This window comes from Balaenoptera musculus, chromosome 4 (assembly GCF_009873245.2).
Source record: "Balaenoptera musculus isolate JJ_BM4_2016_0621 chromosome 4, mBalMus1.pri.v3, whole genome shotgun sequence".
NCBI classification, from domain to species: Eukaryota; Metazoa; Chordata; class Mammalia; order Artiodactyla; family Balaenopteridae; genus Balaenoptera; species Balaenoptera musculus.
In genome coordinates, this window is record NC_045788.1 from 46,226,357 (window position 1) to 46,298,445 (window position 72,089).

Sequence of the window (72,089 nt, forward strand, 5' to 3'; positions counted from 1 at the left end):
ATGGATCACCTTGCCTGTCTAGGAATGCAAATCTCCACTCCATGATAAAGTCTGATAAGTCAAAATGCATCATCAGTACCTCTAGTAAATACACAGGTTCATTTTAGAAGGGTTTTCTGAGTATCAAAAAAAAAAAAACAGTGTTTTTTCCAATATTTGTAAGCAATGCATCCCTGTAAAGAAATAACAACTTATGTGGAACTCTCATGTATAAATGAGATCAAAGCAGTAGTCCATTCATTTAATCTCATTTTAAAGTTCAAGTATATATTACTTATGAAGACAATCAGTGAGAAAAACAGGGCTATTTCCATGAACACAGAAATTTGTGACATGAGCTTACGTGTGACTGTTGTAGTTTTATTACACCTCCGCATCATTTTACTTCTCTTCTCATTCTCTTTCCTTTCTCCTTCTCCTCCTGCTTCTCCTCCTTTTTTTCTTCTTCCTCTCTCTCTGTGGCTCTGTCTCTCTCTCTCTCACACACACACACACACACTCTTTCTCTCTGTGTGTGTGTGTGACTGACATATAATAAACTGCATGGATTTGAAGTATACAATTAGATACGTTTTGACATATGTATATGCCTGTAAAACCACTGTCACAATCAAGATAATATGCATATCCATCACCCAAAAATGTTTTTTTGTACACCTTCGTAATCCCATTCTTGCCCCTTCCCATATTCCCTGCCCCATTCCCAAATAAACGTTGATCTGCTTTCTGTCACTATAGATTAGATTTCATTTTCATCATTAGTTAATTCCTTTTTATTGCTGAGTAATATTCCATGGTATAGATATATCATAATTTTTAATCCATTTACTTCTTTTGTTTAGACGTTTGGTTTGTTTCCAGTTTTTTAATTTTTTACAAATAAAGCTAATCGGACATTAATGTATAGATATTTGTATTGCATATGCTTTTATTGCTCTTAGGTAAATAACTAGGAGTGGAATGAATGGGTCTAAGGGTAGATGTACATTTAACTTGTAAAGAAACTGCCAAATTGTTTTCCAAAGTTGTTGTATCATTTTACATTCCCACGTGAAGTATAAGAGAGTTCCAATTTCTCCACAGTTGGTATTTTTAATTTTAACCATTCTAGTAGGTATGTAATGGTATCTTGTTGTGGTTTTAGTTTGCATTCCCTTAATGACTGATGAAGTTAAACATCTTTTCACGTGCTCATTCACCATCCACATATGTACTCTGGTCAAATTTCCTTTCAAATATTTTGCCAATTTTTTAGTTCTTTTCCCCCCACCTTGTTATTGAGTTTGAGCGTTCTTTATAAATTCTGGATATATTATATGTGTTATTTGCAAATATTTTCTCCAAGTGCCTTGTCATTTCATTCTCTCATGAGTGTCTTTTGAAGAGCATAAGGCCTTAACTTTGATGAAGGCTAGTTTATCAACTGTTTTCTCTTTTATGGATAATGCTTTTGCCTACATTCCTTGGCACATGGCCTCTTTCCATTTGCAAAGCCAGCAATGGCTGGCTGTCTTTTTCTGACACCGATTCTCTTTCCTCCCTCTTATACTTTTAAGGACACTTGTGATTACATTGGGTCCACATGGATAATCCACAAAATCCCCCCTGTCTTGAGGTCAGCTGATTACCAACCTTAATTCCATCTGCTACCTTATTCCTTTTTGCCATGTAAGGTAACATATTCCCAGGTTCTAGGTATTAGGATGTGGACATCTTTTGGGGGGGGGTGGATATTATTCTACCAAACACAGGAGGATTGAGTCCTTCCATTTAGTGACTTACTTTTTTTTTTTTTTTAATAAATTTATTTATTTATTTATTTATTTTTGGCTGTGTTGGGTCTTCGTTTCTGTGCGAGGGCTTTCTCCAGTTGTGGCAAGCGGGGGCCACTCTTCATCGCGGTGTGCGGGCCTCTCACTGTCGCGGCCTCTCCCGTTGCGGAGCACAGGCTCCAGATGCGCAGGCTCAGTAGTTGTGGCTCACGGGCCTAGCCGCTGCGCGGCATGTGGGATCTTCCCGGCCCGGGGCACGAACCCGTGTCCCCTGCATTGGCAGGCGGATTCCTAACCACTGCGCCACCAGGGAAGCCCTAGTGACTTACTTTGTTTTATAAGATCTTAAGATTTCCCTTTTCTCTTCTTTTCCTCTCTATCTCCTAACTGTCCAAGGGAAGTTCTCACTTCCTTTTTACCTTTTTTCTCTCCCAGAAGTTATGTATTTCAAAGATGTCCCCTTTATGTCATGCCTGTGCTTTTACATCTTGCATACTTTGAAGTCTCTTCCTTGTAGTCCTTGCTCTGATTTGCCTGGACATTTTTATAGTATATTCTAGTTAGACTGGACTTAATCTTTTTTGTGATTGTTTTAAATCTACTTTGGACTTCATCCTTTTCTGTCCTTCCCACAATTTTTCTTGGTCTGCCTTTGCTTGCCCCAAAGTGCTGCTGTGCAATGAGGCTGGAGCTGGCACATGAGAGATCCACTCAACTTTTTTTTAATTCATAGTTATTTTGAAGTTTTAGTACTCTCCGTGCTCAAGGTCTGCAGAATATATAGTTTTTCTGTAGATATATTTTCTCTTCTTTTTGTTTTGTATCATTTTTGGAGGACGTATTAAGGATCTGGTAACTAGCCTGCTGCCACTGTCTTAAGCTACCCACAAATTTTATCTTTTGTTTTGATTTCACAATACTGAGAAAAATACTCCATCAGACAGAGAAGTACTTGTAAACAGTAGCCTTCTTTAAATAGCTCACATTCCAAATTTGGGATACTTCTTTTAACTGGTCCTGAAGCTTAAGAGAAAAGTAGAAGGATTTTTTAAAAGTTAGTTGTCTAACATTATGTACCAACTGTTTAACTGTCCTTAACTGATATTAGTCAACTTGGAAGTTATCAAAGGACTTTACTCAGTTTGAATCTTGATTGTTTTGAGAACATTTCAAAAGTACTTTTAATTTTGAGATATTACTTTCTAAAAAGCATCAGATACATCAGTGCCTTGTAGTTCCTTGTAAGGATGCTGGTCCTTTCTTTGTAAGACAGCTAACCACTGAAGCGTTTGATCAGAAGAATGACTGCATACTAACAGAATCACGCGGGGTGCTGTGTTTGAGGAGAGAATGTGGGTAGTATGGTCTGAAGCAGGAGACCAGTGAAGTGTCTGTTGTAATAATACTGTTAAGAAATATGGGATCTCACACCGGTGTTCATAACAGCACTATTTACAATAGCCAAGACATGAAAGTAACCTAAGTGCCAATGAATGGATAAAGAATATGTGGTGTGTATACACACACACACACAGACACACACACACAATGGAATATTACTCAGCCATAAAAAATGGAACATTGCCATTTGCAGCAACCTTCTCTATGGATGGGCCTAGAGATTATCATACTAAGTGAAGTAAGAGAAAGACAAATATTATATGGTATCATTTATACATGAAAACTAAAAACATGATACAAACGAACTTATTTATAAAACAGAAACAGACTCACAGACATTGAAAACAAACTTATGGTTATCAAGGGGGAAAGTGGGGGAGGGATAAGTTAGGAGTATGCGATTAACAGATACACACCACTATATATAAAATAGATAAACAACGAGGATTCACTGTATACCACAGGGAACTATATTCAATATCTTGTAATAACCTATAATGGAAAAGAATCTGAATATATATATATATATATATGTGTAAATATAACTGAATCACTTTGCTGTACACCTGAAACTAACACAATATTATAAATCAACCATAGTTCAATAAATAAATAAATAAATAAGAAATATGGGGTCTCATAGTAGCCATGGAAGGCGTGAGAGGTGGTCAGATTCTAACTATATTTTGAAGGTAGACCTTATAGGATTTCATCCGGGATTGGGTGTGGTATTTGAAAGAAAGAGAGTAGTTAAGGATGATTCCATGATTTGGGGTTTGAATAGATGGAGGGTATGAAAGGGGCTGATCTGGATAGGAGATTTAGAAGTTTATTTTGGGAATATTAAGACTGAGGTGACTATAAAACATCCAGAGGAATTTCAAGTAGGCAAGTAAATATATAGGTCTGGGATTCAAGAGACAGAGAAGGGCCTAGGATGGAGTTATAAATATTGGAATCATTAGCATATAAATTGTTTTTAAAGCCATGAGACTGGATAAGTCACTAGTAGAGTGAGTTAAGAGAGAAAGAAGTCTAAAGACTGAGCTCTGGGCACACCAGTATTAAGAGATTGGTAGGATGAGTAGGGAATAGCAAAAGAGATTACAAAGTAGAAAGAAAACCAGTGGAGTGTGGGGTCCCAGAGGCCAAATGAAGAGTGCTTCAGGGAAGACAGAGTAACTCGAACTCGACATTTCAAATGCAGTGGATAGATCAAAGAAATTAGAACTAGGAACTGACCATTGAATTTAGTGGCTTGAAGGTCATTAGTGGCCTTGGTAAATGTAGTTTCAGTGGAGTAGTGGAGTGAAAACAATACTTGAGTGAGTTCAAGAGAAATGGAGAGAGAATTGGATGCAGCAAGCATAGACAATATTTGCAAAGCTTTTCCCCCATGTTGTAATGGATGTAAAGCAACGGGATAAAGCTGGATGGAGAAGTGGACCAAAGGACATTTTTGTTTTGTTTCTGCTTTAAATGGGAAAAATTACAGCATGTTTATATCTTTGTGGGAATGATGCAGCAGAGAGGAGAAATTGATGATGCAGAAGAATTTCTGGATCAATTGTCTTGAGTAGAGATGAAGTGATAGGATCTAGTCCACAAATGAAGATAGAAGCATTGATGTCATACCTGTTAATGAGAAGAAAGCAGAGTAAATGGGCAGGTAGATGAGAGTAGGTGGATAAATGGATGATGGGGCCCTCTGGAAATTCTTTTGATTGCTAAGTGAAAGTAAGGATGGGAGCAGAGATCTTGGAAGTTAGGAGAGAGGGAAGGTGAGGATCAACTGGGAGACCGGGGGAGACACTGGATCTGAGGATTCTGGACAAGTCAGAATCGAAACATTGGAGTATGAATAGGTTTTGCCCAAGGCAGTGGAGGTATGGGGTTGTTGTTTGGAGCTAGAAAGCTAAAAAGATAAACTAAGACCAGTTTTTGATTTATTTATCTTACCTAATTCATTTTGGGATAACATTGGTCTACAATTTTTGGACTTGGGGAAATTCTGAGGATGCTTAGAAAAGACAAGGATAAAGAAATGTCTGACATTTGGCATCTCTACCCCTATCATCCAGAAAATTTGCGATGTAATGTTTTAGATATTTGATAGTTTTTTAAAAAAATTATACTAACTTGAATAGAAACAAATAAATTTGTAGATCATTATCAAATATGTCAAATTATATTTTTTAGCATAGAAAGTTTTTATGCTAAGTTTCAGCCTAAAGCATTTTGTATGTAAAATTAAAGTTCTAACAGAAACATAATGTGGAGGAGAATGTGTTTTCACTCTTTTGATATGAAGCACATCTCTAAGGTTACTGAAAAGTGTTAGTCTATGGATGGATTGCCACTGCATGGAAAAAGGAATGAAAAGGAAACATAATGTTTTTTCCAAGACATGCCAAATATCTTGTTTTCAAATGACGTTTTGAATAAAATGGTTTCCTAAATGTCTTGTTCTCTGAAGCAGTAAAGACTATGAAAGTGTTTACTGTGCTTTTGGCAAACAACAAATTCTCAGTACCCAAAAGCAGAGCTAACATTTTTCTATTTGAGGGAAAGGAGGCATGCAAGTAACAGGTTTAGAGAACTTTTGTTTTATCAGCTCCTGAAGTTAAAAATTCACAGCGCTATCTATACACATAGCAGGCACTCTGAGCAGACTTCTTGGACCAGTAAACGAGTATACAATATAATATAATATTCTCTCCCTTTTCTGTGACAGGTTGTAAAAATTTGCTTTGAAACGAAAATCTGCTATTTCTTTCCTTGTGCCGAACAAGGCAGAATTCCGTACCTTCAATTCAAAGGTGTTTTATTTGAGCAAGGTTCAAGCTGGAATTAGATAGCTTCCCTTTTGCCTCTTCTGCTTGTTCTGAAACTACAGGAGAGCAGTACGAAACCAAATACTGAGGGATACATTGCACGAGTACCACTTCAACTAAACTCAAGCCAGATGCAAACAATTCAAGAAATAATGGAGCTGAAGACAGCACACTTTTCAGGGATGCTAAGGCCATTTGTTCCCTCTGCTATAATTTATGTTTCTATAGTCAAGGTTCAGTTCTACCACAGTTTAGGCAACTCACTGGAAACAATGATCACCGTCAGCTGCTCCAGGAGCACAGGAATTCCTTAGATGAGCACTGAGAGATTGGTAACAATACCTCCTAAAGGGCCAGGTTGCTAGGTAACAGGTTGTTTCCTTGGTCACAGTGAATACATGGAAGACCCCCAAAGGAGGCTGCAGATTCTTGGTGGACAGCTCTCATAGCCCCTCCTGGGAGGAGGATGAAACCTGTCTTCAGAAAAATAGCCTTATGAAGGCCAGAGGAACTTTATGCACCAGCAAGACATGTCTGAAAGGTAAGCAAATGAAATGCTAAAAAGTAGCCTCAGTCATTCCTTAAGAGAAAACAAACAAACAAACAAACATAGGTAGTATTCCGGGATTAAATTTCATTTAAAAATGTAAAATCATGCAACCTGTGTTACTGATGATGGCTGCTTGGAGAAAGAAGCCACTGTCTCCCCTATAGCAGGCAACAGGTTACAAATGCAATTCAGGTGATCAATACTGTAACAGAGAGAGCTGGACCTCTGTCTAGCAGTGGTACATTTATAGCTACACAGGGCTCTTTAAGAGAACGAGTGTGAATTTCAGGGGGAAAAACAGATAAGACAGACAAAAGGAAATATCTATTAGTTAATATCCATGAATTATTAGTTAATATTAGTTTGTACCTATTAATTATATTTAAATGAAATTACTAGCACAAAACAGGACTTTTACTAGATCAATAAAACCACAAATGAGATTAAATAAGAGGGCTAAAACCCAATCCTTGTTTCCTCACTCCTAAACGTTATAGCTGTTATATAAATATTTCTCAAAGCACGCTGATAATTAGACAATATACAATTAGGGGGGTTGCAAGTTTCTTGAATTTTTTTGTCCTTCTATTAGTGTTGAAGTTGGCTCTCATCTTTAACAAAAGTGAGATTTGCACCTTCAATTTTCAGGATGAAATACACTGTGGTTTCATGAGTGTATGAAACATATTTATAGCTCCCTAAATTTACTGCTTATAGTTAAGATAGGAATGATGCTTAGGAAGAGGTTCAGAGGCTGAAGCAGTTCTATTACAGAAGGTTTGTTTTTATTAGCAAACTGTATACATCTCAAGCAGTGTCTAGATGTTATGTTGATTTTAATGTTAAAAATTGTGTCATAATTAGAATTGGGCATGTGAAACAATAGTTTTTAAATGGGTAGAAGTTCTGTGAACAATTATAAACTTTATTTTTCCTACTTGCTAACACCCTTGAATACACTATACCAAGAGGAAGTTTACTTGTGAGCTCTGTAAAAAAGTACTTTATGATCAGTATTATTGATCTTTATGATCAGTATTATTCTTTTTAAACTAGTAAGTTTTATAAAATTGTCTCTCCTTTAGAGACAGTGTAAAAAGTAATGCCCAGGCTACAACTTAAACTTTAACCTTCAACTTTTGAAGGAGGAAGGAAGGAAGGAAGGAAGGAAAAAGGAAGGAAGGAAAGAAGGAAAGGAAAGGAAAGGAAAGGAAAGGAAAGGAAAGGAAAGGGGGAGGGAGGGAAGGAAGGAGGGAGGGAGGAAAGAAAAAGAAAAAAAAAAAAAGAAGTTTTCTTAGTGTCAGTATTTGTTCAATCATGTTTCTGCACATCATGAAATGAGTCTTAGTCATACTACTTTCCTAACATACTGTCACTTTCATTTGGAATTTTATTATAGTTTTGTCTCTGTTCACAAGATCTACCTAATCACATGTTGTCCTTTAGTGTCTATATTCTTCTCCTTTGTAGTGTTGTATGTGGTTGAATTTTCAAAATTATAACAACATAGGGAGCAGTAAAGCATTCTTTTTTTTTAAGTTTTGAATATTATTATTATTATTTTTATACAGCAGGTCCTTATTAGTCATCAGTTTTATACATATCAGTGTATACATGTCAATCCCAATCGCCCAACTCATCACACCACCACCACCCCCCTGCGGCTTTCCCCCCTTGGTGTCCGTACGTTTGTTCTCTACATCTGTGTCTCAATTTCTGCCCTGCAAACCGGTTCATCTGTACGATTTTTCTAGGTTCCACATATATGCGCTAACATACGATATTTGTTTTTCTCTTTCTGACTTGCTTCACTCTGTATGTCAGTCTCTAGATCCATCCACATCTCTACAAATGACCCAATTTTGTTCCTTTTTATGGCTGAGTAATATTCCATTGTATATTTGTACCACAACTTCTTTATCCATTCATCTGTAGATGGGTATTTAGGTATTCTGAGGGTTGTCTTTTCGTCTTGTTTATCGTTTCCTTTGCAGTGCAAAAGCTTTTAAGTTTCATTAGGTCCCGTTTGTTTATTTTTGTTTTTATTTCCATTACTCTAAGAAGTGGATCAAAAAAGATCTCACTGTGATTTATGTCAAAGAGTGTTCTTCCTATGTTTTCCTCTAAGAGTTTTATAGTGTCCGGTCTTACATTTAGGTCTCTAATCCATTTTGAGTTTATTTTTGTGTATGGTGTAGGGAGTGTTCTAATTTCATTCTTTTACATGTAGCTGTCTAGTTTTCCCAGCACCACTTATTGAAGAGACTGTCTTTTCTCCATTGCATATCCTTGCCTCCTTTGTCATAGATTAGTTGACCATAGGTGCGTGGGTTTATCTCTGGGCTTTCTATCTTGTTCCATTGATCTATGTTTCTGTAGTAAAACATTCTTAAGTACTGGGAATCTTCTAAATAACAGCTATATATGTGGTTACAATAAAGTTCTAAAAATTTCTAAATATAATTTTGTTAATGGAACATAGAGGTATCTCAGTCTATCTTCATTGTTTTTGGTATTTTAATATAACTTCTTATTTCTATAAATATCAATGAACCCACTAATAGGTATTGAAGTTTACAAGCTTTCCCTCTAGAGAAGTTTGATACATGTTTGTTCTTTTACTTTTGTTGTACCTTAATGTGGGGACCTGTTTGTGTTTATAAGAATGCACATGGGGTTGGAACAACAGGGAAAAGCAAAATTCATAAGAATACAAGGTCGCATAAGATCAAAACCTGACCCATTCAGATAGAAACAGAGAAATGATCATTTTAGTTGTATATTTTTCAAAATTACAATTAGTGTGCTATGTTTTTAGAATCAACAATCTAAATAATTTCAGATATATCTGTTACAATCCTGGGCCTTGGGTACTAAAATTTGAGGGATATCTGTAAAACACACAGTTTTTTAGAACAGTTCATTGCTATATGATTATTTACTCAATTTATGGGTTTAGTTCTGGGAAATTAATTTAGAGCCATCCCAAATTTGAACGTAATAACTTGGTATACCAAATTTGCCATTCCAGAAACTAACACATTATGATACCAAATTACTTCTTGATTTCATGAAACTTCCTTTCCCAGTACTTTATATTATCTCATCACCATCTCTAGCATGCAGATAGTAAAATCACCACCCATTTTACAAATGAACACATTTAAATATAGGCATAGAGAGGACAGGGATTCTGGATTTTAAAAGATAAGAAGAATGGTCAAAGAAATCAAAGAGGCTGGATTGATAACACCTTTCACCCAAATTTAATGCTCTAGAGTCCGTGGTAATTTTCTTCTAGCCAGTAACCTAAGAAGTGCCTGGGTTTAGCAAGATTCCACTAGATTTGAGAACCTAGCTCAATATTTTGGGAGGAGAAAAGAGAGCATTTGAGGATTTGGGGAGTGTCCTTTGCTAACTGAAAAATACGACTGAGCTTTTTCTTCCTTTCAAAATACAAAGCTCTCAGGATGCAGCACTGAATGTAAATGGAACATTTAGAAATGGAGTCGCAGGCAGTGCAATTTAGACAACGCTGGGTGTCTGTAAGGTGCCCTCTGGCCTTCTGGTTGGTGTGTGTCCAATACAGCCTCCCTCACCTCAAGAGCTCGGCTTCACCTCGGAAACTAGGCCATCTGCCACTTTCTCCTTCACTCTCCTTACAAAGCTACATAATCACCAATTTGACATTTTAATTAAACAGCACCCTGTTGCAGCTGACAATTTATGAGGCTTATAAATTCCTGATTGTAAAGGACATTGCAATCTTCCAATGAAAGGGGCTCATGAATTAATAGATTATATTATTATTGTTTTTCATCCTGCAGTCTCAGCTCACCCGATTCCTTCTTGTTGGCCATTCTACACTTTTTAAAACCAAGAATAGATGGCCAATTCAGATAATACCACCTAATTTAAAGACACTATAAGTTACTCCTGACAAATGTACAGTTTTAGCCACAGCACCTCCTCTGTGGCAGCTTTATACTACAACATTAATAAAATTAATTTCTCTTTCATAAGGATTTAGAGTTGTAATTTATGATAACTGTTTGTTCACTGCAGGCAGAAAGATTAAAAATGAATAAACCAATATACCAACTAAACTGCAAGTCTAGCTGTATTTTCTTTTGGGGAGGGGCAACAGGAGAGGGTTTTAAAAACAGCTTGATGTTATCTGGAATGGTGTTCTCATAGGTTCTACTACTAAAGGCTTACCTTTTGTTTTCAGTAAATAGTCACTGCTAAGATTTACATGTTCTATTAACTAGTAAATTATCCGTAGTTAAGTGGAGCAATCAGAATAAGAAAAATCAATATTAATGATTTTCCTTACTAGCAACTGCACCCTAATAAATGATACAGATTTACAGTTATTTAAAGAATCACAGTCGCTTATCTGAATCTTAATTGAACCCTAGTAATTAAGAACACTTGGTCATTTACTTGTGTGACTTGGGCAAGTTATGCCACCTCTCTGGGCCTCAGTTTCCTCATCTCTAAAATCAAAATAATAATGTTACCCACTTTGTTTGGTGATTGTAGTGATTAAATGAGTTAATCTACATAAAGTTCTTAGTACAATGCCTAGCACATAGCAAGTGCTCAAGAAATGTTAACTGTAAAATTATTATATTAGTAATAGTTGTCATCATGGCAATAATGTTGCAAAACAAAACAGAAAACCTTTTCACTCAGGCAGAGTCCACATCATCTTCTGAATATTAAAGGTAAGGAACCACCAGAGGTGCTAAGTGACCCGAGGTCACAGCAGTAGCTGTTTGGAGACTCCTAAGACTCACAGGTCTTGCAGTTTTGACATCAGTGATGTGTGCATTAAAGCAGATATAGTAGAAGTTTGAGGATGATCTACCTTTTCTTTTTTTAAAACTAAAGGATCAGAAATTATATTTCTTTGCTGATATTTCTCCCCAAAAAGCAGACCAAAGAAAACTTCCGTATGGAATTGAAGATAGAAGTAACGGAACAAAGAAGATTTTCAGAATGCCCCAAAGGTTTTACTGCAAGATTAGAGCATACTGCCCTTCACCACTGCCCTCTGGTGTGGCGCCCAGGAAGCGTATATGAATGTGAGAGAAGGAATCCAGCCTTTGGGACCCACAAAAAGATATCACACTGGAAGAAAGTCAGACTAGTCATCTACTGGTTAGAATCTTCTCAGATCATCTGTCCTTAGCTGAAACTCTACACCAAATTCAATTCATTCCATTCTGGCAGAAAAAAAAAAAAAAAGGAGAGAAAAAGAAATAGTGGGGATGTTATTTGCGTATGTACGTGTGTTACTGAAGTTTTAATTACCTTCTGTTATTCATAAATGTCTAGTAGTAGTCAGGGTAATGGCGCAAGTACTTCTTTAAGTTATACTCTCAAATCATCCTATGTAAACTAAGATGATGAGATAATTTTCAGTATCTTGTAAACGTGATATTACCTTGAAGCTGTTGGGCTTGGTCTTGCAGCACTACACAAGAAAAGTGTACTGAAAACCCAATTAGCCGGATCTCTCTCATCAGATATTTTGGTTATGTGAACTTATTTTTCCCCTGTTCTCTGCTTTAAGCAAAATAAGACTATTTCTCACACTTACAAGTCAGCCTCTCATCACTGTGTAACCACCACTGAGGTTTAGAATCACAGAACACCAGTCACTGAAGAAAGATTCAGTCATGTTCATTACCCTTATTTTCCTGATTTCATTTTGGCAGAAAATGGCTAGCATATTTTCATAAAGACAAGTGAACCAAAAAAGTCAGTTCAACTTTTGTCCTCTGTTCATCCCCTGAAATACTGTTCCATTTTGCCCCATTTTTTTCTCCCTGATTGTTGGCCAAAACTCTGGTCATAGATAGTAGGATTTACCTGCCTCAGGAATAATAAATTTTGCACAATGTAATGTTGTTCTTCTAATGTTTGTTAACTTGTTGCTATGGTAAGGTGTTCTTTGGTAATGTCAAGAAACATTATCCAAATTATTAAAGAATTGCTCAAGTGGAAAAGAACTGAAAGGCATATATTTTCTGACTTTTTCACATAATTGAGACCAAGTCTTTGATTTGTTATTTAGTAGCAGATGGAGGGATAATTTTCTCCTTGATAACAGGACACAGTTTTATTTTCTTAATGGCACAGTCGTGCTAGTTTTTGAATATGATGTAATGGCTATGCTCTTCTACTATGGCACATCAGTTAATAAATGAAAAATGAAAAACATTTCTACATTGTACTTCATGAAGGCAACTTCAATATACAAGAAGTGTCAGTTTCTTGTAAGTAAAATTGCTATAGAGCTACATAATAACTGTGTCATAAACATAGAATTCTGTCTCTTAAGATTCTTGGAGCCTGAAAAATGATCCCCGAAGAGTAAAAAGAGGTCAGAAATAGATACAATTTCTAGTTTTATTTAATGTGAAAAAGCATATTTAGATATTTTTTAATTGGCTTAAAATAATATATAGCACCAATTATAGAAAGAGAAACATATAACCATTGCTAAGGAGAAAGGGAAAAGTGCAAGAATAACAGTGAATAATAAATATAGGAGCGTGAAAAAGACATTTTATATCCCAGTGGCATAACAATGGGAATACAGAGAGAACTGGACTGTTGTTAAGTGAAATGTTTGAGTATTATTTCAAAGTGAGTAAAATTGATTAAAGAACCTGAATTTTTAATACGTTTGCCACCAATTTGAGGAAATGTAAGAGGTTTGGGGGAAATTTCAGGGAAAATGGAAGGTCCAGATCAATGGAAAAACAGTATGGAGTTTAAGGCTTGTTTGTGCCAAATCTGCAACGATAGCTCTACTAGGAATGATATTCCAAAATTAGGGCTGACTTTCTCGTTCATATCCTATGAGCATGTATTCGTGTGTACCATTAGATTTACTTTTCTAAGATCTGCAGTCTATGTAGACACCCTTACCTTGGGAGAGAATTTGTCTTAAGTGACTGTTAGCCATAAGAAAATGTGCGTACGACTATGACAGAATTCCTAGGGTATCATTTATCTCTCCTCTAATTGGAAAAGTTGGTGTTTATAATTTGTTGTTATTGTTGTTTTATACAAAGGTATTTACATTTAAAGACTTTAAGCATTTTCTTTCATTCAGCTCTTCAGGTCAAAACACAAGCAGTCAGGAGATTCATCCATCTAATTCATCCTACGCCTCCGATCTGAGTGAGTCACACACTGGGTCGGCTCTCTTGAGGAACAGAACTTTTTATTCACGTTCGGATTCTGGAATATCATCCCTGGTAAATATTTTTGATTAGCCCTTTACCTAATGATAAGTTTAAAAATGTGTTTTACCTTGGATTTAACACTTTTTAATGAGTGTATAATTATAATACACTTTTAATAAGTGTATAAACTTTATATACTTATTAAATAAGTGTATTTTAATAAGTGTATGAACTTTTAATAAGTGTATTAAACCTATCCTTGTAATTGGGGGGAAAATAAAAGGTTGGTACTCTCAGTCCCAACTCAAAGAGGCAAGGGAAAGAATCTGAGGTGGAGGAAGGAAGACAAAAGAGACCAAGATGAATAGAAAAGATAATGACCAGAGAAACAAAAGTGGCGTCCCTTCCTTTCCCCCACTGAGTTCAAATTCTGTCCCTAGTCTAAGATTTATCTCCTTTCTTTCTGGAATGTCCTTTGGCCACAAGATAAAATTTTCTCCTCCTAAACTCACCACTTCCAAGACTTTTCTCTAACACATCTAAGTGGAATCATCCAGGCTTTTTCTCCTTTCCTTCATTCAAAATTGTTCCACTCATCCCACTGGATCAAAATGAGTTATTTATATGTCTGCCTCCCAAATTACAGAAAATGAGTTTTTCAAGCACAAATGCCATATTTTATTTAACTTCGTATCCTCAGAGTCTGACAGAGTGCCTGACACATAGCAAGGGTACAATATATATTTTTGAATAAATGAATGGATTGAAATTCAAAATATTCAAAAATATTTATTGAACGAATGGATTAATCAATTGGTCCATCAGAATTAAAAAAGAAAAAAGAACAGGGTAAGACACAAATATTCACTATTCCTTTAAGAAGAAACAACGGTCACAGAACTGCAAAACATGGACAGCCTTACATAGATATAAACAAAGAAATGCAAAGGCTCATTTTCCTACAATGTCAGAAATCCCAAAATCAACCTCATAACTTCTTTCAAAAACAGGGACTGGTGGTGCAGTGGTTAAGAATCCACCTGCCAATGCAGGGGACACGGGTTCGATCCCAGGTCCGGGAAGATCCCACATGCCTCGGAGCAACTAAGCCCGTGCACCACAACTACTGAGCCTGCGCTCTAGGGCCCATGAGCCACAACTACTGAGCCTGCGTGCCACAATTACTGAATCCCGTGTGCCTAGAGCCCGTGCTCCACAACAAGAGAAGCCACTGCAATGAGAAGCCCACGCACCGTAACGAAGAGTAGCCCCGGCTCGCCGCAACTAGAGAAAAGCCTGAGCACAGCAATGAAGACCCAACGCAGCCAAAAATAAATAAATAAAATAAATAAATTTTAAAAATGGAGGAGGCAGCATTTGCAATGAATATTAAAGGATGGATGCAATTTTACAAATCAAATAAGATGAAGAGTTAAAAAAAAAAAGACACGTTTTTGGACAAATTAGATGTCGCTTGAAAAATGGAAACTTTATTCTCAAATACAGCTTTAGCTTAGATTCTTTGTTTCCCAGCAAGAGTCTCATGAAATAGCACCAAAAGGTAAATGGGGTGTGGCAACTACAGGAAATTTAACTTCTAAGAAATTTTTATTCTATGGTAGGAGCAAGCAAAAAAATTCCAAAAGCACATAACAGGTTGGGAAAGAAGCTTCCATAAACATGTAAACTGAACAACCAAGAATGGGCCAGAGACTACATTTTTCAATAATCTGAAATGTATTTGTGCTTGTTTTTTTAAACTATAGTTCTGAAGAATGAGTGAATTCCTTGAAAGTATGTTAGCCAATCCTCAAATAATCTCAAAGAATTGCTCAAGAATTAATTAACTTTTTAATGTTGCTCTTAATAAGGGAGAGAGCTTTTGTTATTTTTAAAATGAAGATATTGAAATATTTATGGAACAACTAAGGTCATTCAGTGATGAAGTAATGAAGAAAAAGATCAAAGCTAATTGATTATTAAAAAGCCACCTCTTCCCAATTTATTTTGAGGCAGCTTTTCCCAAATTCTGCTTTACAGGATGCACTAGTCCCATGTGCTGCTCTAAGAATAAAAGGTTCTATGGTTTAAAAGTCCAGGGGAACACTTTGTAGTACAGACTCACAATATATGCTAAGATACTAAAGGCTCAGAGAAGTCCCGTAGTAAGAGAAATGCTTAGTTCGGTTTAATCTAGAGCCTCATAAGCTTATTTAATGGTGGAAATGTTTTTCATGTTAGTATTAGTCACACAAATGTACAGCTCAAGCAAAGCATAAACTATGCAAAATGCTGCTCTGTGAAACGAATGCAGTTGTTCCAAATATTGTAATGACATTTCTTCAAATCAAATATTCCGGGTTCATTTATATACGTGCATAACACTGGCTAACAGAAGAATGAATCTATGGCGTATGTATTTAACATAATATTCCTTTCTGAGTAATATGCCTTTTTGTTTGTGTTAACCTTGAAACTGTCATAAGCTATGTAAAATACAGGCATTTTGATTGATTACAACCTCAGTAATAGTAAACAACATAAGATTGCCCTAGATGTGATCGTGACACATATTCTGGTCAATAATATACTGTCCAGAAAAGGAAGATGACCAGACCTGAAATATTTCATGCAATACTGGCTACACATTTTAAGACCAATGTCAATAAAATGGAACTCTTCCCAAGGAGAACCACGTGTTCCCTGGATATTTAATAATTTGTAAACCATGATCTGTTAGTAATAACTAAATGACAGAGAAGATGACAACTATTACCAGACACTTAAAATAGTAGTCACATGTGGAGGGATTCTTCTGTGTAGCCTCAAAAGGCAGAACTTGTACAACTGGACTAACTTAGAGGGATTACTTGGGGTCCATATAATGAAGAGCCATTAACAATTACAACTCTTCTAAAATAGAATGAGATTCTTTATGAGCTATTCAATAAATATTAAAGGACAGTTTATCAGAGGTGGTGTAAAGTGGATTCATGAATGGGTAATATATTTATTTCTGCTGCCATTTGTCATCAAACATAAATCAGTTGCAGGTGTTGGAGATGCAAAGTTGAATAATACATAATTTAGACTGGACTAAGATAACGTTGATGAGCACACCATTAGGTAATTGGAGTTGTTTGGCTGAATGTTTGGGATGGGTTTGCATTACTTGCACCCATAAAAGTAAGTGAACTATATATTGCCAGATGATATTTCTCTTTTCTCTTATTTTAAAGCTTCCATCAGATTCTTTTAAGTACCTTACTTGGCACAAGGTAGAACAAAATGACATCCAAGGAAGTCAACTGCGTTGCCCAAGAGTAAGAGAAGGTAAAGGAACAGAAGTGTGTGGTCTTTGCATACATGCTCCTAGTTGATGTTTTTTGAGGATCACAAGACATTACTTGGGGATTAAAACCCTGTATTACTTGGAGGTAGAAAAATTTCCCGTTTCAAGACCATAGAGTTGTTAATATAGTGAAGCCACCTTTAAAAGTATATTCTTATAGCTGATTATATAAATAATAAATGTTCAGTATTAAATATTGGAAAATAGAGAAAGAAGAACCTGTAATTCAATTATCCAGAAATAGTCACTGTGACTTTTATTTCCAGTTAGTCTTTTTTTGAAAAGCATGTATATATTTCTTTACAAAATTATGTGAACAATTGTGTTTCTTGAGTTTTTTCACTTTGTATTGTGAGCCTTTCTTTCCGCCATGTTATTAAACATTACCCCAAACAAGTTTTTTAAAAGTTGCAGATCTTTCCATCATAAGGATATTATTAATTTTACTTAACCAATGATCTTTGTTGGAATTTTATGGTCATGAATAACACTGTCACTTCAGTGGATGACTTCAAGCTGATTAATCCTATATCGGTTTTTTAAAAAGCTTAAAAAAAATCTAAATAAACCAGGTAGTCTCATTAGTATGTTCACTAAGCATTTTAAATTTGGTAAAATAACCAATGTTTTACTATTCCTTTTTCATCCTATCAGATTTTACAAGTGTACTGGTGTGACAGTATGAAGAATTTTTTATCTGCAGCCCCAATATACATAATGTTTGATTTCTATAAGTAGCTTCAGTAGATAAGTTGTGTAAGGACAGAAAGTGTGCATTTCTCTTGTCTCTTTTGCATCCCCCATAAGCTGATGAAATAATATTAGACATAATTCCTGCTGCAGTGAGTATTTATTCTTTACAAAACATCAAGTATCTTGGCTACCTTATATCTGTATTTGCAGACTTGCAGATACATTGTCTATCATACAATTGTAATACTGATTTAAGAAAAGTTGCTTTAGATATACTCATCTGCCCATTTCCCCGCTCCATTGCATTACTTTACCCACCGATGTCTTTCTTCTTTCACTCAAACTCAATTGACAAAGGGTGATTAAAATAACATCATTTTCTTTCTTATGTTTTAACTCTGCCATATCTATTTGCAGCTAAGCACTGGCTTATATAAGAAAACATTATTTTATATTATAATGATTTATATTATATATTATATTAATTTATTTTATAATAATAAAATATTATTAGATAGTACTATTAGAGGTAAATTAGAACTTCCCTTTGGAGAACTTAGAATATTTTTCAAAGAGCAAAAAATTATGGGGAATTAGTGACATGTACACACTTCTATTTTTAAAATAGATAACAGGGACCTACTGTAAAAAATTTTTTTAAATGAATAAATAAATAAGTAATAAAAAAGAAATTATGGGGAATTAGGAAGGAAGGAGACCAGAGGCCGTGGAGGCCATGTGTGTCACAGGTACAGAGTTCATCAGCAAATGAAAGAGAAAGGGTTACATCAGGGGCTAATGAAGGCAGGGTTTAATTGGCTCTTAAACTTCAGTGTATGGACAAATTACCTGGAAGTGTGTGGAAAACACAGATTCCCAGGCAGCACGCCCAAATAATCTGATATAGTTAGCCTGGAGTGGGGCCCTGGAATCTGCATTTGTTAAAATTATCACAGGCAATTCTGTTGCAGATGATCTGAGGGCCATGCTATGGGAAACACTGGTTTAGGGGGCTTGGGGAGAGGCAGGAAAGGAAGAAATTTGAATAGGAAGTGAAAATTTGAGAAAGTAAGGGTGTTGGCATTTATGCGCACGTGCGTGTGTGTGTGTGTGTGTGTGTAAGTGTGTGTAAGTGTGTGTGAGGGGAGTGGTTGATAATTGTGGCAAGCACAACGAGGCAAAAAGAAATTGTCCTTGGAGCACAGGTGGAGAGTTGAGGTTTAGAGAGAACTGTAGAACTGAAGAAACTGAAAGAGATGACAGAAGAATAAAATCTAGGAGTAAAATGAGCACCTGTAAAGAGTCCTGTGGTCTCCCTCCTTCCCTGATTTAAGCAGCCAAGTCATGCCCTGAGGTCGTCACTCAGCAAACCGAGCCTTCCTGATGACCACGGTGGCCATTTATGCAGAGGCTATCATTGCTCTGCAGAGATAAGGCACATTTTGCTTCTACAAATCATTAACAACACCCATTCTCTCGCAAGTGGCTAGTCGTAAAAAGAATGGAGCATGATCTAGGGGATGGAAAACAGTGGAAAATCCCATCACCTCAAACCGTGAAGAAAATAGATGTCCTTTGTTTGTTGCCCTAAATTTAGTTTTTTTTTGTTTGTTTTTTTTTGTTTTTTTTAAATTTATTTATTTATTTATATTTGGCTACGTTGGGTCTTTGTTGCTGTGCACGGGCTTTCTCTAGTTGCGGCGAGAAGGGGCTACTCTTCGTTCCGGTGTGCAGGCTTCCCACTGCGGTGGCTTCTGTTGTTGCAGAGCACGGGCTCTAGGAGTGCAAGCCTCAGTAGTTGTGGCACGAGAGCTCAGTAGTTGTGGCTTGCGGGTTCTAGAGCTCAGGCTCAGTAGTTGTGGCGCACGGGCTTAGCCGCTCCGCGGCATGTGGGATCCTCCCGGACCAGGGCTCGAACCCATGTCCCCTGCATTGGCAGGCGGACTCCCAACCACTGCACCATCAGGGAAGTCCTAAATTTAGTTTTTTTGCTTTGTTTTTTTTTGTTTTTTTTTGTGAGATGGAGAACAAGTGCATTTCAGAAGCATTCTGATAAGAATGACCCTCTTTCTAGATTAGATCCTGAAACATCCATAAGACTAGTTCAGTTGATCTCAGTTGCTCAAATTGTACATCCAGGAAGAGTCCCTAAGAAAAGAAAGGTTAGCTGGTGTGTGATAAACAGCAATTTCCCAAGGCTTTGATTGCCAGATAGAGACGGACTTAACTCCTCCCAATTAAATGAAGCAAAAGAGCAAACTGTTGGCAGAATTCTTTTACAGAATAGATTCTTTCTGTTTGAAAATCCCCCAGCAAGTTAATTCAGTCACTGCTGTTAGGAGTTACAAATCCAGTGAGGGGACAAAGAACAAGCTCAGAGATGGCAGGTGAAAGCCAACATCCCTGGGCTGTCAGGTATTCCAGAATTTAGTTCTCAGCTGCTAAGATATATCTTCAATTATCAACCAGGTGTGAGTTTAAAAAAATGAATCCAATTTAATAGAACTTCTCACAGTGGAAGAGACCTTTGGCTTCCGAATTCAAAGAAATCTTTGAAAGCTGCTTTAAAAAGAAATAATTGAAAGAACAGAAGATCGATAGAACTCAAACAAACAATACAGGGCAGAGTTTAATAACGCTGGGGCATCTATTGCACAAAGAAAGCTACCAAATTGGGGGGGGGATATTAAAGACAATAAATCCTGAGGTCTCCCCAGTCAATTAGGTGATGGTTCCAGTTTTTCCAGGTCTATAACTTCTAACTCCAATCATCCTAATCAATGAACAAGATCATTTCCTAGCACAAGGATATTTTATTTGTAAAGTGGTTGGGATACTACCACCTTCAGGGGTAAGTGATTCCCTGGGTGACAACATTACAGTGTGTTATGAGAGAAATGTCTAAAAGGACAGGTTAGATTCTTGGCTTCCACCTGTGCCTGATGAAAAAACTGATGTTTTTGTCAATAATGGAATATCGGACTGTTGCTCTTATCTCCTTCCATAAATCCTTCACAAATGGACTCATTATCTCCCATCACAGTCCAGATGAACTTGCCACAAAAGCAAAGTTTGTTCCTGACACCTTCAATATCTTTTCTGTGCTCTTTTCACCTTTGAAATGAGGGGAATCATGCATTCCAGAAAAACGGAGTCTGGGGGAAAGGGGTACAAATGGTGCCAGGTCTGACTCAAGAAATACAATATATTAGAGTTGGAATGGAATTGAAATCATTTAGTTTAGGATTGTTGTCAGGGGCTTGGTTGGCATCAGAGCTGAATGAAGTTTGCCTGGGGTATAGCATGATAAGAGTGTAGGGGTCTATGGCAATAAGAAGCCTATGTTGGTGTAAAAGTATTAGAAATCAGTATTTTTTATAAAACATTATCAACTTCGAACATAAGTTTCTCACCAAATTCAGCCCTTGATGGGCCCTTGATGCTAGTCTTCCCCATATTTTTGCAAACTTGGAAAACTGAGGCTCAGAAAATTAAAATTAATCATCTGGAGTCACACAATTACCTGCTACTTAACTCCAGACTGGAAACAAGATATCCTTTCCCTAACCCTGGAAGTTATGTGCAAACCAGATTTGGAAGACGATAAGGTTGGAAAATAATAGGAAATGAGTTTGGAAATGGAGATTGGGATAAGATTGTAGAAAACCTTGCTTGATGAACTAGGCTTTTTCATCTTTATTTGGTAAGCAATAAGAAATCTTAAATGTTTTGAATATGTCAGTCCTATGGTAAAAGCTGTGTTTTACGAGAGCTGGATGGCAATTTGTGTCATTTATGTTGAAGGAGAGAAGATTGCAAACCAGGAGATCCAAGAGAAAGTAGTTTCGGTTCAGGTAGGAAGATGTGAGGGTCTGGACATTGAAAGGGAAGGGATAGGTTCTCAAGGCGAAAGCTGGTAGGACTCGGTGATTAATTGAATTGAGAGACAAAAGAGAGAGAAAGTCAGGAGTGACGTCATGACCCCTAAAGAGAAAATTATATAAAAATTAAAACCATTACACTGATGATTTTTCTCACTTGCCCGGGCTAGAAGTAATTTATGTAAGATTAAAAGTTAACTCTACATGTTGACTTTTCTGAACAGTTAATAGAGGTCATTCCTCCCCTTTAATCACTCTAGAAAATCATCAAATTATCTCTGAACCTCAACATATTTGCCCAGAATTAAAGAGTCTAATAAAGAATACAGATATTATATATTTTGGCTAGAATTAATTTATGTAAGATTAAAAGTTAACTCTACATGTTGACTTTTCTGAACAGTTAATAGAGGTCATTCCTCCCCTTTAATCACTCTAGAAAATCATCAAATTATCTCTGAACCTCAACATATTTGCCCAGAATTAAAGAGTCTAATAAAGAATACAGATATTATATATTTTAGCTAGGACATTTTTCCTAGCAATGTGCTAAATTGCATTTAAAAAGAAATCTATAGGTGAGAATTTAAGCTAAAGCTGCATTTGATCCTCTGTAGAAACCTAGACCATACATAGCAAACTTGTGAACAATTTAAAATAATCTGCAACCCTATTTTTTTTTCTGATAACTGTATTCACTCTACTGTAAACTTAAAAAAAGTAAAACAGATGGAAAAGAATAAACTTGCTGATTTGTTTGCTATTTCCTCTCTCTTGTATAACTCATCGTGTGATGGGAGGGCCTAGGAAGTCAGCCCATCAGAAATGCCACAAGGCTTCCTGCAGCAGGAAGAGAAACAAAGGAACTGGTGGCTTAAATATTTAACAATCATCTCGTGATTAATTTACTCTTGTCATACCTGCGCATCTGATTTAGTGTTCTCAAATCAGAGGTTTCACTTTATTTTGTTTGGAAGACATGAGAGGAAAGTTATTCAGCAAATTTCAGGAAAAATGATTTTCAACAATTAGAAAGTGTACAAAGTGGTCAAGTCCTGGCATCTTTTCTGTCCCCATCTCTTCCCCAACCCAGTTAGGCAGGCAAGCAGGAGTGTGTTAAGTTGCATAAATACATTTTGTTACTGCTCACACTATGTGGGCATAAGAGTCCAATCCTGTCTCCCTCAATCCAAATACCTAGTGGAAGTTTAAAACAACCAGCCAGGCATCCAGTGAGGCTGTCAATCCTGTCTTCCTAAACCTACTTCCAAGATCTCACCTTGTGATTTCTGCTCAGGACCCTCTGCGGAAGAGTTGTTCTTCAGACAGGAGTGTACCTTGCCTCCACGGAAAAGAGTCCTTGAAAAAAACAAATGGGAAACATGGCTGCAAGAAAACTGGGAGGACTGCACGGTGAGAACTTAAAAACAGAAGAAGAAAAAAAAGCCTATTTCCCTCATTGATTAAATTACGACACTTTTTTTTTTTTTAAGGGTATTTGCCAGCATAAACATCAAAACTTTAAGCACATCTTTAGAACTTTCTCTGAAAATAGTGGTGTTTGGGCTCTCCATCTCTTTTTCCTTCCCTTCTCTTCATCAAGACTTGCTACTTATACTCTAATCTTTATTTTATCTTGATATTGCTGAACTTTGGAAAAAGTTTAAAAGAATTGAGAATGAAATTGGTTTTTTTTAATAATAAAAAAGTCAAATGTTGAACAATAATCCTTATAAATGAATTTATGATGCAATCTGGAATCCTTTGAACAATGCAGTAAGCCAAAAGTTTTGAAGATCTAGGGCAGCCAGTTGGGTCTGAACAGAGCTATCCTGGAACAAATCAAACTTTCACCAGTGAAGGATATGAGCTGTGGTCTCTTGGTGCTGAAAATGACTCAGCTGGCTGAGCCACTGGCATTGAAACAGTCCCTGTAGTTAGCCCGACCACTACCAATCTATGGGGCTGCCATCACTCAAGCTTCTAATTCCAATTGGAGCAAGTCATGTTTAAGCAGAGGACTGAAGATTTAACTGGGAAGACTAAGCCATTGGTAGCAATAAAAGAATAAATCAACTTCTTTATAGCAGAGTAAGATGTCAATATTTTTTTTTTGAAGTGATCAAATTGTATGTGAGGATTTTAGGAAATCTTCCCAAAATGAGACTTATTGGGATCTCCTGTTGCCATTTTTGTTTCACAGATTGATCTTGTATGTCGTAGAATTATAGAATTAGGGCGTGGGAAGGAGCTTCAGGGAAGGTCTGGTCCAAACTCCTTCCTTTCAAAAAGGAAAGGAAAGTTTAGAAAGAGAAATGATTTGCCCAAGGTCACACAGCTTATTAGCAGAAGACAGGAAAATGGAATATTGTTTTCCAGTACAGTGTTTTCTTTCTAAAATTAATTTTAATTATTCTTATATAATGGATGGATACATTCTACTCTTTAAAAATTTAAACAATGCTCCTATTTATTTATTTGAAAAATTTAAACAATACACTTAAAACTTTGACCTCCACTCCCAGGATTCTTTTTAGAGGTAATCATTCCAGTGTATACATACATTCGTTCTTTATAGCTGTCATTTAAACCATGGATATATTGTAAAGGCCAATGGAGCCTTGCTAATAAACTGTCACACAAAGTTTAATTGGCCTTTAGAGAACTATACTGTCAGAGAATGACTAAATAAACTTTAAACTATCACAGAAAACCTTATTGGGAAATAGTGGTCAAAAAATCCTATTTGAGAAGGTGATATTTAATGTAGAAATGATAAATATAATATCTTAATATTTCTTTGGTTTTATTTTAAATTAAGACCTTTTATACTTTGGGAAAATAAAATTTAAAGTAATAAATTTTATAATGTTTAATGTCTAAAAATATCAAGACCTTATCTTTTTAGATAGAGATATCCATATTTCCCTAAAATAGTAAATTATTTTGCTTCAAATTTTTTTTAAAAAGTCATTTTATGCAATAATTTCTATTCACAGAAATTGATGGTAAAATTTTGGAAACAAAAAGTTAAGTTGACTTTCAGCAATAGAGTTTACAAGAGCAATGCTACCACTGAGAGTGGTTTTAATTTCCTTGAGATCAAAGTTGACTGATGTTAAAAGTAAAAATAAAATACCCACTATCTCTGAAATATGCCAAGTCATCTTTATGTATGTATCCCAGGTTATTTTTAAATAAAATCTTATTTTCCATCTTTTGAATGATGGTATCTTACTCTGAAATGTGCATAAATGTGATTTCTGAGTATTTCCAAGGAGGCTAAAGATAACTAATCATTTAAAGCCAAACAGAGCTTTACCTCCTCTACTTTTTACCCCTAGAGAAGTTTCAGAATCTGTTTGAGGGTCTTTCCCTCTCTCCCTGACACCCCCCACCCACCAACCTTGTGTGTAATTCTAATCAGGATCCAGTCAGGATCTTCACCTTCCCTCCCTACCTTGAGAAGCTCTGCAATAATTGTGTGTTTGGATGTTGTGAATATTTTAGAAGACCAAAAAACAAAATAGTAAAAACTGCTGGTTTAAATATGCAACACATCTTAAATTAATAACTATTTTTAAAAGTTGATAAAGCACTTGCTTTTTCTTTTTATTTGTTTTTCCTTCAGAATTTGAACCTTTCATTTCAGGATTTGGGGGACCCTTATCAAGTTGCAAATTTTAACAGGATTCTTAGAAGACTAATTCGAGTTGAAACCCTCTGGTTAGTGGATAATTCACTGGTGGATTTAAGTGCCGCAAGATTGCCAAGGTATCTGTTCCCTAGCATGTCCAGTTACTAAGTTAAAGTGAAGTCTTTGCTATATGGGTACGTGACCATTGTCTGTTCATACTGTGGCTCCTCTCATGTGGTCAGGTCTTAGTGAGAGTGCTAAGCGATGCCTGGGCAAGGCAAAAAGGGAAATTTATACATCAAAATGTCATACTTTAGAGGGAAAGATCTATTCTTTTTCAAATTAATACTGTTATTATCAATTTTTAAGGGAGTAATTTGTAATCATAGAACATATTGGCAGAAAAGCCTGCTATGTTCCTTGCATTGTCAACTGGAAATACAATTACATTATATATACATTATCATTCTAAGTTAGTGATGTTTTGTCATATTCTTTGAACACTTGTGGGGAAAGACTCTACAGGTAGTTGACAAGAGTCTTGGCTTCAGGGTCACATTCTAATGGAGGGGTAGGGGTTGCCTATCAGAACAGTGACAAAAACAAACTAAAAATTTTAAAATTTATATGGCCTCCTTGATATTCCAAGGACCCTAATCTCCTGAAGTTAAAGATAATCTGTCTCTTTGCTCAGGATTGCTTGAGAACTCTGTGGAGAGCTGCCCTTTGCTTCACCAGGCAGACGGGTAGCTGGAGTGAGCTTTGGTAGCCATCAGAGGGGCAGACAGAGGTTCTCAGAAGAGAATTAGGAGATGAAGGAAATCAAGCAGCCACAAGAAGGAAGGGTAAATCCCAGAGCAGGTTAAGATACATCTCTGAGCTGGGCTGAGGTAGGGCAACAAAAAGAGATCATCAGGGGTGGGATAGGGAGGGTGGGAGGGAGACGCAAGAGGGAGGGCATATGGGGATATATGTATACATATAGCTGATTCACTTTGTTATACAGCAGAAACTAACACAGCAAAGTAAAGCAATTATACTCCAATAAACATGTTAAAAAAAAAAAAGAGATCATCATAGTTGCACAGGAGAGGGAAACAGGCAGACAGAGGAAGTGTCAGAATATGCAATGGTCCCTTGGTATCTTTGGTCATTTTCAAAGCCCCTTCCCAACTTTAGACAAACTTGGATAGCATTTGATTTTACTTATGTTCTTTTCAAACGACAAATTTAAAAATACCTAAATAAAAAATTTCAGAGGAATCTTAATATCACTGTCCCCTTAACTTATTCAGTTACTTGATATTAATTTGTTCAGTTTTTTTTTCCCCAGACTCTCTTCTAGGGATAAAATAGTGATGCATTAGTTATATTTTTCTAATACACATTTAAATAAACAGACAACAACGACGATTTTTAACAGCAACATAGCCTACTTTGGAAACACTGAACTCGAAGACCATTAATTTGGAGTATGTGAACTTGACTTGATCCAGATCAGTAAACTTCCAAATCTTTGCTACCATGTAAAAGAAGAAGAGAGAGAGAGAAACTCCAATGATTGAAGAAAAGACTTGACCGAGCTTTAGTATTCTCTAGATGTATTCTTTTGTCCTTTCTTTCTTTAGAAATAGGATGTATCATATAAAATTATATAATTGCAATTCAAACTTTACAACTGTCAAATCAATGTATCAAGAGAGAAGAAAATTGATGCATGTATATTCATAGCCTCCTTCCCTTCTGCCCCAGGGGAAAAACCACACTTGGTTTGCCACTCGTCTCCCCTAAAATTATCCGACTGACTAAGGATCTGTGGTAGGGTGAATCTGAGAGGCTGAGAAAGTGGCAGGGTATACACTGAAAATGAGAGAATGACAAGCAGATGAGAAAACAACAGATTGCAAGGAGGACAGAGAGACAGGATCTGCTTGGGCTGGGTTTTCAATTAGAAATTGCAACAGTACTAACGTGCATCTAAAGGTTATGTATAGGGACTTCCCTGGTGGCACAGTGGTTAAGAATCTGCCTGCCAATGAAGGGGACATGAGTTTGAGCCCTGGTCCGGGAAGATTCTACATACCATGGAGCAACTAAGCTCGTGTGCCACAAATACTGAGCCTGCGCTCTAGTGCCTGTGAGCAACAACTACTGAGCCTGCATGCCACAACTACTGAAGCCTGCATGCCTAGAGCCCGTGCTCTGCAACAAGAGAAGCCACCGCAATGAGAAGCCCGTGCACCGCAACGAAGAGTAGCCCCCACTCGCCGCAACTAGAGAAAGCCCGCACGCAGCAGCGAAGACCAACGCAGCCAAAAATAAAAATAAATAAATAAATTTATTTTAAAAAATAAATAAAGATTATGTATAACCTAGGAAAGAGTGGAAACCTAAAGTTATCAAAGATATGATTAAAAGACTGTAAAATATCCATATGGAGAGGGAATGGAAGAAAACAAGAAAAATGACAATAATGGATGTGAAAAATTACAATGAAATTTGGGTGGGTTCAAACTGAATTTGTGTATTTCATGCTGCTTTGTGGCTGTCCTTTCTCTGTTTAGCACCATATTTACCATTAGCAATAATTATTTACCAAATGTCTTTGTGGGGTATGAGGTTCATAAATAAGTACCATGTCTCAGGGTATTAAACCCCAGCTTATAAAGGAATTTTTCCTTTAGGTAAGGTGTCAGTGATAGATTTGGAATGATTGTCTCTACTTGCATGGTTTTATATAATTACAATTTTAAGGCAAAAATATTAAGGAACATTATCTGTCAGGAAAATGTATTCAACCTAAATGCCTAACGCACATTTCTTTTCCTAAGGATAGCTTTTAGTTTTTTTTGGTATAAAAAGGCCTTTTTTTTCCTGATTTAAAATGCTATTTCTCAATATAGAATTTAACTACAGAAAAGTAGAAAGAAAGGAAAATAATTATAATCTCACTACTTAGGGGCAATACTCTTCAGAAGTTATTATGTTTCTTTGGGTGAACTTTTATATTGCTGAGATTACATGCAGCTCTTCACTCTTTCATTCAGGACTTATTGAGAATCCACCATGGACCACATACAATGCCAGGTACTGAGTGTATACATTGGAAAAGAAAACAGATTCCTGCCCTACACAAGCTTACAGTCTTATATATCCTGCTTATTTTCTCTTAATATTTTAATATACATATTTCTCTTTTCTTCCCAACCACATGTGTAGAAAATATCACTGTCGCACCTTTGAGGGGCTATGGTCTAGGTGAGGCATGCTAGTGTTTTGCAAGATTTAGTAGTTTACCATCCTCTTTAGGAGACAAATGACAAGATGTTTATATTTTATATCCAGCTGCAGAGTTTTAAATATGAACAAAAACCATCTCACATCTTTCAAACAATTGCCAAAGATACCTCAGATACAGCATTTATCCTTGGCTGAAAACCATATTGAGACTCTGGCTGGGCTCTCCAGTTTACGGTGCACGCCATTGGAATCCCTTACGCTCAAGAGGAACCCTTGTGAGTTTCACCAAAACTACCGGAAACGGTGAGGCCCCAAACGCCTTGTCACTTTTTGTACTTCATTGAATATTATACTTTTAACAGGTGTTCCCCTCTTGATTAAATTTGCTCAGCAAGTATTTATCTTATTTACCATGTGTTGAACTTCTCATGCTTCTAATCTCACCTAAAGAACTTTGAACTGATTTGTGTGTGTGTGAGTTTAATCTTGAATACACTCTTCTCTCAGTTAATTTATGACTGCTGTACAAACTTTAGGCTCCTCCTGTAATGTGACTTTACATACACTAAGATGTTTCATTTTAGACTTTCAAATCCTATGCATTTTCTCTCATAATGTTTAATAGATACTATGTCTTTTAAAAAATTTCTGAATATAGGTTCCTATCAAGGTCCATGTGACCATCTTATAAATTGTTTATTCTCTGGCTTTATTTTCATCCCTTTGGGCCACAAGGGCACCACTAATTAAGTGAGTACAAAAAAGTAATTGATTTGATCTACTCTAGTGGTGGAAAGAGCTGGAAAACCTGCCAAGAATAAACCATTTTTATTTCTTTGTCACTACTGGGAACATTCTTAATGATGATAATGTAATCTAAACAACCTTGGAGTGTGCACCAAGTAATATGCCCACCTATTTATCTCCAGCTAATTCCCAGCACCACTCTTAGGGTACTTACAGGAATTAAAAGGGTGAAAACAAGCCACTGAGTTCTAGAACCTATATTTGCCCCCAGATGACCACAAGTCATCTCCTCTCTCAGTGTGAATCTGTCATACAGAGGCTTAGATCATCTCTAGACTCCATTTCTAGTCTATTATTATAGTCCTACCTCCACATCCAATTTCAACAAAAGACAGTTCTCATTACCTTCCTTTCTCACACTGCCATTTTCCTAAGACAGTAACTGTATTCCAGAGGCCTGTATAATATTAGACTCTTCAACCCGTGATGAACAATGAAAATTGTCGAAGTAAAAATTCTAATCTCTGTTGGTACTACATAAATCTCATGACTGCCGTTGCCTTCCCTCTGATGTAGTCTGAAAGCAAAATTTCATATTCTGTGACAATAAATTCTCAAATTGCTTTTACATAAGTGAAAACTAGCAGCACAGTTACTTTAATATTGAACTAATATTTAACCATAATAATGTTTTGAAGTTTAAAATTCTATTTCCTACAGTCAGAGGAGATTTAGCTGGACTTTTCAACATTATTCATAAAAAAGCACACTTCTAGTCATAGAGATAATTTATTAGTATTATATTTCGGTTTGGTTAATTTATATGTGGGATTTTAGAAAACACCTTGGTCCCAACTCAGTCACTTGCCTCCCTTCAAAGAATTCCTTATAACAGTAGTGTTAGATTAATTATCTGAAATCTGATATGCTCTGAGGTCTCACTATAAATCTGTCTTCAGAATTCATGATGTGGTATAGAATTATGTGGGAATGAGGGATATAATGAGGTTTTCCATTTTCCTAGTATTCACTCTATTGGATTGAGTCCAATATGGTGGATATACACTGACACTCACGCTATAAAAAGCCAGGTTGTATTGACTGAGGTAGTGCAGGGTTGCTTTAAATAGAAAGATGTGGTCATTTTAAAGTATGAGGGAAGGATTTAAGTATCCACTCCTGCTAAGGAACTAAGCTGAAGTTCCAAGTTCATCCAAATTTGGGTTTAGTTATCTAGCCTAAATTCCACATGAGGATTATAACAGCATTCATTTTGTCACTGTCATTCATTTTGTCATTTTGTCTCTGTCGAGGATTTAGGCCAAACTTTCAATGGCCCTTTACATCATGATCAGAATTATTTAAGTATAAGCTGTTCTTGATCACTGACACCTAGAAATGTGACTGTCTTTCCCTTCCTCCTTTGTTTCAGATCCTCCAATAAGAAGACAGCACAGTTCAAAAGAGAAAGGACTTAACGATAGAGCTAATAGTATAAGTCCCAGTAGGTAGAGGGCAGCCCACTTTCTGGGACACCCACAGGCAAACTCTTCTACCATTCTTCAGAAGTCAGTGTTATCTTAGTTCACCATAGTTTGACTTTTTAAAAAGAAAGTGACTAGGAGTTCCTGCCAGCTAAGTCTGAACATTGGAGCCAGAAGACTTAGCTTTTAATCTTTGCTCAGTCATCTACAGACTTTATGATCTTGGATAAGTTACTTAAAATGGGGGATAAAAACTAACTTGACAGAATTGTTGTGAGGATGAGATAATGTGCAGAAAGCATTTAGAGCTAAGAAAGTCATGCAGCCAATGGGAGCATTCGAGGAGGTTGGCACCATCATTAGTTGACTCGGCACACCACCTGAGAGGTTTCAAACATCTTTCATCCTGGGCCAATGCCAGAGTCATGCATTTCCTCTGGCCTGAGCCCCCAGAACTCCCCAACCAGGAAAGCTGTCCACTTGAAAGAAAATGCTGCTTTGTAACACTGCTAGGCATACAACTACTGTTTAACTGGGTTGACATGAAAGACTGCTTCCTGAACCTGGAAGTGACTGTCTAAATTGGAAATGTGAGCTTCAAAAATGCTCTCTGTCAAGGCAAAATCACTCAGCACAAAATTATTTCCCACCCCTTCTTATAACTCTCAGCCAGAATTCTTCCTTAACTATCACTAAACAACTTGGACTTGCTTTACTTTAAAAAAAAAAAAAAAAAAACCTTTTAACTTTATAATGTGTACATATATTGTGACCTCATTCTTTCTCTTATGGTTAGTTGGCTAAATCCACTCATTGATTTTTTTTTTTCTTTATAGGACTTTGTAAAAACTGGAATGACATTCTTTTATAAAAACAGACTATGCAGTTCCACTCCTCTGCTCAATACTTAGAATCTGCTGAACTATCTAGTAGCTCACTGAGAGGGCAAGCTATGGGAGGGTCATCAGCTCAGTGAACGTGAATAGTATTTTACTGTAACCTCATTGCAGAGACAAGGAAAACAGAATAAAGTGATAGCCACTCATCTTTCTTGTAACAATAGGCAAAGTCTACTCATTTATAAAGAGAGTAAGTGAAATACAATACTTTTGTTCAGTATAGTTACTTTTATTTTTTCTTTAACTTTTGCTTTAGAGTGTTCTCCTGTTTGCCAAACTTAAAAATGCTGGATGGGATCCTGAAGCTACCACAAGACACTTCACCACCAGAAACCAATATTTTTTCAAAAATATGTATTGTGTCCTAATGCAATCTGTATAGAAAGAAAGCAATCACTATTGTCTTTAAAAATTAATAAACAAGAAATGCATGACTAAATATTGCAACATATATATATATATATATACACATTATGTATATATGTATATTGATTTCCTTTAAACCAATTATCTCGTTTTTTTAATTCTATACCCTATCAATAAATAAATTTTGAGCACACACATTTTAAATGATTTAATTTATTTTATTTTATTACTTAATTTAGTATTTAATTAATAATTTTTATGTAGAAATTATATACATAAAATACTAAATAAACATATAATATATATTTTAAAATATAAAATTAGAGATTTTTAAATGATGGGATAAAAATTTAACATGAATAAGGGCTCTAAGGTTTTCCCACGCTCCAGGGACTCATCTGGTCCACTCTCAAGACTATAAGCCTGAGTGTGCTTGGAGCGTGCTGCTTTAAATATCTGAACCTATCAAAAGGAAAAGGGACAATTGGAAGTACCTTGTACAATTTTAAGCCACATTCACTGACTTCTTCATTTTAAACATTCTGTCATTTATTAGTGATTTTCACACAACAGAAATTTAGGGATGTCCTAAGCCTTATGTTATTCATTAAATACTTAGAAAGCAAACAATAATGATAAAGCTTCTTTTTGATCAGAGAATTTCACGAGTGTGATTTTAAAACTGCCTTCCCTACATGCTAATAAGAAAGAATACAATTCAATTTAATTGCTTTCAAAATTTAGAGAAAGGTCAACACCCAGATCAACTTATGACCTTATATTTGTCCTTATTTATAAAGATCAACTTAGTTGCAGAACTAAGGTTTTCCCAAGATGGTTTATTGATTAACTAGGGATCCTAGCATGAAATAAATAAAATATTTTCTGGATCATTCTGCCAAGAGTGAATGCTGCTTGTAAAATTATATAACAAAGATTCTAACAAGACCAAGACACAGGTCCTTTCCTCAAGAATCTTATGAATGATTGAAGACAGCACACACATAAGACCTTAATTTCAATGAAATGTGTTATGAATATCTATTATATGAATAAGTGGAAGAGATTTAATTTTAAATTATGGAAAGCTATCTGAGATGGATATTGAAGAAGAGTAGACTTTTCACAGGTAGCAGGTAATAGCAGACTCTTCCAGACAGGTGACACAACAGGAAAAGGGGCACAAAGACCAGAAATTGTATGTGAGTTAGGAAAGGGCTGGCTGCAAAAGTCAGAGAAGCATATTGACAATGGCTTAAAGAGTAATACTAATAAAAATAGCTATAATTTTTGAACATCTACTATATATCAAGCATAGGACAGATACTATGTATCCATTATTTAAATCCTCAAAAAACTATGAGGTTCTAGTTATTCTTATTTCCTAGGCAGGGATATCTGAGGCTCAGAGAGGTTAAGTAATTTGCTCAAGGTCGGTGACACAAAAGGTATGTCACACAACTATCACATGACAAAGCCAAGATTCAAACCCTGAACACCTTTCAACACTCTTGCTGCCTCTTCTAATAATTTGGTTCTAATTTTAAAATTCAAGATGGTATTTTTGTGTTTCCAGGGACACCTTCATCTTCCAGATTCCATCACAAATCCTAGCATTTAATCATAATCAAGGATTCACTATTCCTTGAACGTACCTTAAACTTTCCTTCTTCAAGTTTTTGCTTCTTTCTGCAATACTTTTCCCTTGAAGCCATGCCTGAGAACATATTTTCTCCCTTCAGTGCTCGCTTTGGATTGTATTTCCTCCAAAAATCTTCCCTCATCTTTTCAATCAGACCTGTTTCCTCTGCAGTTCCAAAGTACTTTTTAAAAAATATTGGTCTTATGGTATGTTTTCTCATTAATGCCTCAACTTGATTAAAAAACAATTTTTAGACATTGCCTGCTTCCAGAAAAACAGGGGCTTTAATCATGAAGCAAATAGGAAAGTGGGATACATCTCATTTTAGATGTTTACACATGTAACCTGCTGCCTCTCTAATTCAGGCTGGGAAAACGTTTTCAGTAAAGGCCCAGAGAATAAACATTGTAGGTTTTCTTGGCCATATGGTCTCTGTCCTAACCACTCAACTCTGCCATTTTTAGTGCAAAAGCAGCCATAAACCACATGTAAATGAATGGTGTGACTGTGTCCCAGTAAAACTTCTGTTTACAAAAGTATGTGGCAGGCTCTAGTTTGCTGACCCCTGCTCTAAATTTTAAGGTCATGTGGTTGATTGCTTTACTCGTTATCAGTATTCACTGTCCTCCCTGGAAGAAGTGTATACTTCCTCTACTCCTTGAAGTCAGATATGTCAAGCAACTTGATTTGGCTAGTGAAATATAAGTGAGTCTGACATATGTCATTTATAGGCAGAAACTTTGAGAACCAGTTTGTGCTTTGTCACACTTTCTTTCCTTGGGCCACACCAGCAGGCAAATTTCCATTTAAAGTCTGCTCCATCAGTCTAGGTCCTGGGGTGAATATGATGTGGGGCAGAGCTACAGTCATCTTACGAAGGACGTATAGCAAGAGAGAGTACACTGATGTCATCAACCTAGAGGATTCCATTTGATGCTGTACCGTAGCCTAGCCTTTCCCAGCTAATATAGCTCCTTAAATTTAGGGACTGCAATTTAACTTATTCAATGGTGTGTTTTCCCCCCCCAAATAGCAGAGTAGGCATGCAAAATGTTGAATAAATGGATAAATGCCTATTATAGGAAACCATGAATGGGGTAGTAGAATTACCAGGTAGGACATAATTATAATACTTTAGATGAAATGTATTAAAATTTTTAAATTAGAGCAATAGTATTAGAAATAGACACAAGTTATGAGAGCATGAAAAACTGGGGAGTTATGACAGCCAACAAAGTGTTTTATTGTTTAAACTAGTTTGAATTGAGTTATTACCTGCAGGCAAAAACATTCTAACTGCAAGGAAAATCATGGGTTTCATAAGAGGCGCTGGGTGGATAGCTATGAAGAATAATGGCTAAATGCACTGTAAGCAAGGGTCTCAAGATATATATCACACTATTTCTAAGAGATAGCTTGTGTTGAGTAGCCATCTGATTTCCTGATCTTAAGAGGTACAGATTCTATGGGAAGTGTGGCCAGAGGGGGTTGACTTAAGTTGGTGATGCTTACCTACGCCAGAGGGAACCGATTGGACCAAGGCCAATGGACTGAATAAAAGTGAAACCCGGGGCTTCCCTGATGGCGCAGTGGTTGGGAATCTGCCTGCCAATGCAGGGGACACGGGTTCGAGCCCTGGTCTGGGAAGATCCCACATGCCGCGGAGCGACTAGGCCCGTGAGCCACAACTACTGAGCCTGCGCGTCTGGAGCCTGTGCTCCGCAACGGGAGAGGCCGCGATAGTGAGAGGCCCGCGCACCGCGATGAAGAGTGGCCCCCACTTGCCGCAACTAGAGAAAGCCCTCGCACAGAAACGAAGACCCAGCACAGCCATAAAATAAAAATAAATAAATAAAGTAATATTTAAAAAAAAAAAAAGTGAAACCCAAAATTGAGTCTACCTATTCATTGTGGTGCCAGCAGCTCTAATAGCTATCAACAATGACAGGTCCAAGAGTGGTATTGCTATTATTTCAAATAAATCTGTTCACTTGACCTGTGTAAAATACTTCCTTGCATCTTCTATAATCCCCAGAGATATGAGCCACTCACTCCCACAGCCTAAACATACTAGCAGACATACTTTGTTAGGAAGTATGCAGGGATTTTTTTTTTTTTTTAAGCAGCAGTAGAGCTATGTTTGTGGGAATTTTGTGCATAGGTGCCAAAGATGGGTAACTTCTGGCCATATTCTATTTAACTCAATAGAACCATACCAAGCTCCCATTCTTAAAAATTTTAGGTACATCCATCCTTCTGAAATATTCAGTTCCTCTTCAATACACGGGACGATTGGCATAAAAAGATTTCCTAATGCCACTTAATATTTCACATCTAAGTTTGTGTCCCAATTTCATTCTTACCCTGAATGGCGCATGTGTGTTGGTTCATGATTATCTGAATGGCTTAGTTCAAAACAGTGGCAGGAGTTAATTGTGTAGATCCTACACCTACAACTTTCTGAGAGAGGGCACAGTGCAAATAACTCGTTTGTTAGAAAATAATTTCAGGGAGAGAAGCTCATTCAGCGTATGAAGAAACCTTACATATCAACTAGTCCAGCTCCCCACCAATATCCAATGAATGCTTGGATCAACTCTATGTTAACCAGCAAAAGATTTTCCAGTTCACATTTGAACAAATTGAGGGATTAGAAATATTTGAGAAAACTATTTTTGATCCATTCTTATCTTTAGGCAGTTCTTCCCTGTAACGAACTGCTATCTGCCTTCTGCAGTTTCCAACTAATTGTTCAAATCTTTCAAATAAGTATAATTAATTCCATCTTGTAGGGAATTTTTCTCAGCTTCCAGGTTCTTAAAAGTACCCTGATATTTTCTCTTACATTACAAGGGAAATATAAATGGTTAAATGAAGATTCTGTGGGGTAAGGATGGTGAAAGAAGGGTAGAAAAGCTAACTAGAAAGCCCAAAGTAAGAAAAGAATTTTATCTTCTTCAAGTTCTATATACATCTAAAAAGGAAGATTCCTAAAATGAATTCCCTGTATCAAATTTTAAGAATTAAGTTAGCAAGCTTATTTTGCAATTCCTTTAGAAGTCATCTGCTTCTGGTTATTATTTCTTTCCAGAACAATTATAACTAATTGCTTGTCATTATATTCCCAAACTGTGTTAATAGATGCCTATCTTTTTAAAGGCTAAATGCAGTCATGAAACAAAATTTCTAATTAGTTTTAGAGCTTTGCAGAGATGCATCAGTATTTGAATTGTGCAGGTGTATATTTGCTTATCTGCTTCTTTTCTCTTCAAAAGAAGTATTCTATGAGATCTGTTCAGAATTTCTAAAAGGTTACTCCAAAACTTATTACAATACTCTACAAATGTCATAGTAAAATCTACTATTGCTAAATTTTTAAAATTTTTTCTCCAAACCCTCAGTGTCCTTGAGCTATAAATATTTTAAGGTACTTTTCATTCTATAGCTTATAGTCTAATTATTTTTGACAATGTCTAAAATGCAAGTTTCTCCAAGAGCAGGATTCATCTTCATTCTTCTTTATACCCCTCAAAAACAAAACTTTGTTCTCAATGAGTATTAAGTGGACGAGTGTGAAATTCGAGTATATCCTCCTTGAGGTTAAATCTCTAGGGCTGGAAAAAACTTGTATCTAAAGAAACAACATTATAGGGCTGAAAAAATATTTTATGAATACCAAAAATCTCACTGAGACAAGAATTCTTCAGTGGGAGAGAGGTTAGCCTTGAGATTGCTCCAGCTTCTTTTCTGCCCATTTCCTCACTCCTTCCCCTGACCAAATCAGACCTCAAGCTAGAAGTTCTGTTCTCCCTCTTTCTCCAGGCCAAGGAAAGAGGGCTAACTGCTTGGACACTGATTACTGACTCCACTGCATTTTTTATGGGTGGAGCTTTCAAGGGGGCTTTGATTTTCCTTTTCCTAATTTTCCTCCTTCTACACTTGGAAAGTGGTAAGGGCTCCAGCTTTCTCTCCTCCCTTCCCTCCCCTCCCCCTTCTCTCTCTTTCTCTCTGTCTCTCTCTCTCTCTGTCTCTCACACACATACACACACACACACACACACACACACGCACACACACTTTGCCTCTGTCACTGTCCTGCTCAGCAGGAGACTCTGCCCTGGTCTGGGAGGGGTGCCTGTCCGGTGGTCTAGGCCTACTCAGTGCTGGGCAAATACAGCAAATGCTCTTTTCGGCTTCTTGTCTCCACGCTTTCCTGGGCTGGCAGGTGTAGCTTTTTGTTTTGTAAAGATGGTCATTTCCTAATATTAAATCTGGGCTCAGTAGGATGGCACCCACTCACATATCTAACTGGGGTGAAAGTTCTACTCAATCCCAGTGTAATTTACTAGACTTTGCCAATGGCTTTTGGGGCAGAGACTTAATTTATAATAAAGTGTTATTTTGTTTAACTAGTCATTGCTCTCTTCATTTATCACCTTCCAGAAAATTGTCGGAGGTATTTTTCTGGGGAAGGATTCTGGCATTCCTGAGTCCCACGGCCAAAATACCATTTTTTTTTAAAGATTTAATCTTATTTGTTTTTGGCTGCGTTGGGTCTTCGTTGCTGTGCGCGGGCTTTCTCTGGTTGTGGCGAGCGGGGGCTACTCTTCGTTGTGGTGCGCGAGCTTCTCCTTGCTTTGGCTTCTCTTGTTGCAGAGCACGGGGTCTAGGTGCACGGGCTTCAGTAGTTGTGGTGCGTGGGCTCAGTAGTTGTGGCATGCTGGCTCTAGAGAGCAGGCTCAGTAGTTGTGGCTCACAGGCTTAGTTGCTCCTTGGCATATGGGATCTTCCCAGACCAGGGATGGAATCTGTGTCCCCTGCATTGGCAGGCAGATTCTTATCCACTGTGCCACCAGGGGAGTCCCCAAAATACCATTTTAATAGCATGCCGATCTTACTCTACTCTCAATATTAGAGTATGTGTTTGCATATATACATACAAATATGCTGATAGATTTCGTATTAAACATTAAATTGAATTCTACCTAAGTAAAAATCTATAAACAATCAAAACAATATCTTGATTAAGTTCTATAGATCCCACTCTTACAGATTCTCAATCTACTGCCAATCTGGTCAGAGACAGTTAATGATATTCTCTCTGCCTATTGTATAACACAGAAAGCTAATAACACAGCAAAGCTTTGTTGTGCAAATTAAGGATTAAAATAAGGAACCAATATGAATGTACATTTATCTCACACAGAGCTGTGAAATTCAAGCAAATAGCTGAATATTGGTCTGTATTATTCAGGAGAATTATGGCTTCTCTCTTTAGCTTTTTAAAATAAAAATAAAGACAAAGCAATTGATCACTGGGTAAAAAGATCTAGGATGCCTTTCAAATGAATTTATATTAAGTATCCACAGGGTATATCACCATCATTTTTTAAGAAGTAAAACTCATTTTGATGAAAAACTGTGCTTTAAAAGGGTCATTTATTTTGCTTTTGCAAGCACACACCTGTTCAATGACTAGATATATTTCCCTTGCTTTAAAAACCATTATCTGTCTAAAACACATTTTTTAAAAGCTGTGTGTTTTTTCTCTCAGTAAATTATCATGGATAAACATAGAAAATGGCCCACTGGTGAGAGGAAATAAAGTTATAAAAAGCAAATGAATTTTATCATGCATTATTGTTCTAAGTTTTGGGTGAAGGTTTATGCATATCCCACACTTAACTCTCCACAGCCCTTTAACCTACACAAAAGAGCACATGTACTCTACCTCTGATTTAAAAGCTGTAACAGTGGGCAGTTCACTAGATAATAATCCGATATTTTACAATATTCTTAGGGCAGCTAATATTTATTTAGCAGCCACAATATGCAAGACTCTATGCCAGGATTTTTAGATCCCATGCTACCACATGTGTAACTTCTACCCCATCATATTTTTAAAATGTAATTCTAGCAGTAGATAAGATTTTGGGATTTGAGGATCCTCATATTGGCGCTTCAGTCTACAAATTAGGATTTGTAATCCTACAAATTTGTAATCCTACAAATCCAAGTCTCTTAGGATTTTTTTTTTTTGCATTTGGGTCTTCAGATCCACCTGGGAGCAGATATTCTTCTCCCCTGAATCTTGATTGGGGCAGAGTGGAAAGGAGAGAGAAGGAAGTAGGTGTGGTATAAGCACAATTGGACATATACCAGGTGTGATGGTTAATTTTATGTCAACTTGACTGGGTCATGGTGCCCAGATATTTGGCCAATCATTATTTTAGATGTTTCTGTGAAGGGTTTTTTTTTTTTTTTCTGGATGAAATTAATATTAAAATCAATGGACTCTGAGTAAAGCAGATTACTGGTTACAGTGTGGGTGGGCCTCATCCAATCAGTTGAAGGCTTGAATGGACAAAAGACCACCTCCTCTACTCTCCCCCTCCCACGCCCTCCCCACCTACCCACCTCCCAAAATTCTGCCAGCAGGTGGGCTTCAGACTGGAGCTGCAACATTGGCTGTTCCCTGGGCCTACAGCCTGCCAGCTCACCCTGCAGATTTTGGACTTGCCAGCCTCCATAATTGCATGAGCCAATTCCTTAATAATAAATACATAAATACATTATCAATAAATAAGTAAATAAATAAATACACACACACACACACACACACACACACACACACACACACACACACACCCTATTGCTTCTGTTTCTCTGAAGAACCCTAATATACCCGGTAACCAGCCTATGATGTGTATCTCTTGTTTGCTTCCAATTCTCTCTGAGCCTTCTACCCACCAGCCCAGGAAAGTGGTCATCATTTTTGTTTTTACTCTAATTTCTGTGTGGTTGGAAATGACTCCTTCAACATATCCTTAATCCTTTCTCTCCTGTGGTTCCCTTATACGCCATGCCTGAGTCCATCGACATCTGACTTTTGATACTTAAAGATTTTGGAATTCAGAAAACTCTTTTGCCTAGTTCTTGCCATTGAAAGTCTAGTTTTTAAAACTATTACTTTTCTATATACTTTTTAAAGTTTATCTTGAAAATCAAGGCTGAACACTGATTTCTTTTGTCCTTGGTTTTTATCTGCCTACCCTAAAGCAATGGATGCTTCATCATTTATGCTAAGAGAGCAAAAGCAAAATAATTCATGAAAAAAATTTTTGATCCATGAGCTAATATTTGTAAATATTTTCACTCTGCAAGAGAGTGGCATAAATGTGATTCTCAGTCCTGGCTTTACTTTGGAATGATCTGGGGACCTTCAAAACTATTAATGCCCTAGCTCCATCCCCCCAGAGATTTCAAACAGATCTATGTGAAGTTCAGGTGTCACTATTTTTGCTAAGCTCCTTGGGTGATTCTAATGTGCAACCAGGGGTGGGAACTGCTGGTGTCAAGAAAAGGCTATGGGACTGGGCTCCAATGCCTGTTTTGCCAGGGACTAGCTCTGAGACCTGGAGGGATGCACTTCATCTATCTGGGTCCAGTTTACTCATATGCAAAATGTGGAGTTGAGTTTCAAGGTCTTCAATGAACTGTCCAACACTAACATTCTATAAATCCATCATTGTGAGAACTAAAAGGGTGACCTTGTTCAGTGAGTGATTAGAGTGTCACAAAAAGGGTTAGTGTAGTCACACAAATAAGGTTTCTACTTTGCTTTGAAGTAACATGTTACGTCTAAGAGAACTCAATGCTCCTTTCAATACAATGGTCTTTCCCTCTTGTAGACTGTCAGATTGTTTAGGGACCAACATCAATTCAGAAGCACTGCCTTATGCAGCTCTACACCCTCTGTTGCTCAGCTAAGTTCAACGGCATAAGCCTCAAATATTTTCTATGTTGAAAGTATGTGCCTCAAAAAAAGTGGAGAAATTGTCCCACTCTCACGTATTTTGAAAATGTGGACTGTGTACAAGGAATTTCAAGTGGTGCATTAAATAACACTGAACTGCATGGTAGATTCTTTCTCTTTTTAATTCCGTTTTATTTCTCTTGGTTAGTCAAGAAAAAAATCTTAGTTTATGCTGGGATATCATTTTTTGTATTCAAACTTATAATTAATATTCAGTTGGTGTCTTTTACTTTCTCAATTTGAAAGAGGAATATAATTTCTTTTTTGTCTTTCACTTTACCTTTCCTCCCCTTTCCATCTCCCAACAGCTGTCCCTGTTCGGATATCTTTATTACATAGCTAATATTTGCTAATATATTTTAAGAGAGAGGTGGTAAATTTCAGATTCAAAGTTTCATACAGGGAACAGTATTTAGCTAATATGTAATAAATGTAATTTCACTCTAAAGTATGCTATATATATGCAGGGGATTTCTATTTAAATAGATATCAAGCTCCCTTTTAAAGTTCTTTTATACAAGTAAAGAAGAATTTACTTCACTGTCATGCAAAGATTCAGATGAAATTATTGAGAAAACGTTTATTTGGGAAAAGATGCATGAAAGTCAGATCTCAATTGGACTGTCTGATCAAATAAAAATTACAAAGAAAATTACCAAGGTTATGCTATTTGGGAACTGAAATATTTTATTTTTTCATTGGCTGGGTCTTCACATAAAGGTGGAGATGATAGCGTCTTTTTTTCAATTGGTTGAATAATAGATGTTGATTGGCCATGTCTTACTATTCTACCTTATCAGTAATTACATTAATTATGAATGAATTAAATACCCAATCAAAAGGCAGATAATCTTTTTAACGGGTCCAACTGTATGTGTCTATATGAGATACACTTTAGATTCAAAGATACAAGTAGATGGAAAGTAAAAGTACAGTAATAGATGTAATACGCAAGCAGTAACCCAAAGAGAACTGGAATGGCTACACTAATACCAGAAAAAATAGACTTTAAGACAAAAATTGCTCCCAGAGACAAAGAATAGAATGACTTTTTATAATAACAACAAAGTCAATCCATCAGGACCTGTATTAATACTAAAGGAGTTTTTTTTTTTTTTTTTTGAGGAGTTACATATTCTGATACTGTCTATCTAGTTATATGTAATGTTTACTCTCCAAACAAGTCCATTATTTTCATTCAAATTATTTTTAGAGAAGGGGGGTCTTAGGTAAGGTTCTGGTACTTTGGCCTAAGGAGTTTATTGGCATACCCACCAGTATCTAGCCACATAATCTGATTTACACAGAACCCAGAAGGCTTATAGAAGACAACCTGAACCTAGTTTCTACTGAGGGACATGAGACCCTAGACTGGAGAGAACCCCAGTGGAATCCCTGAAAGAATAATCCCCCGGCCTGGTAGATCAGATTTGGCAGTGTAGTCTGTACCAGGGAAAACTGCAGCAGACCAAAAGTAAGGGTGGAGTAGCCAGGAGGTGGGTCTGTGTGGAAAGTCTGTAAGAAGGCTCTCAGTAGAGACCTAAACGTCTCCACTAGGCAATGTTATCCCTCTTCTCTGAAAGAGGAAAGTGAACAGTGTAGTATTATCTAACCAACTGGAAAGAAAGGTAAATTAGACTCTGAGACTGGGTGGGAAAATGGAGGAGAGAACAGATTATCCAGAGGCACCAGAGGTCAAGTAGGGAGCAGGGCCATGATGCGAGGCCTGAGTAAAGCCTGAGCCAGCCAGCCGGGAGCTCACAGCAAGAGCAGATGCCTGAGCAGAGGAAAGGCAGATGCGCCGGAAGGCATTCAAATTGGATTTGAAAAGAGTCCTTTTGGGGAACCCAAAAGAAAGATTCAAAAGGACTAGAAATGCCAGGAAAAGTCTAGAAAATTATACAATGTTTAAGGAAGGCCATTTCTCACTGAAAGCTACTGATTGACATAGCAGCCTTAGGCGTAAACTGCAAAATGAACTCATAAGAGAAACTGAGTACCCATTACAATGAAGCAGTGTATCTGTATACTGTGTAAAACATTTCTTCATAACATTGTATGCAATCTTCATAACTTGTCCATGAGGTGATATTATTCCCATTACATGGCTCAGGAAGCCGATACTCAGGGTCACTTTGAGTGACTTTCTTGCGATCACCCAGCTGGTAAGTGTGGGTGCTGGCTCAATCCCAGGTCTTAGGACTCCCAAACCAGTGCTCTTGCTACATCACCTCCAGTCTTCATAGCTTTCACTATAAATCTACCAGGACCCCATTTTATAGACATTCTCCAGGAGCCCAGTGTGTGTTTTCATCAATCACAATGGACTTCACAATAGGCCTAGTAAAAAACTGATCACATGCTGTCTAGAAGCCAAGATTACTTTCACGTGTGTTCTACACCTAAATTTCATCCTCCTCATCCCAATATATGTAAAGCCTGGACACTGCCATTCCCTACTGGCATATCATCTCAGTAGCAGACACCTTTCAAACCTTACAAAAGTGCAGTATCTGGATAGTTGCATTTCACATTAGGGTGACCAGAGGGAGGCAGGAGAGAAAGGTGCATGTGTGTGTGGTTGGCATTGACTCAAGATGAAACGTGGGGGAATAGGGCTTATTATTCTCTAATCTACAGAACAGAACAAAAAATTAGAACTAGGATTTGTTTCAGAATCTCTAAATACCAGTATTTCTGCTTAATGGATCATTAAGTTAGGATCTGGCACCCTATACCTGCACTAATCATCAGGACATCATGAGTATTCCTTTTTTCATGAGCGTAAGGGTTAGAGAGAACCACATCTGTTGGCAGAATAAACCTTCACAGGATTCAAGAGTTTGTTAAATGAGTAAATGAATCAGACTTTTTTTTTTTTAACTACAGAGAAACTTACTGTTGGAGAACAAAAAAGTAAAAAGGGGCAGTAATTTGTACATAGCTATAGTTCTTGATAGAATTGTTTTCTCCACTAAAATGCCATTTTTAAAGTTGTTGTGCCACTATACCAAGATATCTCAAAAAACTAAATGCGTCACTTTCGGTGACAGAGTCAAATGGTGCCCTGGAAGGTAAAATTTGCTATTCCAGGAAGAGAACAAAAGAGACACATATTTAAGATTTTTAAATTATAGTCATCTACAGCAGTATCATCAACACCACCACCATCATCATCACCATCACCATCACCATCATCAACAAGGACTATCTAGGCACATACAACAGGGAGGAATAAAAACTGGATTTACCAAAAAAAAGAATGACAAAAGGGGAATGCTCTCAGCAAAGAAAAGTAATCAATACTAAATGACACATTCTTTATTTATGCTATTTTAATCTCTCTAGAAATTAAACAGAGGGGAGCCAAGCAAGAGAGAACAAAAGGCAAAGGTGCATAGAACAAGAGTAATTTCTTATGTGATAGATGTATATCCATATTCTAAAACAAACATGCCCCATTCCTCATTTTCCACCTCTAAAAATAACCTATGGAAATTTCATTTAGCTGATGTGCTTCATCAAGGTCATCGCCTACTTCATGGAAAATTGTTCAATTACATGACCTGCTGTAACAATCTATTGAGACTGTCGTTCTAAGCTCCTAGTTTCCATTTTGGGCTTTGGTCTCATCTGCTACTGGAAAACATGTTGCATTTGATTCCTTGCATGGAAAAATCAAGTATCATTTAAAATATCTCAGATCTCAGACAAAGAAACAAGCCTGGTATCTTGTTGAAGATCTGTAAAAAGCTGAGACCAAACTGGTTTCTTACACTGTAGAAACGTTGAGTTTGTTCCATAACTCAAGCATTCTTCGTAGAACTTTCCCCCTGGATAACCATGGAGCATGTATAGTTGTTGTTTACAATAAGCTTCCTTACTGTCATATAATAAAGGAAGTAGTCCAGAATTTAACATACCTTTAGTTTACTCACATTTTTTACTAATTAGCTGGCTGTTTAGTTCAGCTGAGTTTTTCTTTCCCTTGAGGTAAGATTTCATTAATGTTGGAAACAGTGACTTGATTTACATTCTGGCACAAACTCCTTAATCTGGGCAAGTACTCCGATTATTTTCCTGTCGTTGAAGCTATGTCATCAGAATTTATTCCCAAACTAAAATTAAATTCTGAACCACATTTGTTGACAGAATAGTCACCATTATGTTCAAGTCACACACACACACACACACACACGTGTGTGTGTGTGTATATATATATATATAAATAAAGAATTGCCACGTGGCAATATCTGTTCATCTATCAACTTGTAGTCAAACATACTTTGCTAGCTCTATTTGTTCTGACTTGGTTTTCTATATCTTTCACCCATTCCTGAATAGGCTGTGGGATCATTAGAAAGCACTTCAGCTACTTTCTTTGTGGCAGAGACACCCGAAATTTCCAAGCAAAAATCTTCACCACAGTCTTTTGCCTAAGCCTCAGCAATTGTATGTAGTGCTACATTATAGGTAACCCATACACCACTAATATTCACATGTGAAATAGAATGTTTATGTGTGAAATGGTGAACATATACTTCTGTCAGCTTTTCATTTCAATATTTTTTCTTTCAAACAGTTAAGCATATTTCTTTATGTGACGAATGCAAATCTTGCTTAAATGTTTATGATTTCATTACTTCTTAGCCAGTACGTCTTCATGAGTAACACTTCGAGGTTTTAGTACTTCTTCATCAACAGTGGCCACAAAATTAAACACCATACATAAAACATCATTTTTCCAATTAAAACAAGTGTAAGTTTTTTGGTCTTCTTTTGTTAGTAATCACATATTTTATTGCCACATTCAGAAAAAAATGTCTTTTTTCTTGACAAAAAAAAGAGAAAATTCAGTGAAATAGGCTCAGAAAAAGGTCATCTGTAAATTAGGGTTAAGTGTAAATAATATAAATTTTAATTATCAAATTTTGCTAACAATGTTAAACTGTAAATTTTAAAATTCTGAATCAAAATGTATAAAAACTAAAAATAACAAGTTGTAAATATCTAATAGCTGTTCTCAGATTTCTATACACTTTTGGGTTATAGCTGACAAAATATCTTTAAAATGGTACACATGACTAGTATGCAGCTGAACCACAAGCAAATCACCACCCAACTTCAACAGCATCTATATTGATCTACATCCTATTAAACAAGAAGAGTTTGTTGATCATGAACTTGGATACCATGGCATGCCAACTGCTATAATGTTTTCTACATACTTACTCTCATTTTCTATGCTTTCTTTGTATTATATTGTTACAAACCAGTAATTAACAGTTTGCACACTGGCACTGAATGCGGAACCCGCTTTGACACTTAATTATCTATCTATCTATCTATGGAGAAAGAGAGATTGAAAGACTTATTTTAAATCTCTAATTTGTATTATCACCTTTCATTATATGTTTTATTAAAAATCTTTGTATGAATCAGATTTTTTTTTAGCCATTCAATCCTAATGTTCTCTTTTATTTCAGGAAGTGTGTCCTTGTGTGATTTTCAGCTAACCCTTAGCAAAGCCCCTAACCTCACCTCAGAACTTTTTTTAGTAAAACTAAGGAAATCATTTATTACAAAATGGTTTTTTAAATAGAAAATCTGACTGTTTCAGCATCTCCTTTTCTCATCCTACATGAGAGAAACCAACATCACCTTCTTAAAGGCTTTTGAAGAAAGATCACACAGGACTCCTACAGAGGGGAGAGGAAAAGGTGCTGGCAGCCCTGGATTTCAAAGGGGAAGGTATTTGGAGGTTTTGTGAAAATTAGCATACACCTCACTCACTCACAATAACCATGGAAGGTAGCAAAACTGCAGGATACAACAGCGAACCCAGGGAGCCTAGATCCAAGACATCAAGGCTCTAAATTTGGCAGTCTCTGCTGTCAGAGCTTGGCACAGACCCAGCCCAGCAGATTGTCTCCAAGGCAGCATGCAAGTGTATCAGGAGAAGAAATCAGAGATCCCTTGCCAAATTGTCTGGACCTCATTAGATTCCCAGGACCTTTACACATCCTGGCAGAGGAGAGGGAAGGTCAGTGATGAATGATATTTCCTACTATTTTGGCCAGGTAGGGGCTCAGAGCAGAATTGTGACTTCGAGAAACAAAGAGCTACAGAATTTGCAAATTAATACCCACCACGCATTTGGATTTCTATAGAATGGCAGCTAGCAAACAAATTTCTTATTCAGGAGATTTATAAAAGCTTTTTAATGTTGTTGGCTTTGTGAGAAGCAATTTCAACACATTCAACTCCTAGACAGATCTTCATGGTATTCATTCAATTATTTGTTCATTCATCAAAGTATATTGAATTTCTTTTATGTATTAGGAACTGTTTTAGGGGCCATGGATACAGCTGGGAACAAACGAGACAACAGCTGCCGTGCTCCATGGAACTTCCCTTTAGCCATTTAGACAATAAACTAAATAAGCATAATCTGTAGTACCTTAGAGAGTCATAAGTCCTAAGGAGAAAAATAAAGCACTAAAGGGGTACCTGAATTGTTAAGTATAGGTTTCAATTTTAAAGGGGTAATCAGGAAAGGAGTCTCTTAGAAGGAGACATTTGAACAAAGCCCTGAAGGAGGTTAAGAGGTCGAGCAATGTGGATATGTGGAGGGAAAGTAATCCAGGCACAGGGAACAGCACACAAAAATCCCGTATTTGGGGGGATGCTTGCCATGGTGGAGGAAATGCGAAGAGGCCACTGGGACGGGAGCAGAGTGAATAAGGCAAGAGAAACCAAAGATGAAACCCAAGAGGCAGTGGAAGGCCAGATCATGCAGGGTCTTGTAAGCCAGTGGAAAGATTCTGGCTTTCACTCTGAGTGTGATGGGAGTGATTGGACGGATTTGCGTGGAGGAGTGACGTGATTTGACATATATTTTAAAGGGTCATTCTGGTGACTGCAAAAAGAACTTTTTTCCAGCAGAATCCAGCTGCATGGATTAGTATTCAAGGTGAAGTAATCACATGATGAAAGGAAGTTTCACTATTTAATTCCTGTTCTTCCTTTGTGCTGTATTAAATTCGTTCTCCTTCTAGTCTGATCCACCAATACTGTCATTATTAGCAGACACAAAAGCCATAATCTGTACTGTTGACAGGAGTGAACGAGGGAAGGCTTCCTAAAAAGCAACTATATTTACACTCTTTAAATGGTTGTTCAAGGACTTGGCTCTGAAAGAACTGCTACTATGGGACAATGACAACTACGGCAATGCCCTGGCAGGAAACGTACCTCTAGGTTGCAGTGCTATTAGTATCCACTGATGTATGAGAGTACTGCTCACTAATTTCTTCTCTCTTATTTGAACAGTAAAGTTACTAACCAAACGGACCAAGTTATTCAAATAAATCTGGCATTTTTCTTCCCCTTTTTTCTCTCTTTTGGTAAATAGAAACATAAGTGTAGGTATTTAATTTCATTAATTGTATTTCTCAATAAGATTTCTCAAATTGTGTGTTGGAGGCAGCTAAAGAAGTGCTAAAGGGAAATTTATTGCATTAAGTGCATTTACTAAAGAGGAAGAAAGATCTAAAATCAATAACCTAAGCATCTCAAGAAGCTAGAAAAATGAGGGTAAATTAAACACAAGGCAGATAGAACAAAGGAAACTATCAAGATCAAAGCAGAAATCAATGATATAGAAAATAGAAAAACAATAAAGAGAAACAAAGAAACCAAAAAGTTGGTTCTTTGAAATGTTCAACAAAATTGATAAAGCTTTAGCTATATTTACCAAGAATAAAAGTGAGAAGACATAAATTACCAAAATCAGGAATGAAAGAAAGAACATCACTTCAGACCCACAAAAATTAAAAATAGTATAAGGAAACATGAACAACCGTATGCACTAAATTAGACAATTTAGATGAAATGGGCAAATTCCTTAAAGAGACACAAATTACCAAAACATATTCAAGAAGAAATAAGAGGATCAGAACAGGTGTATAACAAGTAAGAAATTAAAATAGTAATTTAAAATTTTTCTCACAAAGAAAATCCCAGGCCCAGATGGCTTTACTGGTGAACTCTATCAAATATTAAGGAGAAATAATGCCAATCCATCCCAAACTCTTTCTGAAAATAGAGGAAGAAAAAACACTTTACTCAATGTGGGGACTGCTCAGTCAGGATACATCTCAATTTTGACCCAGGGACTACATCACTACTTGAGAGGTAAATGCCTCTCCCTTTTGATCTCATCAGTGTCATGAAAGAAAATACACTTCCACGGAGTGAAGTGCTCCCAAATTTCAGCGGTATTAATGTATCATCTGGGTGGGTATAATTTCTGACCACTTAATGGTTCCTTCTTGAAACAGAGTGATGCTCAATACAACTTGTACCCTAGAACAGCTATCGTATCTCAAAGACTAGTTCATAGTCCTCAAAATCTGTGAATCTCTTCTGAAAATGTTTATTTCCGTGAAATCGCACTGTAAGTTTTTGGATTCTGTTTCCTTTGACTTCACAGAATTCTACAATAGGAAATGAGATGTGTCCAGTATTTTTGCAGTAAAGATCTTTGCCACAGGCAGTTTTGCTGCGGAACAAACTGGCTGAAAGGCAATTCTCTCGTTAAAGATAAAATAATGGTTGACAGTTTGGTTTGACAGTTTAGTTTCAAATGGTCGACAGTCTAGTTTCATTCCTCCATTAACGCAGTACTCCCATTTTTATGTTATATAAATCTTCGGCCTCATAATGGTCTATACAGTGACAAGGGAGATGTGGCAGTCTTAAAATAGTGGATAACAACTATGTATATGGACTTGAAAAAAAATACGGTGATAAATAAACTTACTGGAAGTGTGAAATAAGAGTGTAAACCCAGACTGCACACTATACTAGAAAATGATAACACATCAGTTTGCAGATCCTTTGGTGAGCACAGTCACCCCCTCACCCCTGAAAACCAAAGTTTACCAAGCTATGGCAAATATAAAAGATGCCACTAATAATTCACAACAGTCTTCAAACGCATTAATTATCCATTCTTTAGCTACAACATTCAACAACAGCTTGCTCTCTAATGCTGCCTGAACCAAATTTATCACGCAATATTATAAGTCGGAGGCAAATGAAGACTCAAGCTCTATCTAGATTCTGAGGTAGACAGAATTTAGGTATTTTGCACAGATTCTGGCTTAGATGATTTGGTGAAATATAAGGACTGCGCTTGTGAGAGAACATTTAAATGTAGTCCAGATATGTACTGCCAGTTATATATATTACATGTACTGATAAGAAATAGCGTCTTCCTCTGTTTGTTTTACTTCAGATTTACAGGTAAATCTGAAGACTCTTACAGCAGATTTTTTAATATTATAAAAAAATTATTCTGATTTTAGATACTGAATCCTTAATGATTGACTATGAGAAAGTATCATTGTTTTCTCTAAGATGTACCTGAATACAGCTGTAACTATGAATCTACACACTTTTTAAATAAATCGAAATATTTTTGCATTTTCACAGTAAAGTGTTTTAAAAATTTTATTATTTTTTATATTTCATTATGTCCTTTTTAATGTCCCGCTTTTATTTTATTTTTGTTATTGTATATTTTATGGCAAAATTGTCTTATGACCAATTAGTTGTGCAGAGAAATTGTTTGCAGGAAACTGCTTGCAGCAGAGATTCTTACTGTGTAAATACCTAGAACCAAAATGGGGTTTCTCTAGAGTAGCTATTTGCATAATCTACATATAATCCAAGCCTATTAGTGTGGTTTCTCCAGAGAAAGTGAACCTATTTTTTTATATATACAAAGAGCTTTATTGTAAGGAATTGGCTCATGTAATTATGGAGGTGAGAATTCCATCACCTGCAGTTGGCAAACTGGAGTCCCAGGAGAGCCAATGGCATAGTTCCAGTTTGAGTCCAAGTCCAAAGGCGGGGGAAGACCAATGTCCCAGCCTGCAGCCAATCAGGCAGAGACAGTAAATTCTCTCCTGCTCAGCCCTTTTTATTATATTCAGGCATCCACCAAATTGGACAAGGCCAACCCATATTGAGGAGGGCAATCTGCTTTACTCAGTCTACTGATTCAAGTGTTATTCTTATTGAGATACAGGGACACACCCAGAAAAATGTTTCATCAGATATCTGGGCACTCCAGTGGCTCAGTCAAGTTGACACATAAAATTAACAATTACACCATGTCTTATCAAACAATCTGCCTAGGACAGTAAATGAGATATTAGTCATTCAACAAATTTAACAAATATTTGTTAGTTCTTATTATGTATCTGTTTCCAGTGCAGGGTCTGCGGATACAGGAGTAATTAAAACAGACAAGACCCCTGCCTCCTGACAGTTGACATTAAGAAATATATTCCCTAGTTCGTAGGCACTGGCTTCCACTGCCTACTGAAGGACCTCCAGGCTCTTGCAAAGTTGTCCCACCCTATACTGTCCAACTATTCCAGGAATTTTGTCAGTTAGTCAACAATTACTTGTTAAATAATGAATATGAGCCATTTTCTTCCTCTCTCGCTTCTGGCGCCTGTGTTGTATCTGTGTAGTCAGGTGAAAGTGACTCACATCTGAGAACATCCAAGGCTCACAGCTGACTCAGCTCGATGGTCACTGCTCTCACCCTCACAGGGATGCCACCACTGCCTAGAACCCTGAAAAGGCCAAAGGGATCGTGGTTCCCTGGCGTCCTCACTCAGTGAAGACAGTCCATGTTTCATGCAGAAGTAGAGGTGGTGGATGGGGTTTGAGCCCCCTCTTCTCACTTGTTGGTGTTATTATGCTTTGACACATGGGTGAACAAAAAAGACTGCTTGTACTTAAAGAGCTGCTAAAACAAACACATTTGTGATTTAAAAAAATATATATTTATAGTTCTTTAAACTTATATGAATTCCAGGAAATTGGAGGAAGGTTGGGAAGGAGGCTGAGAGCCCAAGTAACAAACCATGTTATACACAAAACTGTCAGTCGGGTGATAAGTCTTTGCCATTGGACCAGCCCCACGCCTCCAACTCCTCTTCCCCTTAGGATGATTTAATCTCCTATGAGGCACTTCATTCCTAATATAAATAGACTCCTGGTGAAGTTGTGCCACTTGCCCTCCAGACATGCCTAGTCATGTTTTAGCTCCAGCAGTGCACACAGCTGCAGATCAAACTGGCAGCCCAACTGCACACATAATCAGTTTGAATCTGAATTACCACCTCCTTGAGCAAATCAATAACAGACTTGTTTGCCCTCCCTGAGGTTTTAAGACAAGTGTGGTCGAGGTCTTGCCATCTCAGTAAAAAAATTCAATTTTGTGAGTCATGCAGGATCTGACAAGTGGGTTCCATTCAAGGCCTTTAATTCCACAAAGTTCTTGATTTGAAAAAGTTTTTCTGCACAAAGTTTCTGCTATGTGTCCTATGTGACTAAAATTTAAAAATTACATTTCTAGAATTTGCTTTATCTTGTTCCAACGAGCCATTCAAATATTTATATGGTAATATTTAAAGATCAAAATAGAAAGAACAGTTTCAAACTTGATATCTTCTTTTCTGTTACACAATACAAAATCTGACAAAGTTCCCAGCACAGAATCTCCTAATGAATGATGCAAGACATGTGAGACAGGCCAGCCTCTTCTCTGGCTTGAGCAAGCTGCTAAAATCTTGCTTTTTGCCTTTTCATTACATATGCTCCCTTTGTGATAAGTTAACTCAGCTCTTCCAGGTTTAAAACACATTTCTCAAATTCTTCACTGGCAAATGTGTTACCCCTTCTAGTCTTGTGTGCCTATATATTGAATTTTATTTTGCTTCATTTTTGAATTGAATAGATTATCAACGACTACCATTTATTGAGAGCTAGGCATGGCTGTAAGACATTTTCTCTAATCTTCATAACAACCAGATATTATTCTTCACATATAGCAACTGAGGTAACTGTGGCTGAAAAAATAACTTTACTTGTTTGCCCAAGGTCACCCAACCAGAGAGTGTAAATTGAGGTTTAAAAAAGTTTTTGCTAAACATCTCCTGGTCCCTGCGTGTCAGTGATACTTAACGCAATAACGTATGATGCTATTACAACACAGCTCTGGTTAGAAAGAAAGAGTGAACTTTTGTGGTTTAGTTAATTCTTTGGAAAGATGTTTTAAAAACCAACCTCCACACAGTTTCCTGTGTTCTTCTTACTGATAATGGCCTACATGAAGGGGAAACAATACTATTAGCTCTCTCTGATGGATATGCACAAGAACAACTTGCACATGAAATTTTGCCCCATTTTAACTCCAACTGAAGCCAACTCTATTTGTTCTCGTTTGGCATCAGATTTTGATATATGGTCATGAATATGCTTTTATGTTTAGTAAAAATAAAGATGATGTTATAATGGTGGCAGTGACACAATACTGAACGTTGTATTCAGTGTTGCTGTAGGAGTATTGGAATATGAAAAAACAAAAAGAGCCACCATCAAAATTTTTAAATTGCAGAGACTTTACCCTTTACTAATATTTACCAGGTGGGAAGTCAATGATTAGGAGGAATAGAAAAATACACCAGGAAAAAATGTACTCAAAAATTATTTAAAAGGGAAATTAGACAAAACTGGCAGTAGTAGCAATGCTCTTGATTACTATTGTTTTTTAACTACTGATATTAATGTTATACAAATTCTCATGGGTGATTCTTTAATCATCAACTCTGTCCAATTGTTATTTTTATGACTATTTGACCTACATTTCAACTAAAAAGATGATTAACATTTTGAGTAGACTTGACTATTGTCTGATGTTTAGGTTTAGACAAATGTATTTCTCTTCAGGATATAATTTGTCACCAATTAATCTTTTCAATAAGTTTTTCTGCAAAAGTTATGTTTTTTGCTTTGCAAATATCAACCACGTATAACTTCTCAGGGAAGAAAATAGTAATAAAATGTGGAAATTAATTTGAAACAGGAGAAATATCAGAAATCAGAGCTCTCAATGTCAGCTGTTGACTTTCAAGGAGACCCCCAGAAGAACCAATTGCTAAAGCAAAGCTTATTCTATCAGATTTACTGCTATGAGGGAGAATATCACTTTGATAGAAACTTAATAGTGTCCTTAGAAAAGAGAAGCCAGTGGAAAATATTTGAAAGGTTTTGTGACTTAGGCTGGGAGAGTTTAGGTGGATATTGTCAAGGAGGAGGACTGATTGGGTTTGGGCAAAGTTTATGACATGAAAGCCTTGGATTGGAAGGCATAGTGATGTGAGGATGTAAAAGTATTGATGAGTAAAATATTAGTCTTCATAAGCAAGTTTTTAGTTGGTTCACCATCTTAGCTTGCAGTAACAGTAATTTCCTGGAGCAAATGGCTAAGTTATTTTTGCTTGATCGCACAGTTACTTTGCACAGGGAAAGAAAGTATGTTGGCTTCTGGTGGATTTGATTCTTTAACTCTGATGCCATCATTGCCAACAAGCTGATGGACACTTAGCTGTAGCACTACTTTTGAAGATGTCTTCCCAGGCCCTGTTTCACCTACTCCGAGAATCATATATAAAAATGGTCCCAGAGTAATATTTCTATTTCACGCCCCTGCACTTGCCCTCTCTCCTCATCCTCCCACCACACCTAATTGGATTATGGGTAGATATCTGGCCTAAGCCAGTCTATTCCTGACCCAACTATTTTGTCTCAAGTATTTGAAACTGGAATTTAGAGCACTTTGAAAATCTATTCTCTTTTCTTGATCTGAGTACATGTAAACTCCAGAGTATATATATATAAACTGTTTATTAGTCTCAATTTATTTGTATATAAACATAATATTTAAAAAATAATTGCCTCCACTGGAGCCATGTGGGCATCCCTTTCTGGCTGGATAGCGGCTCTCTTTTTTTTTTTTTTTAAAGTAGCGGCTCTCTTTTTTTTTTAAAGTTTAATTTTTATTTATTTATTTATGGCTGTGTTGGGTGTTCGTTTCTGTGCGAGGGCTTTCTCTAGTTGTGGCAAGCGGGGGCCACTCTTCATCGCGGTGCGCTGGCCTCTCACTATCGCGGCCCCTCTTGTTGCGGAGCACAGGCTCCAGACGCGCAGGCTCAGTAATTGTGGCTCACGGGCCTAGTTGCTCCGCGGCATGTGGGATCTTCCCAGACCAGGGCTCGAACCCGTGTCCCCTGCATTGGCAGGCAGATTTTCAACCACTGCACCACCAGGGAAGCCCGATAGTGGCTCTCTTGAATATATTTTGTCCAGAGTCCATAATCTTTTAGTCCCTTTTTATTGTTTAAATAGTCTCATTTTCACATTTAAAGAGTCAGTACCAATTATTCTTAAAATTCAGCCTCATTATCTAACTTAATGCCTTTCTCCTTTTCCCCTTTGCAGGCTGTCTATTTCTCTTGGAGCTTAAAGAAGAGGTATAGTCTGCTCTTCCCACATTTCTCCCTTCACCTTCTCTGAGTTTTTTTCTCTGTTGTTGAGGAGGAGGAGAGTTAGGGGAGGGCATATATGATATCTCAGAGCCAGACGGCAGCTCTCTTTTGCTCTTTATCACTGTTGCTTAGCGCTGTCTGGCCAACTGATTCCTGTAAGATGCCAGTGTCTAAATATAAGCTTTATCATGGGACACAGGCTTCCTGCTTCCCTTCCCTGGAGTAGAAGTTCTGACCTGGATTTGACCTCTTTCTCCAGTTCCTGCAAACTGTTCATCCTGCAACCTCATGCTGCTCAGTCCCAGTAAATGGCTCTGCAGGATTGGGGAACTGGTAAAATTGATCAAGCCCATGATCTTTTGGTGTCCAGTCCCTACAAGGGACTCCATTAACATGACTGTTAGAAAATGACAATTAGAAAACAACGATTAGAAAATTTAAAAAGACATATGTTTCCAAGAAAAAGGGAGCAAGACAGGAAACAGCAGTAGAAAGAGACAGCAAAAAATTGTCTCTAGAAATGAGATAATTCAAGCTGCAAAACCTCAGACAAGCATAAACTGGAGTTGTCACTCTGATGGGAAGGGTGCAGGGTGGGGATGAAAACAGGAGAATTTGTTGAAAGTATTTAGATGTGGCACTTAACCCTCCACATCCATTCCCACACCCAGCACAGCCAGGCATGGTGCCCCTTCCTTTCCTTAGCAGAAAACTCAAGGTGTAGTCTTGCAGAGATAAGACAGTAAATTCAAGAGCATCAGATATAGCCAAGGCAACATATGAGGCACGAAAGCACCATATTAAAAACAGGTATTAAGAGAAAGAGAGACACTCTGTATTGGTCTGCTTGGGCTGCCATAACAAAATATCACAGACTGGGTAGCTTAGACAACAGAAATTTATTATCTTACAGTGCTGTAGTGTAGAAGTCGAAGATCAAGGTCTGGCAGGGTCGGTTTCTGGTGAGAGTTCTCTTCCTGGCTTACAGACAATCGCCTTCTCACTACATTCTCATATGGCAGAGAGAGAGAGAAAACAAGCTCTCTGGTGTCTTTTCTTATAAAGTAGAACACTAATCCTACAGTATTGGGGCCCCACACTTATGGCCTCATTTAATCTCAGTTACCTCCATAAAGGCCTTATCTCTAAATATAGTCACATTGAGGATTGGTGCTTCAACATTAATTTTGGAGAGACACAAATGGTTAGTCTATAATACCCTCTAGCCCCTTTCATAGCATGTCTCTGAAAATATTGGCAGTAGACCTCATCCTCAAGGGGAAAGCAAGGTCTATTTTCTTCTGGGGAAACTGAGAAGCCTAAGAAGAAATAGCGATAGATAAATACTCACATTTGGAGAACCCCTAAAGATCACCTTATAGTAACCTCACCAGTAGATAAGTTTCACCTATGCATGCTGAATCAGTATTCTAGTGATTTTTTTCTTAAATATGAACAGATAGGAAAGAATTTTCAGGCATTTGGGCTTCTGATAAAAAACAAAGAAGCCAAAGCAAACAATGAAACTCTAGGAAAGAGAGACAAATTAGGGAACAAAAGGAAATGTGAAAGAAAAAAAAAAAAGGAATTAATTCCCTAGAGATATAAAGTAAAACAATGTTTATAAAACAAGAGCAAGAAGTTATTTAAAAGAGATATTGAAAGAATAATAAAAGAGCTTTAGAAATTTAATAAATTTGTATTAGTCAAGGTTATCCAGAGAAATAGAACCAATAGAGTAAATATAAATATAAATAATTGTATATATGTTTACCATAAGGAATTGGCTCATGTGATTATGGAGGCTGAGAAGTCCCAAGATCTGCACTGAGCACCATTTAGCAACTATCATAGCAATGATTGATTTGGGAATGAATCATTAATGGATGTTAAGCCAAGTGGATGAAAGTTTGTTGAATGACAGGATGTATATACTTATTTATTAACTTTACAGTGAAGAAATTGGGTGGATATCATTCTACCCAAATGTTCAAAGTTAACACCATTTTGCCCATGGGGCAAAGCAACGTGATGTGCCTCACTGAGAACACAGAACAATTTCTGTGGATTTCCTACCTAAAGTAATTACCTGGATCTGATAAAATATCAAGGCAACAAAAGAAAAGAAAACAGATTAACCAAGATGGCGGAGTAGAAGGACGTGCTCTCACTCCCTCTTGCGAGAGCACCAGAATCACCACTGGCTGCTGGACAATCATTGACAGGAAGACCCTGGACTTCACCAAGGAGGATACCCCGCGTCCAAGGACAGAGGAGAAGCCACAGTGAGACGGTAGGAGGGGCGCAATCAGAGTAAAATCAGAGTAAAATCAAATCCCATAACTGCTGGGTGGGTGACTCACAGACTGGCGAACACTTATACCACAGAATTCCACCCACTGGAGTGAAGGTTCTGAGCCCCACGTCAGGCTTCCCAACCTGGGGGTCCGGCAACGGGAGGAGGAATTCCTAGAGAATCAGACTTTGAAGCCTAGTGGGAATTGATTGCAGGACTTTGACAGGACTGGGGGAAACAGAGACCCCACTCTTGGAGGGCACACACAAAGTAATGTGTGCATCGGGACCCAGGGGAAGGAGCAGTGACCCTGGGGGAGACTGAACCAGACCTACCTGCTGGTGTTGGGGGGTCTCCTGCAGAGGCGAGTAGTGGCTCTGTTTCACCGAGGGGATAAGGACACTGGCAGCAGAGGTTCTGGGAAGTTCTCCTTGGCGTGAGCCCTCCCAGAGTCTGCCATTAACCCCACCAAAGAGCACCGGTAGGCTCCAGTGTTGGGTTGCCTCAGACAAAACAGGGAGGGAACCCAGCCCCACCCATCAACAGTCAAGTGGATTAAGGTTTTACTGAGCTCTGACCACCACAGCAACAGGGAGGGAACCCAGCCCCACCCATCAACAGTCAAGTGGATTAAGGTTTTACTGAGCTCTGACCGCCACAGCAACAGTCAGCTCTACCCACCACCAGAGCCTCCCATCAAGCCTCTTAGATAGCCTCAAACACCAGAGGGCAGACAACAGAAGCAAGAAAAACTACGATCCTGCAGCCTGTGGACCAAAAACCCCAGTTACAGAAAGACAGAGAAGATGAAAAGGCAGAGGGCTACATACCAGATGAAGGAACAAGAAAAAACCCCAGAAAAACAACTAAATGAAGTGGAGATAGGCAACCTTCCAGAAAAAGAATTCAGAATAATGATAGTGAAGATGATCCAGGACCTCGGAATAAGAATGGAGGCAAAGATTGAGAAGATGCAAGAAATGATTAACAAAGACCTAGAAGAATTAAAGAACAAACAAACAGAGATCACCAATACAATAACTGAAATGAAAACTACACTAGAAGGAATCAATAGCAGAATAACTGAGGCAGAAGAACGGATAAGTGACCTGGAAGACAGAATGGTGGAATTCACTGCTGCAGAACAGACTAAAGAAAAAAGAATGAAAAGAAATGAAGACAGCCTAAGAGACCTCTGGGACAACATTAAACGCAACAACATTCGCATTATAGGGGTCCCAGAAGGAGAAGAGAGAGAGAAAGGACCCGAGAAAATATTTGAAGAGATTATAGTCGAAAACTTCCCTAACATGGGAAAGGAAATAGCCACCCAAGTCCAGGAAGCGCAGAGAGTCCCATACAGAATAAACCCAAGGAGAAACACGCCGAGACACATAGTAATCAAAGTGGCAAAAATTAAAGACAAAGAAAAATTATTGAAAGCAGCAAGGGAAAAACGACAAATAACATACAAGGGAACTCCCATAAGGTTAACAGCTGATTTCTCAGCAGAAACTCTGCAAGCCAGAAGGGAGTGGCATGATATACTTAAAGTGATGAAAGGGAAGAACCTACAACCAAGATTACTCTACCCGGCAAGGATCTCATTTAGATTTGATGGAGAAATCAAAAGCTTTGCAGACAAGCAAAAGCTAAGAGAATTCAGCACCACCAAACCAGCTCTACAACAAATGCTAAAGGAACTTCTCTAAGTGGGAAACACAAGAGAAGAAAAGGACCTACAAAAACAAACCCAAAACAATTAAGAAAATGGTCATAGGAACATACATATCGATAATTACCTTAAACGTGAATGGATTAAATGCCCCAACCAAAAGACATAGACTGGCTGAATGGATACAAAAACAAGACCCATATATATGCTGTCTACAAGAGACCCACTTTAGACCTAGGGACACATATAGACTGAAAGTGAGGGGATGGAAAAAGATATTCCATGCAAATGGAAATCAAAAGAAAGCTGGAGTAGCTATACTCATATCAGATAAAATAGACTTTAAAATAAAGAATGTTACAAGAGACAAGGAAGGACACTACATAATGATCCAGGGATCAATCCAAGAAGAAGATATAACAATTATAAATATATATGCACCCAACATAGGAGCACCTCAATACATAAGGCAACTGCTAACAGCTATAAAAGAGGAAATCGACAGTAACACAATAATAGTGGGGGACTTTAACACCTCACTTACACCAATGGACAGATCATCCAAAATGAAAATAAATAAGGAAACAGAAGCTTTAAATGACACAATAGACCAGATAGATTTAATTGATATATATAGGACATTCCATCCAAAAACAACAGATTACACGTTCTTCTCAAGTGCGCATGGAACATTCTCCAGGATAGATCACATCTTGGGTCACAAATCAAGCCTCAGTAAATTTAAGAAAATTGAAATCATATCAAGCATCTTTTCTGACCACAACGCTATGAGATTAGAAATGAATTACAGGGAAAAAAACGTAAAAAGGACAAACACATGGAGGCTAAACAATACGTTACTAAATAACCAAGAGATCACTGAAGAAATCAAAGAGGAAATCAAAAAATACCTAGAGACAAATGACAATGAAAACACGACGACCCAAAACCTATGGGATGCAGCAAAAGCGGTTCTAAGAGGGAAGTTTATAGCTATACAAGCCTACCTAAAGAAACAAGAAAAATCTCAAGTAAACAATCTAACCTTACACCTAAAGAAACTAGAGAAAGAAGAACAAACAAAACCCAAAGTTAGCAGAAGGAAAGAAATCATAAAGATCAGAGCAGAAATAAATGAAATAGAAACAAAGAAAACAATAGCAAAGATCAATAAAACTAAAAGTTGGTTCTTTGAGAAGATAAACAAAATTGATAAGCCATTAGCCAGACTCATCAAGAAAAAGAGGGAGAGGACTCAAATCAATAAAATCAGAAATGAAAAAGGAGAAGTTACAACAGACACCGCAGAAATACAAAGCATCCTAAGAGACTACTACAAGCAACTTTATGCCAATAAAATGGACAACCTGGAAGAAATGGACAAATTCTTAGAAAGGTATAACCTTCCCAGACTGAATCAGGAAGAAACAGAAAATATGAACAGACCAATCACAAGTAATGAAATTGAAACTGTGATTAAAAATCTTCCAACAAACAAAAGTCCAGGACCAGATGGCTTCACAGGTGAATTCTATCAAACATTTAGAGAAGAGCTAACACCCATCCTTCTCAAACTCTTCCAAAAAATTGCAGAGGAAGGAACACTCCCAAACTCATTCTATGAGGCCACCATCACCCTGATACCAAAACCAGACAAAGACACTACAAAAAAAGAAAATTACAGACCAATATCACTGATGAATATAGATGCAAAAATCCTCAACAAAATACTAGCAAACAGAATCCAGCAACACATTAAAAGGATCATACACCACGATCAAGTGGGATTTATCCCAGGGATGCAAGGATTCTTCAATATACGCAAATCAATCAATGTGATACACCATATTAACAAATTGAAGAATAAAAACCATATGATCATCTCAGTAGATGCAGAAAAAGCTTTTGACAAAATTCAACACCCATTTCTGATAAAAACTCTCCAGAAAGTGGGCATAGAGGGAACCTACCTCAACATAATAAAGGCCATATATGACAAACCCACAGCAAACATCATTCTCAATGGTGAAAAACTGAAAGCATTTCCTCTAAGATCAGGAACGAGACAAGGATGTCCACTCTCACCACTATTATTCAACATAGTTCTGGAAGTCCTAGCCACGGCAATCAGAGAAGAAAAAGAAATAAAAGGAATACAAATTGGAAAAGAAGAAGTAAAACTGTCACTGTTTGCGGATGACATGATACTATACATAGAGAATCCTAAAACTGCCACCAGAAAACTGCTAGAGCTGATTAATGAATATGGTAAAGTTGCAGGATACAAAATTAATGCACAGAAATCTCTTGCATTCCTATACACTAATGATGAAAAATCTGAAAGAGAAATTATGGAAACACTCCCATTTACCATTGCAACAAAAAGAATAAAATACCTAGGAATAAACCTACCTAGGGAGACGAAAGACCTGTATGCCGAAAACTATAAGACACTGATGAAAGAAATTAAAGATGATACCAACAGATGGAGAGATATACCATGTTCTTGGATTGGAAGAATCAACATTGTGAAAATGAGTATACTACCCAAAGCAATCTACAGATTCAATGCAATCCCTATCAAATTACCAATGGCATTTTTTACAGAGCTAGAACAAATCATCTTAAAATTTGTATGGAGACACAAAAGACCCCGAATAGCCAAAGCAGTCTTGAGGCAAAAAAATGGAGCTGGAGGAATCAGACTCCCTGACTTCAGACTATACTACAAAGCTACAGTAATCAAGACAGTATGGTACTGGCACAAAAACAGAAACATAGATCAATGGAACAAGATAGAAAGCCCAGAGATTAACCCACGCACCTATGGTCAACTAATCTATGACAAAGGAGGCAAAGATATACAATGGAGAAAAGACAGTCTCTTCAATAAGTGGTGCTGGGAAAACTGGACAGCTACATGTAAAAGAATGAAATTAGAATACTCCCTAACACCATACACAAAAATAAACTCAAAATGGATTAGAGACCTAAATATAAGACTGGACACTATAAAACTCTTAGAGGAAAACATAGGAAGAACACTCTTTGACATAAATCACAGCAAGATCTTTTTTGATCCACCTCCTAGAGTAATGGAAATAAAAACAAAAATAAACAAATGGGACCTAATGAAACTTCAAAGCTTTTGCACAGCAAAGGAAACCATAAACAAGACGAAAAGACAACCCTCAGAATGGGAGAAAATATTTGCAAACGAATCAACGGACAAAGGATTAATCTCCAAAATATATAAACAGCTCATTCAGCTCAATATCAAAGAAACAAACACCCCAATCCAAAAATGGGCAGAAGACCTAAATAGACATTTCTCCAAAGAAGACATACTGATGGCCACGAAGCACATGAAAAGATGCTCAACATCACTAATTATTAGAGAAATGCAAATCAAAACTACAATGAGGTATCACCTCACTCCTGTTAGAATGGGCATCATCAGAAAATCTACAAACAACAAATGCTGGAGAGGGTGTGGAGAAAAGGGAACCCTCTTGCACTGTTGGTGGGAATGTAAATTGATACAGCCACTATGGAGAACAGTATGGAGGTTCCTTAAAAAACTAAAAATAGAATTACCATATGACCCAGCAATCCCACTACTGGGCATATACCCAGAGAAAACCGTAATTCAAAAAGACACATGCACCCGAATGTTCATTGCAGCACTATTTACAATAGCCAGGTCATGGAAGCAACCTAAATGCCCATCAACAGACGAATGGATAAAGAAGTTGTGGTACATATATACAATGGAATATTACTCAGCCATAAAAAGGAACGAAATTGAGTCATTTGTTGAGACATGGATGGATCTAGAGACTGTCATACAGAGTGAAGTAAGTCAGAAAGAGAAAAACAAATATCGTATATTAATGCATGTATGCGGAACCTAGAAAAATGGTACAGATGAGCCAGTTTGCAGGGCAGAAGTTGAGACACAAATGTAGAGAATGGTCATATGGACACCAAGGGGGGAAAACTGCGGTGAGGTGGGGATGGTGGTGTGCTGAATTGGGCAATTGGGATTGACATGTATACACTGATGTGTATAAAACTGATGCCTAATAAGAACCTGCAGTATAAAAAGCAAACAAAACAGCTAATACTAAACTTTCATTGGGTTATTTGTATGGAAATATGTTAATATAAATGTTTCAGACATTACATGAAATTTCTAAAAATCTTATATTTGTATTTGTATGGAAATATGTATGGAAATATGTTAATATAAATGTTTCAGACATTACATGAAATTTCTAAAAATCTTATATGTTCTGGTATAATGTTATAAGTAATAATCCTAGTTATTACTTTAAAATGTATATCTCAGAAATAACTAATTTTCTTGTCAACTGCATTATTATGAACTTTCATCAAATCTTTAACCGTGGTCTTTTTTAAGTCTTTTGTCATTTACAGACAGTTCTGGGTGTACTCTGATGATTTTGCAAATATGTTCCTATAAAAGGGTTTCATCTTCAAGAAATTCATGGAAAAGACTCTGACAAGTACAGGTTTCTGGTAACTGACTGTACTGCTGAACTGAATGAATAAGCATTTTCAGAACTCTAATGAAAAACTGATGAACTCATAAAAGTGCTAACAAAAGATCAAGATGAAAAAAAAATTAATTACATGGGACTGAGTGAACTGATGAGGATGAGTATAATTTTTGTGACTTTCTGTCTGAATTTAAAAAAAAAAAAAATCCTACAAGGACTCAGAGGCAAAGAATATACAAATCAATTTTCACTGCAAAGTAAAGGAGCTGTTACAGTGGAGGATTACTGGACTGAAGGTCAATATTATGACATAGTATGAGTGTGTTTCATGTTTGGTAATTGCAATCATTGTTGCTTTTGTTGTGGTCATCCATGTACAATGCTTGGTGTCAGTCTATTTATGTCTTGTAAAAGTAAAATACAGTGTGTGTGTGTGTGAAAAAAAAAAAAAAAAAAAAAGAATAAGTGCTATTCAAGGAGAGAAAAAAAAAAAAAAAAAAAGAATGAACCTGAAATACTGTATTTTTCTCCTGATGATTCCAAGGAGAGACAGCTCAAGTTTTCTAAATCATAAGAAAAACCAAGGTAAATATGATATTCTGAGCCAGAGATGAAAAAGCAGTTTTTAGCTCCCCCTCCTCATGTCATATGACCGGGATTTAAATCAATCAACTGCCACTGGTTTTTGTTTTTTTTTTTTTTTTTTTTTTTTAATTTTTATTTATTTATTTATGGCTGTGTTGGATCTTCGTTTCTGTGCGAGGGCTTTCTCCAGTTGTGGCAAGCGGGGGCCACTCTTCATCGCGGTGCGCGGGCCTCTCGCTATCGCGGCCTCTCTTGCTGCGGAGCACAGGCTCCAGACGCGCAGGCTCAGTAATTGTGGCTCACGGGCCCAGTCGCTCCGCGGCATGTGGGATCCTCCCAGACCAGGGCTCGAACCCGTGTCGCCTGCATTGGCAGGCAGATTCTCGACCACTGCGCCACCAGGGAAGCCCTGCCACTGGTTTTTAAATCAAGTGACCCAACTTTAAATCCATCAGCTGCTTCCCTGTAACTCACGTGACTTGGCTTTGAATAGTAAGAAACGCAGAGGTATAAAAATGATGTTCTGAACAATAAATGGAAAGACAACAAAAAAAAAAAAAAAAAAAAAAAAAAAAAGAAAAGAAAACATTGAGGAAAACAACGAGATTGGAGGTGAACAAATGAATTGTTACAGGTAAATACAGCACATAATCCTGGATTGAATCTTGGACCATAAGAAAAAAAATGTTTAATATAAAAGCATTACTGGACGTTTCTAGCCAGGTAAATTAGGCTTTTCCAGATGGAAACTAAGATGTAAAACTATCTCTATTTGCATATGAAATAATCTTTTATGTAAAAAATCCTAAGAAATTCACCAAAACCCATTAGAGCTAATACATGAATTCAGCGATATTACAGTATACAAGGTTAATGTACAAAAATCAGTTGCATTTCTATACACTAGCAATGAACAATCTGAAAATGAAGTTAAGAAAACAATTTCATTTATAATAGAATCAAAAAAGAATAAAATACTTAGGAGTAAAGATAACGAAATATAAGACATACATTTAAAACTGTCAAACATTGTTGAAAAGAATCAAAGAGCACCTAAATAAATGGAAAGACATCCATGTTCATGAATTGAAAGACTTAATGTTAAAATGGCAAAACTCTCCAAATTGATCTGCGGGTTCAATGCAAGCCCTTTCAAAATCCCAGCTGGCAGCTTTTTTTGTAGAAATTGACAAGCTGATCTTAAAATTCATGTGGAAATACAAGGGACTCAGATAGACATCACAATTTTGAAAAAGAAGAATAAAGTTGGAGGATTCACACTTCCCAATTTGAAAACTTTCTACAAAACTACAGTAATCAAGAATGTGTGGTAATGACATAAAGAGAGACATATAGATCAATGGAATAGAATTTAGAGTCCAGACATAAATCCTAACATTTATGGACAATTGATTTTCAACAGAATACCACGCAATTAATTGGGGAAAAACCAATCTTTTTCAACATATAGTGCTGGGACAACTAAATATCCACATGCAAAAGAATGAAGTTGGACTTCTATGTTATGTAATGAAAATTAACTCAAAATAGATCAAAGATCTAAATGTAAGAACTAAACTGTAATACTCCTTGAAGGTGTAAATCTTTATGACCTTGAATTAGGTAATGTTTTCCTAGATATGACACCTAAAGCACAAGGCACCAAGAAAAAATATATAGATAAATTGGACTTCATCAAAACTTTAAAATGTTATGCTTCAAAGGACAACATTGGTACATAAAGAAGTCTTCGATGTATTAAGAACTTACAGCTCAAAGACAACTTGAATTAAAAATGGGCAAAGTACTTGAATAGACAATTCTACAAAGATATACAAGTTGTCAATAAGAACATGAAAAGATGCCGAACATCATTAGTCGTTAGGGAAGTGCAAATCAAATCACAATGAAATACCACTGCACACACTCTAGGAAAACTATAATTAAAGAGATAAACAATACCAAGTGTTGACCAGGATGTGGAGAAATTGGAACCCTCATACATTGCTTGGTGGAAATGTAAAATACTACAGCTGCTTTGGAAAACAGATTGTCAGCTCCTCAAAAAGTTAAACATAGAGTTACCATATGACCCAGAAATTCTACTTCTAGGTATCTACCCCCCTCAAATGAAAACATATGTCTATACAAACCTTGTATACAAATGTTCATAGCAGCATTATTCATAATAACCAAAAGTAGAAATAACCCAACTGCCCATCAACTAAGGAATGGATAAACAAAATGTAAAAATAGAATATTATTTGGCCATAAAAAGAAATTAAGTATGGGTAGGTACTACAACATGGATGAACCTCAAAAACATTATGCTAAATGAAAGAAGCCAGTCACTAAAGACCACATTTTTTTTTTTTAAAGAGAGAAATCTTTTTTTTTCTTTTTTTTTTTTTTTAACAGCTAACATTATTTATTTATTTATTTACTTATTTATTTATTTATTTATGGCTGTCTTGGGTCTTCGTTTCTGTGTGAGGGCTTTCTCTAGTTGTGGCAAGCGAGGGCCACTCTTCATCGCGGTGCGCGGGCCTCTCTTGCTGCAGAGCACAGGCTCCAGACGCGCAAGCTCAGTAATTGTGGCTCACGGGCCTAGTTGCTCCGTGGCATGTGGGATCCTCCCAGACCAGGGCTCGAACCCGTGTGCCCTGCATTGGCAGGCAGATTCTCAACCACTGCACCACCAGGGAAGCCCCACTTTTTTTTTTTTGAGCTTGTATTTTGATTATATATTTAAAGAATTGTTACATGGTATATATTTAAAGAGAAAATAAGAAAGAAAACTGTCATCAATTCAAATTACATCTAAGAACACTAAAGTCTATTGAATCATAATAAATATATATATAAATACATTAAAACTTTGAAGATATTTAAAAATTTATTGAAGTCAGAGAAATAGGTAAATTCTTAATATGTCAACTCCAGAAACCCCAAAGTCCTAGGAATTATGTATCGAAGGATTTAGAAACAAATCTTTGTAAAAGACTTTAAAATTACATTCTTTGTTAAACTGGGACTTGGACCACTTTGGGTTTAGTTTTGCCCCTGAACGAATGTCATGATAAATTAGTCAGCAGCACATTCCATCTATATGAAACGGCCAGAATCAGCAACTCTGTAGAGACAGAAAGATCATTAGTGGTTGGTTGGGGCTAAGTGGGAAAGAAACCTTATATCTTTATATAATGGATATAAGGTTTCTTCGGGGGATGACAGAGGTATTCTAAAATTACACCACTCCGTAAATAGACTAAAATTTATCGAATTGTAGATTTTCAACAGGTGAACTTTATGGCATGAGAATTATATCTCAATAAAGCTGTTAATAAATAATATGCATGCAGAGAGACAGACTGATAAGATATATGTAGTAAAACGTTAGCAATTAGGGAACCTTGGTGACAGGTATATGGGATTTCTAAATTTTGCAGCTTTTCTGTAAGTTAGATTTGTTTTAAAAGAAAAAAATAAAAATAAACTTTATGGTTCCCTCTTACTTTTTAAACTAAATGCATGTATCATGGTGATCAAATTTAAAAATTATGAAATAGATATGGGTTTAGAATGAGGCAAGAGATAATACTGTCTGGTCAGGACCACTCACTCCAGAACTCCAAGGAGTACCATTCAATAGCAATATAATGGTCAGACATTCCCCACTAATCTGTAGCTTTAAATTAAATAATCAGGGCCAATATGGAAAAATGGACAAAGCTCTAGAGTTGGTCAGCCATGAGTTCAAATCCTGGTGCTACCAGTTTTTAGCTGGTTACCTAGGAAAGTTATTTATGCTATCAGGGTGTAGTAGGCACCTACTATTGCGATGACTCAACCCTTGTATAACGCCCTTCCCCTTGAGTGTGGGTGTGAACTGTGAACATGACAGGAGGGTCACTCGCATGATTAGATTATGTCACACGGCATAGTTAGCTTTAAGAAAGTTAGTAAACTTTAAGAAGGGATAGACCTGACGTGACCACCTGAGCCTTTGAAATATGGGTCTTGGAGTCAGAGAGAAAGAAGTCTGAGATTTGACATGAGACATTCCCATTGCCTGCTTTAAAGACGGAGAAGCCACATGGCAAGGAGTGTGGGCAGCCTCTGGGAGCTGAGAGTGACCCCAGCTGACAGCCAGCAAGGAAACTGGGAGCTCAGTTAGTTCTCCATTCTCAAGGAACTGGATTCTGCCAACAGCCTGAATGAGACTGGAAGTGGATTCCTCCCCTGAGGCTCTGGATGAGAAAGCAGTCCAGCCAACACCTTGGCTTTAGCATTGTGAGATCCTGAGCAGACAACCAAGTCATGCCATGCCTGGACTTCTGTTCTACAGACTGTGAGCTAATAAATGGGTGTTGTTGTAAGCTACGAAACTTGTGCTGATATGTTATGAAGCGACAGAAAACTAATACACAGAGTATCCATTTCCTCACATATAAAATGAAAATAACAACACTATCTACCTCCTAACATGGTGTGTTTTTGTAAAATAAATAATCATATAAAACATTTAGCAGCTTCTCGTATAGTACATGCTTAATTTAGGTTAGCTCTCATTATCATTACTATTACTATCATTATTGAGATCAGGTAAAGTGAAATCTCAAAAAGAAATCAGAATCTTTTCCAGTAAACCTGTAATAAACTTAATTTATTCATTAATGTGTCAACCAAGATACTTTGCCATACCCAGGATATGAATAGTATTCCTAATATCATCCATAATTAAAGCTTTGGCTCTTATTCAAAATCTGATTCATTCCATTGATGGCATTTCCTAGTGAAAGATAACCTTACCAGTCCTTTAAAGTATTCATCATAAGGCTACCTGTCAAGTTTTGATGATGGGTGGGAAATGATGGAGACAGCAAAGAACACTCTTATAAATGTTCTCTGAATATGGCATTTAAATTTTTATGTGTTAACTGTAAAACTGAAATCCTTCTGCAAACTAACAGCCCCAAGGTGGTATTCATGAAACATACAAGCTGAACTACCTGAATGAAGTCACACTTGTAAAATGGCTTGAAAAGTTTTGTGTCACTTAATTCCAGCTATGGGCTAAGACTCAATGTGGCTGATTTCCCATATTCTAAAATCGACTGATTGTAAATGGGCACTTGAGCGTTTGTGAAGCAAAATAGCACTTATTCCCAGGGGGTATTTGTCTTTAGCAATGAAGCACAGCAGCCCTATACTATTAGGCAAGGCTAACCGTACCTCAAACACTCCATAATTTCCATTTATGTTTCATAATATTACCAAGATTGTCATGGAATAATCCTCCTTATTACCGAGTAGGGGCTGCGTGCACTCCTTGATCCTCACTTTCTATCAAATTTAAAACTATACTAGTATTTATTTTTTAACATATTTATTGGAGTATAATTGCTTTACAATGGTGTGTTAGTTTCTGCTGTATAACAAAGTGAATCAACTATACGTATACATACATCCCCATATCTCCTCCCGCCTGCGTCTCCCACCCACCCTCCCTATCCCACCCCTCTAGGTGGTCACAAAGCACTGAGCTGATCTCCCTGTGCTATGTGGCTGCTTCCCACTAGCTATCTATTTTACATTTGGTAGTGTATATATGTCCATGCCACTCTCTCACTTCATCCCAGCTTACCCTTCCCCTTCCCCATATCCTCAAGTCCATTCTCTACATCTGCATCTTTATTCCTGTCCTGCAACTAGGTTCATCAGTACCATTTTTTTTTTCAGAATCCATATATATGCGTTAGCATACGGTATTTGTTTTTCTCTTTCTGACTTACTTCACTCTGTATGACAGACTCTAGGTCCATCCACCTCACTACAAATAACTCAGTTTCATTTCTTTTTATGGCTGAGTAATATTCCATTGTATATGTGTGCCACATCTTCTTTATCCATTCATCTGTCGATGGACACTTAGGTTGCTTCCATGTCCTGGCCATTGTAAATAGAGCTACAATGAACATTGTGGTACATGTCTCTTTTTGAATTATGGTTTTCTCAGGGTATATGCCCAGTAGTGGGATTGCTGAGTCATATGGCAGTACTATTTTTAGTTTTTTAAGGAACCCCCATAATGTTTTCCATAGTGGTTGTATGAATTTACATTCCCATCAACAGTGCAGGAGGGTTCCCTTTACACCACACCCTTTCCAGCATTTATTGTTTCTAGATTTTTTTGATAAAGGCCATTCTGACCAGCATGAAGTGATACCTCATTGCAGTTTTGATTTGCATTTCTCCAATAATTAGTGATGTTGAGCACCTTTTCATGTGCCACTTGGCCATCTATATGTCTTCCTTGGTGAAATGTCTATTTAGGTCTGCCGCCCATTTTTTAACTGGATTGTTTGGTTTTTTGATATTGCGCTCCATGAGCTGTTTGTATATTTTGGAGATTAATCCTTTGTCTGTTGTTTCATTGCAAATATTTTCTCCCATTTTGAGGGTTGTCTTTTTGTCTTATTTATGGTTTCCTTTGCTGTGCAAGAAGCCTTTTAAGTTTAATTAAGTCCCATTTGTTTATTTTTGTTTTTATTTCCGTTACTCTAGGAGGTGGATCAAAAAAGATCTTGCTGTGGTTTATGCCAAAAAGTGTTTTTCCTGTTTTCCTCTAAGAGTTTTATAATGTCTCACCTTACATTTAAGTCTTTAATCCATTTGGAGTTTATTTTTGTGTATGGTGTTAGGTAGTGTTCTAATTTCATTCTTTTACATGTAGCTGTCCAGTTTCCCCAGCATCACTTATTGAAGAGGCTGTCTTTTCTCCATTGTATGTTCTTGCCTCCTTTGTTGTAAATTAGGTGCCCATATGTGTGTGGGTTTATTTCTGGGCATTCTATCCTGTACCATTGATCTATATTTCTGTTTTTGTGCCAGTACCATACCATCTTGATTACTGTGGCTTTGTGGTATAGTTTGAAGTCGGGGAGCCTGATTCCTCCAATTCCATTTTTCTTTCTCAAGATTGCTTTGGCTATTCAGGGTCTTTTGTGTTTCCATAGGAAATGAATTGTATAATTTTTTGTTCTAATTCTGTGAAGAATGTCATTTGTAGTTTGATAG

General features: G+C 37.0%; 1 protein-coding gene across 1 annotated transcript; it reads left to right on the forward strand.

Moving 5' to 3' along the window:
• The first annotated feature begins 6,522 nt into the window (after positions 1-6,522).
• On the forward strand, positions 6,523-30,790 carry LOC118894099. Its single transcript, XM_036849777.1, has 7 exons — positions 6,523-6,548; positions 13,690-13,834; positions 17,002-17,095; positions 22,986-23,101; positions 25,320-25,462; positions 28,671-28,868; positions 30,745-30,790. Exons 1-7 carry the CDS (start codon positions 6,523-6,525, stop codon positions 30,788-30,790), a joined length of 768 nt encoding a protein of 255 aa, XP_036705672.1.
• Positions 30,791-72,089: the final 41,299 nt, after the last annotated feature.

Bases quoted from the DNA above. Each gene is read 5' to 3' on its own strand.
- LOC118894099 (XM_036849777.1), top strand. From the start codon at position 6,523: ATGCACCAGCAAGACATGTCTGAAAG. The intron at 6,549-13,689 runs GTAAGCAAATGA...TCTTTCATTCAG, and splicing joins CAGCAAGACATGTCTGAAAG to CTCTTCAGGTCAAAACACAA. The intron at 28,869-30,744 runs GTGAGGCCCCAA...CCTTTGTTTCAG, and splicing joins CACCAAAACTACCGGAAACG to ATCCTCCAATAAGAAGACAG.